General features: G+C 32.3%; 1 protein-coding gene across 2 annotated transcripts; it reads right to left on the bottom strand.

Moving 5' to 3' along the window:
- Positions 1-17,385: 17,385 nt before the first annotated feature.
- Positions 17,386-51,465, bottom strand: LOC111708180 (inactive tyrosine-protein kinase transmembrane receptor ROR1). 2 transcript variants are annotated; one of them, XM_023481478.1, is made up of 26 exons: positions 51,368-51,465; positions 49,612-49,818; positions 48,246-48,348; positions 48,111-48,191; positions 47,158-47,229; positions 45,034-45,120; positions 41,997-42,101; positions 40,797-40,903; positions 38,941-39,027; positions 36,566-36,691; positions 36,014-36,127; positions 35,868-35,941; positions 35,568-35,656; positions 29,600-29,744; positions 29,104-29,187; positions 28,171-28,262; positions 27,512-27,603; positions 25,469-25,561; positions 24,888-25,001; positions 23,883-23,969; positions 23,559-23,657; positions 22,300-22,432; positions 20,931-21,078; positions 20,488-20,601; positions 20,047-20,117; positions 17,386-19,566 (listed from the first exon to the last, which is right to left on the bottom strand). In XM_023481478.1, the coding sequence occupies exons 2-26, from the start codon at positions 49,803-49,805 to the stop codon at positions 19,453-19,455; spliced, it is 2,625 nt and encodes an 874-aa protein (XP_023337246.1). In that variant the 5' UTR covers positions 49,806-49,818; positions 51,368-51,465; the 3' UTR covers positions 17,386-19,452. The 2 variants fall into 2 exon arrangements, with proteins under 2 accessions (XP_023337246.1, XP_023337247.1); XM_023481479.1 differs by having other exon boundaries at positions 49,612-49,813.
- Between the last annotated feature and the right edge of the window lie 17,699 nt (positions 51,466-69,164).

Below are 69,164 nucleotides of genomic sequence, written 5' to 3'. Positions count from 1 at the left end.
TTGAACTTAAACTCAAAAATATGTTGATCGATGAACTTCTATTGAACTTAAACTCAAAAATATGTTGCTCGATGAACTTCTTTTGAACTTAAACTCAAAAATATGTTGATCGTTGAACTTCTATTGAACTTAAACTCAAAAATATGTTGATCGATGAACTTCTATTGAACTTAAAGTCAAAAAGTGTTGAACATTGTTTCTCTTCACCAATCTTAATTAGTTTACTGTAGAATTTTTTTTTAACATTTTATGTCATCGTTATTTAATAATTTAAAAAAACTAATTCTAAAAACGTATCCATCCACAAAGTAGGAGTTTTGAACGTCGACTTTGCGCTTAAACTCAGGATTTCAGATCTTTAAAAAGTTCAATATGTCTCAAATGAATCCGAAAGAAGTTTTCCTCACCACTGCACTGCATACTCAGTTCTACTACATTACATAGCCGGTCTGTCCCTTTAAACTCAAAAAGTGTTGTTTCTTTTCACCAGTCTTAAAGTGGCTTGTATTTTTAATGGATCCTTCATTTATCGTGTGGCATGTCTGATTCACAACTCATATCTTAAATAGTTTCGAATTTTAGTATAATCTTTAAGCAAGACAAATCAGGATAGCTTGATCATCCTGGATAGTAGACACACGTTTTAAAGGTTACCATTGAGCATCGGACATACAACTCAATAAAGTAGGGGTCACTTGAAAATAGACAGACAATACAGCCTCTTTAAATGTATTTTTTTTATAATTTTTGTTGGATCATCAAAATTACGTAGTATGTACTTAATAAAAATTGGGATTGTATGATGGGAGAAAGTGACTCCATAAGAGATTTGGATTCATTACTCAGTGGAAGAGGATTAATTTATAAGACAGAGATTACAGGATCAGCGTATATTCAATACTATAGATGAGAAAAAAATATTAAATATAAAAATGTGAAGATATAGACGGGAGGGGAAAATAAGGAGAGGAGGGGGAAAATAAGGATGGGAGGGGAAAATAAGGAGGGGAAGGGAAAATAAGTACGAGTGGGGGAAACAAGGATGGTAAGGGAAAATAAGGAGGGGAGGGGAAAGAAAAAATTTCTGGAAGGATGATTTTGTGAGATTTATATATGCATGAAAGAAGTGAAGGTGGGGATGTGATGTATTAAGGTTCAGAAGGGAAGGTAGGGATGTATTAAGGTTCAGAAGGGAAGGTAGGGAGGTACCAAGGTTCGAAAGGGAAGGTAGGGATGTATTAAGGTTCAGAAGGGAAGGAAGTGAGGTATCAAGGTTATAAAGGGAAGCTAAGAATGTATTAAGGTTCAGAAGGAAAGGAAGAGAGGTATCAAGGTTATAAATGGAAGGTAGGAATGGTTCAAAAGGAAAGGTGGGGAGGTATCAAGGTTAAGAAGGGATGGTGGGAGGTATCAAGGTTTAGAAGGGATGGTGGGAGGTATCAAGGTTTAGAAGGGGAGGTAAGAAGGTCTTAAGGTTCAGAAGGGAAGGTAGGGATGTATTAAGGTTCAATAGGGAAGGAAGGGAGGAATCAAGGTTCGAAAGGGAAGGTAGGAATGTATTAAGGTTCAGAAGGGAAGGTCGGGAGGTATCAAGGTTCGAAAGGGAAGGTAGGAATGTATCAAGGTTAAGAAAGTAAGGTCGGAGGAATCAAGGTTTGGAAGGGAAGGTGGGGAGGTTTCAGGGTATAGAAGGAAAGGTGCGGAGAGAGGTAGCAAGGTTCAGAAGAGAAGGTGGGGAGGTATCACGTTTCAGAAGAAAAGGTAGGGAGGAATCAAGGTTTGGAAGGGAAGGTAAGGAGGTATTAAGGTTCAGAAAGTACGGTCGGGGGGAATCAAGGTTTGGAAGGGAAGGTGGGGAGGTATCAAGATTCAGAAGGGAAGGTAGGGAGGTATTAAGGTTCAGAAAGAAAGGTCGGGAGGAATCAAGGTTTGGAAGGGACGGTGGGATCAAGGTTTCAAGGTATAGAAGGGAAGGTGCGGAGAGAGGTATCAAGGTTTATAAGAGAAGGTGGGGATGTATCAAGTTCCAGAGGGAAAGGTGAAGGGAGGAATCAAGGTTCGAAAGGGAAGGTAGGAATGTATTAAGGTTCAGAAGGGAAGGTCGGGAGGTATCAAGGTTCGAAAGGGAAGGTAGGAATGTATCAAGGTTAAGAAAGTAAGGTCGGAGGAATCAAGGTTTGGAAGGGAAGGTGGGGAGGTTTCAGGGTATAGAAGGAAAGGTGCGGAGAGAGGTAGCAAGGTTCAGAAGAGAAGGTGGGGAGGTATCACGTTTCAGAAGAAAAGGTAGGGAGGAATCAAGGTTTGGAAGGGAAGGTAAGGAGGTATTAAGGTTCAGAAAGTACGGTCGGGGGGAATCAAGGTTTGGAAGGGAAGGTGGGGAGGTATCAAGATTCAGAAGGGAAGGTAGGGAGGTATTAAGGTTCAGAAAGAAAGGTCGGGAGGAATCAAGGTTTGGAAGGGACGGTGGGATCAAGGTTTCAAGGTATAGAAGGGAAGGTGCGGAGAGAGGTATCAAGGTTTATAAGAGAAGGTGGGGATGTATCAAGTTCCAGAGGGAAAGGTAGGGAGGTATTAAGGTTCAGAAGGGAATGTTGTGAGGTATCAAGGTTTATACGGAAAGGTGGAATCAAGGTATCAATGTATATAAGGGAAAGTGAGGAGATATCAAGGTTCAGAAGGGAAGGTGGAATGTTTTAATGTTAAGAAGGGTAAGGGGGGGGGTCCATGAAAAAATAAAAAAAATAAGGAAAGAAAGGAAGAAAAAAGAGTGAGAAAAGTGTATGGTAAGAAGGGGANTCCCGACCATCTAAAGTTCAATCGGGATTAAAGTAAATAAATACTATCACTTTGAATCGGGATAGAGTTAATCTACAATTTTAGCTTTTTCTTGTTTTTCCTTTTTCTGTCAGCAGATACGTTTTAAATCAAAAAAATAATAAATTTTAGGGCATTTAATATAATTAAGATGGTCAAAAATAAACATAGGATGTGTTATAACTACCGCTGAAAAAAATTGTATCAATCCAATTTATACATAAGCCAAGAATATTTATAACATTTAGAAATCAAATTATGACAAAAAAATTTTTTTTGTATTTCATGCAACATTTTTGTAACATTTACTTTAACCTTTAAAATACGATTTTATGTCATTGGAAACTATTTTTTGGTTAACGTTTGAACTTATTCTTTATGCATATTCATCATAAAGACATTGGCATACGGATTTTTTTTTATATCCAAACGTTCATTAAATAGCCATCACAATTTTTAATATAAGCCAAAACTGCAAAATTAATGTGAATCAATGTAAGGAGAGAGTAAAGGATGAAATAAAATATAAATGAATAAAGTGAAGTTGAATGATTTTTGATAAAACTTTAAAATTTAAACTTTCTATCCTGGTATTTCATGCAACTATTTTATAACCTTAACTTCGGTTAACATTTAAAATATTGCTTTGGAAAATATTCCCCCTTTTCATCTTTAGTTTTAAAAATATCCCCCCCCCCCTTCAGTTCCCATTTTTACTTTTTATTTCAGTTTTTAAACATATTAAAAATGAGACTAAACTAAGGTTTCCAATCGGTTTTCCGTTGCGCGTAATTATCCAAAATTGCGCGGTTATGTGTAGAATTGCGCAGAATTGTGCAAAATTGCGCTGAATTGTGTAGAATTGTGCGTTATTGCGTAAAATTGTGTTTAATTGCGAAGTATTGCGCGGAATTGTTCAGAATTGCGCGTTATTGTGTGGTATTGCGCGGAATTGTGCATAATGTGCGGAATTGTGCAGAATCAAAGGGCTCGCAATGCGTAAATTCCACTTGCGTTGACAACCCTAAAATAAAATGTCAATGTATAAAAAAAATAATATTAAATTAGAAATCCTAGGGTGCAAAGAGGTTTAAAACATTTTGAAAACTTTTGCATTTATCTAAGTCTAAATTTTAGTTAGATTGCAATGATTTTTTGTATAATATATATATGAATATGCATATTATAATCAATGACGTTGGTCTTTTTTGTTACGCTTTTGGTAATAGAGAATCCTGAATGCAAATCAGCTCAACCCCCTGATTATCTAAATCTAATTATTTAATCCAAATAAATATAAATCATATTTTTAATATCCCTCCTACAAAAACTTATTAATATTAAGCATATTAGTAACAAGAAATATTATAATATTTCTTGTTACTAATATGCTTAATATTTTTTGTTCCTAATATACTAGAACTGGCCCAAAATGCAACTTTGTTATATAGGACACAAAAATAAACGTTTCAGAAAAATAAAAATCAAATTAAAATTTGTCTTAATTCTATTTTATACAGGACTACCCACGAAGAATTGTAAAGACGACCCCTAACTCTTTATTTTTGGATTTTGCCTTTAATTTAGTATTTTATTGCTTTACTAAATGATTCAGCACAGAAATAAGCCAGTTTTAGCATGTATTAGGAACCCTGACTGTAAGAAAAAAATTCCGTGCAGTCGTCTTTCAAAGTCTCATTCTGTGTGGGTCCCCCTGTAAATCAGGAAATATATTGAAATAGTATAATTAAAGTTTTAATTAAAGACTTTAATCGATATATCTGTAAATGAAACTTTTGAATCAGGTTTTAGAAATATTGAGGTTGGCAAAAAATTCTTTTTTTCAGGGGGAAAAATTTTTTTAACTGTTTTTTCCCTATGATTACAGTTAAACCGATATTGGTAGAAAACAAACAAATATTTTTTTTAAGTAAAATGTTTAAAAATTAAAAAAAAATATTTGCCCAGTTCTATGTGTCCAAGCCTCTAATTAGTCTATCGGTTTTTACCCAGAGCTGTAAACGATAGTATGAAAAACTAGGATAAAAACAGGGGTAAAATAACGATTAATAACTTTCTGCTGGTACTTTATCAAACTTATTTACAACACACATTTAATTACAGGGGTAAATTGATTTAAGTTTTTAAATCATGAAAAATTTATTTTTTACGTTTCTTTTGAGTTCAAATTTAGTTTTTCCTTCGACATAAGTTTTGTCAAACCGCTTAATTCTAGGCTAGCACAGAACTGTACAGAAAAAACCAGATCAGTACAAAAAAACTGTAGCAGCCATTTATGCAGTACGTACACGTACAATTTAGAACCGTACAGTCCAATTCAGTTCAGCATTGTAAAATTCAGTACATTCATACAGTACAATTCAGTACATTCATATGTTACAATTCAGTACATTCACATATTATAATTCAGAGTCCGAAATTTTTAAAGAGTATCGTTGAACTAAACTCCCGAGTTTCCTGTTTGGGGTCCTATCATTTGTGTAGATTTTGATTTAAGAGATTCGAAAAAAATTGTGAATGTAAACAAACTGAATAAAATAATATTTTATAGTAAAAATATTGATATTCACAAATCTGCCTAACCCCATTCGTGAAACCCGGGTTTTAAAACTGGTTTTCAGAACGATACCCTGTCTTAAGTTTTGGGCTCAGTACATTTTTACAGTACAATTCAGTAGAGTATGTTCTACATTTTACTGCTTGGAGAATACACACAAGGGACAATCGCAGGGGCGTACGCGTGCCCCCCCCCCTCCCCCGAGGGGTGGCACCCATATAAAAAATACTCTCACTTTTGCCCTTAAGTAACAAAGTTTCATTAAAAAGCTTTAATCAGTACTGCCTTCAGTGTAAATATCTTTGATATTACTATTTATAATTATACAATATGTATCGTTTCTATGAAAATATAGATATTTTTATGAAACGTTTCCAACTCTATTTTTAACCCATTGACGCTTACACCACAGTATTAACCCTATTCCCGCTGGGGGGGGGGGGGGGGATTTTCCCCGGAGAAATATGATTTTCAGAAAATATATATTTTTAAAATATCATTTATTTTAATTTACGTCATAAAAATTAAATTCAGGGAGTCATCTTTGATAATATTTTGTGATGTTTACTAGCTTATAAACCTATAATCATATACAGGGTTATCCACACAGGATGAGACTGGAAACACGACTCAAAACTCAAAGATATGACGATCCCGAGGTTACATCAAGGTCTTCTGCATCAAATAAAGTCTTGAAATGGTTGAAAAAAAATATTTGGCAAAGAAAGACGCAATTTGACTGTTGCGGGGAATCATGAATAGGAGGAAACAGACAGTATAAATTTCGTACAGTCGTCTCTGAAGCTTCATCCCTGGTGGGTAACCCTGTCATAGTATGCACTGAGCTTGGATATATTGAATGGTTGGAATGGGACTTACTCTTCTCAGAGCGAGATTTCTTATCATATCCGAGATTATAAATAATGAAAGATCTGTGTCCGAATTTAATGAATTTGAGCCGCGTCTAAAATCCGCCAAAAACCGGTTTACATTGAGCGCCGGCCTAAATCTTGAAACATTGAATACAATTTTAAGCGAAACCAACCATATTTGAGCGGCGGCTTAAATTTAAGCCGCCGCTCAAATTCTTTAAATTCGGTCTCAGGTTATCCTTCCGATTCATATGTTTCCACATTGGTCTCATCAACCAAATAAAATTCAAGTACCCCAGCGGGGATAGGGTTAAGAGGAAGTGTCTAATGAGTCCACTTAAGAAAATTACATAAATAATTTATTAATACTTGTTATATGGAAGTGTTTAAATGATTGAATAGTTTACATAGTTAAAAAAGGTATCAATATTTTTTTAAAGAAGAGGTTTTAAGTGGAGGGGGGGGGGCACACAAGATTTTTTTTGCGCCCCCCCTCTACACAAATGCTCTCGTACGTCGATTCAAACGAGCTTCTTTTTACTGCTTTGAGCATCATTTATTAGAAAAAGTGCTACTTTTTACTGCTTGGATCATCTTTCTTTGGATCAATTGTTTCTTTTTTACTGCTTTAAGCATCTTTCTTCGGAACACGAGCTACTTTTTACTGCTTGGAGCATCTTTGCTCGGAACACGAGCTACTTTTTACTGCTTGAAGCATCTTTGCTCGGAGCAAGCTATGGTTTCATGTCTGAAGATTTACTCGAGCGAGAACCGTCTTGTTAGATAAAATTAAAGTGAAGAAATCTACTTACTTTTAGACCAAAGAATTTTTAAGGCTTAACATAATAAAAATTATGTACAAACAAACCAACAAAAATAGTTTTTGTAACAATTTCAGTCGAAAAATGAGAATTTAAACCTAAGACCACGCTTTTCTTATTTTCCAAGGTTGCTTTAAAAAGAACTTATTTCTTCACTGAGAACCGAAGAAGGCCCTGAGGCATCTTTAGTTTCACGATATCAAGACAACCTTGCGTCTTAATCTTGTAAATATAAAATAGGGGTGTAGACATAAACTTGACACAGAAAATAGGGGTGTAGACATAAACTTGACATAGAAAATAGGGGTGTAGATATAAACTTGACACAGAAAATAGGGGTGTAGACATAAACTTGACACAGTAAATAGGGGTGTAGACATAAACTTGACACAGAAAATAGGGGTGTAGACATAAACTTGACACAGAAAATAGGTGTGTAGATATAAACTGGACACGGAAAGTAGGGGTGTAGGTATAAACTGGACACGGAAAGTAGGGGTGGAGGTATAAACTGGACACGGAAAATAGGGGTGTAGGTATAAACTGGACACGGAAAATAGGGGTGTAGGTATAAACTGGACACGGAAAGTAGGGGTGTAGGTATAAACTGGACACGGAAAGTAGGGGTGTAGGTATAAACTGGACACGGAAAATAGGGGTGTAGATATAAACTGGACACGGAAAGTAGGGGTGTAGATATAAACTGGACACGGAAAGTAGGGGTGTAGGTATAAACTGGACACGGAAAGTACGGGTGTAGATATAAACTGGACACGGAAAGTAGGTGTGTAGATATAAACTGGACATAGAAAATAGGGGTGTAGGTATAAACTGGACACGGAAAGTAGGGGTGTAGGTATAGAGGGAAATAGAGTTGTTGACAGAATGAAAATATCTATTAAGGAACTAGAAACCACTTGAGATATGAGGTATATACATTGTACAATTTGAACTAAACTACGACTCAAAGAAGTTCGTAGTAAGTTTTCGATTCTACTGGAGACCATCGGAGGGATTTTATTTTCACTGGAGGGGTTTCAAAAAATGCTTTTTACAATTTAAAACTTTACGCAGGGTGATTTCTGAATCCCTCCAGTGGAATTATAAACCCCCAGGAAGGATAACTGAATCACCCAGTGGAATTATAAACCCCCAGGAAGGATATCTGAATCCCTCCAGTGGAGTTATAAACCCCTAGGAAGGGTAACTGAATCTCTCCAGTGGAATTATAACCTCCCGGGAAGGATATATTAATCCCTCCAGTGGAATTATAAACCCTTTTGAAGAATAACTGAATCCCTCCAGTGGAATTATAAACCCCCAGGAAGGATATATGAATCCTTCCAGTGGAATTATAAACCCCTTGGAAGGATATCGTAATCCCTCCAGTGGAATTATAAACCCCTAGGAAAGATATCTGAATCCCTCCAGTGGAATTATAAACCCATTGGAAGGATAACTGAATCCCTCCAAAGGAATTATAAACCCCTAGGAAAGATATCTGAATCCTTCCAGTGGAATTATAAACCCCCAGGAAGGATATCCGAATCCCTCCAGTGGAATTATAAACCCCTAGGAAGGATAACTGAATCTCTCCAGTGGAATTATAACCTCCCGGGAAGGATATCTGAATCCCTCCAGTGGAATTATAAACCCGTAGGAAAGATAGCTGAATCCCTCCAGTGGAATTATAAACCCCTAGGAAGGATAACTGAATCCCTCCAGTGGAATGTAAATCACCTTGCGTAAAGTTTTGAATTGTAAAAAGCATTTTTTAAACCCCTCCAGTGAAAAAGAATTCCCTCCGGTGGTCTCCAGTGGAGTCAAAATCTTACTACGAACTTCCGTGACTCCTAAACTACGCCATGTTTAAATTTTTCTTAAAGGAATTGAACTCAAAGCCAGGTTTTCCAAGTGATGTTTTGCCACGTCTAAAGTTTTCTTCCCTAAGTCTATCTCTAGGTGAATAAGAAGCTGGAAACTGAGGAACATAAACATGAGTAGGGAAAATATTCCACATAAATCAAACCATATACCTTCCTTTATAGATAGTTTTATACAGAGACTGTTATAAAATCATTCTTTTAATAAATATTATTATTTCTGATATTCTTATTTCTTAAAATTTGAATAGTTTATCTTCTGTAAGTAAAAGGAAAATGTTAACAACGTTAAATTTGATTTTAAAAATAATAATTTTAATTTTGGTTTTTTTTTAAAAGAGTGGTTTTAATCACTTAAAAACTCTCTACTTATTATTTGATATTTTTATTAGGAAGCTGCATGTTATGCATTTTAAACTGATTGTTTTAAAAGTTTAATATTTTTCGTTAAGATTAAGACTTTTTGTAAACACTTACCACAAACTTAAATTTTCTTACCCCCTATATCTATGCAACCTGAGGTTATAAACCATTGATATTTCAAACTTGGACTATTTGATCTGACAGATATCATAGTTTAAAAAATCTAAAGTTTACGAAGGTTGCGAAGTTTTAAGGATTATGATGTCAAAATGGCGTTCAGTTCTTTTTCGAAACATGAAATTTATTTGATTTTCCTCAAACATTATTTTTGAAAGTGAATCAATATTATCATGCATCGATCTGAAAATTTTAAAAATGCGAAAAAATTGTTTGTTTTTGTCCAATTAACTACACAGTAGAAAATATGCTTATTTCGTAAATGTATTCCAGTTATTGATCTCGTATTACTGATATATTTGTTTATCTATCTAAATATCTATTCATGTCTATATTTACCTTGTCTATCTATCTATATATCTATCTGTCTGTCTATATTTTCATTTGTCTGACTAAATCCAGCTGTCTGTCTGTCTATCTATCTAATCCCTCTGTCACATTATATAATATATCACACGCATCTGTCATACAAAGGAGTGGGGGGAGGGGTGACATGTGTAGCGAAAGGGGCTTAGCTCTTGTTCTTGATTTAGCTCTTGTTCTTGATTTAGCTCTTGTTCTTGGTATAGCTCTTGTTCTTGATTTAGCTCTTGTTCTTGGTATAGCTCTTGTTCTTGATATAGCTCTTGTTCTTGATATAGCTCTTGTTCTTGATATTGCTCTTGTTCTAGATCTGGTTGTATCTCCTGTTCTTGTTACAGATCTTGTTTCGATATAGCTATATGTTCTTGTTTAGCTCTTGTTCTTGGTATAGCTCTTGTTCTTGGTATAGCTCTTGTTCTTGATATAGCTCTTGTTCTTGATTTAGCTCTTGTTCTTGGTATAGCTCTTGTTCTTGATATAGCTCTTGTTCTTGGTATAGCACTTGTTTTTGATATAGCTCTTGTTCTTGATATAGCTCTTGTTCTTGATATAGCTCTTGTTCTTGATATTGCTCTAGTTCTAGATCTGGTTGTATCTCCTGTTCTTGTTACAGATCTTGTTTCGATATAGCTGTATGTTCTTGCTTAGCTCTTGTTCTTGATATAGCTCTTGTTTTTGATATTGCTCTTGTTCTAGATCTGGTTGTATCTCCTGTTCTTCTTACAGATCTTGTTTTGATATAGCTCCTTGTTCTTGTATATCTCTTGTTCTTGATATAGCTCTTGTTCTTGACGCTTTTTTCTTGTTTTGGCGCATTGTTCTTGTTACAGCTTTTTTCTTGTTTTGTATTTTTCTGAGACTTTGGCTGTCTCTGGTTCATGTGTACATTTTTTTTGTTGATTTTTGTTTTTGTTCTTTTTCTGACGGTTCTTGTTCTTTTTATGACGCACGTTTCTTCTCAGATGCTTGTTCTTGTTCTGGATCTTGTCCTTGTTCTGGTTCTTGTTCTTGTTCTGGACCTTGTTCTTGTTCTAGATCTTGTTATTGTTCTGGTTCTTGTTATTACACAGTGTCCAACTTTGAGTAAATATAAATGAGAGTGTAGTAAGAAGTAGAAGAGAATGGATGAGTCATACACCTTCAATCATAAACACATAAATAGTTGTAAACAAATACAGGGATATAGTAAACAATGCAGTACATTAATTTGTTAGGTAATAGCAGTAGATATCAATGAATGGAGAGAAAGGAAGACCGGAAAGAAAAAATAATAGAAAAAAGAGAGAAATAATGATAGGAAAAAAGAAAGAAAATGATGGGAAAAGAACAAAATAAAGGAAAATTATGGAAAATTAATTAGGGAAAAGATTAGAAAGTTTAGAACATGAGAAAATGAAATAAAATGAAAGGAAAAAGAACAGGAAGATAAGGAAATGAGAAAATTCAAGAAAATGAAAGGAAAAAGAACAGGAAGATAAGGAAATGAGAAAATTCAAGAAAATGAAAGGAAAAAGAACAGGAAGATAAGGAAATGAGAAAATTAAAAATGAAAGGAAAAAGAACAGGAAGATAAGGAAATGAGAAAATTCAAGAAAATGAAAGGAAAAAGAACAGGAAGATAAGGAAATGAGAAAATTAAAGAAAATGAAAGGAAAAACAACAGAAAGTAAGGAAATGAGAAAATGAAGGGGAGAAGAATAGAAAGGGAATAAAAGGAGAAAAGAAAAAAAGGAGGTAAAATCAAGAGGAACAGAATAGAAAGATAATGAAAGGAAGAAAAAAAGAAATAAAATTATGGAAATAAAGGGAAAAGGAAGAAATATAAGGGAAAAAGGTGAAAGTTAATTGAATAGAAATAAAAGATTGAAAGAAGAAACAAGAAAGGAAAATAAAAATAAAATGGTAAGACATGAAAAGAGGAGGGAAAAAAGAAGAACAAGAAAGAAAATTAAGGAGAAAAGAATGAAAAGATGAAGAAAGGTGTAAAGGACGGAAATTTGACGGAAAATAAAAAGAATTAAGGGTAAAAAGATAGGAGATGAGTAAAGAAAGGAGAAAATGAATAAAAATGATCGGAGGTAGATAGAATAGATTGAGGAGAAATGTTAAAAGTAAGGAAAATAAAGAGAAAATTTACCGAAATGAAGAAAAAAAAGAAAAAAAAGAAAAAAGAAGGGAGAAAAGGAAGAAAAATTATGGGGAAAAGCAGGTATTAAGTAGAATAGGTGGAAGAAAAGTCAAAGAAAGGAGAAAAAAAGGAAGAAAAATTATAAGGAAAAGAAAAGATTAAGGAGAAATGGAGGAAGGTAAGTCAAAGAAAGGAAAAAAAGGAATTGAAATGATTGGGAAAAGAATAGATTGAAGAAAGGAGAAAAAAATGAAAATAAAGGGGGAAATAGAATGATAAGGAAAAGTGAAAAGGAAGGAAATGGAAAAAAGGAAGAAAATCTCAGTTTTATGGTACCATAAACTGGTTAGGGTGTCACCTCTATAGGGTGTTATACTGTAATTATTTAGTCTATATAAATATATACACACGGACATGGGGATACAAATTCCGAAGAAGTTTTGGAGATTTTTTGTTCTAATTTTCGTTTATTTTGCAACAAATAGAATATTTTCTAATAATTTTTAATCATTTTTATTTCTTAAAGGGACTGTAGGCAATGGTAAACTAAAGTTCCTCAGTGAGTCTAAACTTTAGAACCCCTTTTCACCCATAAAGGAATTGAGTCTTTGTCACAAACTCTGATTTTCTAATCTCTATATCTTCACACCCCAACGTTGTAAACCTTAGATATTTCAAACTATGAATTCTATTGGATCAAAGAATCTAAGTTTGAAATACCAAAGATCTACACTATTAGGTTGCACAGATTTAGGGATTAGAAAATTAGAGTTTGTGGCAAAGACTCAATTCCTTTGTATTTTAAATTTTTTTATGTAATTATTAGAGATCAAAATATGTTTTAAAATTTTCCGATACAGACAGAATGCATTTCTAGTTTTACATGAGACGTGGCTCTTAAAAGTGATCCTTGAAAGCTTTGTATGATATCCTTCATCTTATTTCTAAAAATGAATAATTTTGGTTGACGCATTTTTGCTTCAGGCACTGTTGAAGTATCTTGTCAGAGTAAGACACTTTTCAAACTAGAAAAACGACAATATCTACAATTCATACTATTAATTAGAGATAATAAGGATTTAAAGAATGCTGTTGTGAATCTGGATCCTTTAAAGTGCAAAAATTATGCTTGATATTAAATCAATTTAGGAAACATTAAAAAGCATAAAATTGTTGAATAAAAATAAAAAAATAAAAAACAATTAAAATGGAAAACACCCCACATAACAACTTGTAAAGGGATACTGTCTCTAATTGACATAGAAGCCTTAATTTACATCTTGAGATGATCGGAGAGAAAGATATCCTTGACATACTCAACTAGACAGAAGGAGAAGTTAAAGGGGCCGTTCACTTATATGGGTAATTTCATGGTAAACTAAACATCCTATTCGCTGTTGATTGGTATTAGTCTCATTTTTCAAAGACAACTGTGGCCGGAGAAAAAACCGATTTTTCGTTCAGAATTCGAGCGCAACGGCACCTTTGTCAGAAATAGTATATTAGACGTTTTTCAGTGAAGTGAACGGTCCCTTTAAAATTTATCTGACATTACTGCCTACTGGTATACCTTTGTAATCTCTAAGCTCCTCTAGGGCTGAAAACATTTGAAATTTCAATCTCACGTATAATTTACTTTAGTCTGATTTAGTCAGATAATTGACGGTAAACTTTAAATAATTAGAAATTAATGCCAACCTCTCCGCAAATAGAACTATTGTATTTGTAAAGTAGAAGGTAAGAGAAGGTAAACTTCATGCAAAATCACTGATACGGCTTTGCGACCTCATAGCTACTCTAAACTCTATTTTAAGGCCACGTATGTGAAAAGCGAATTTATTAGGTTACATATTTGAAATTAAATTTTTTTTGTGTTTCTCAATACCTCGTTAATAAGTGAAGTTATGATTACGAACATATAAGATTTCAATTTTAAAAATATAGAAGGAAAACCAGTACTGTACACCAAATGAATTATCTCATTTTAGATTAATGTAACCGATCGGGTCCAAATTTTGTGTGGGACCTCACATGACCCCAGGGAAGGGTTATGGGGGATTGAAATTTAAAAAATTAGCCTCCAATAAAATTAGATTTTCATTAAACTTTAAAACTAGCAAGGTATACAAAGAGAAAATTTTCACAATTGATATAGAAGATGAAGCTATAATATTTAAACATTTGCTTTTGTATGGAAAAGTCAGTTTACATAATTTTACTTTTTCCATATTTCTAGATTGGAGTTAAACCCTTTCCTTTCCCCTAAAGTTTCCCCATTTATAACTATCACTTCTGATGGGGAGGGGGTGTAGAGCAGCCAAGGACCCCCCGAAGTGTGAAACTGCCCTCCGTCGCGGAGATGATTTTGATTGGCTAGGAGGTCATTCTAGAGGTCAGTTTGCGGAACACATGGTTGCTCTGCAACATCTCCCTCCTCCTGATTGTGTTTGATGATGAAACTTTTTCATAAATAATATAATATAAAGGTTATTTGTCGTTTATCAATAGATAACTTCTCATTGAATTAATATTAATGAACATGAAGTATGTTCAATAATGTAAAATAAATCAAGAAATAAGAAAAAGATAGTATTTTTGATAATTGACATATATAAGCATAGTAAATCAGTGGTTTATCAAAAAAGAAATGAGAAAACAAATGTAAAAATGTCATAATACATTACAAACACATTAACGAACTTCAGAGTTCAGAATACTATCACGTAATTTTTAGTTACCCTTCATTACAGGGGCGGATACATGGGGGGGCGGCAGGACCTTTGCACCCCCCTGAGATTTCAGAATATCTCCTCAATACCACTCAAGGGAAAGAAACCCTAGTGCAAAACAGGAAAAATATCTATCTTAAAAAAAAATTTTGTTCCTGAATGTGGATGTTTTTGTTCCGAAATAATTCTAGCACCCCCCTCATATAAATCCTGTATCCGCCCCTGCCCTTCAATTTGAAAACCCGATTCACAACGGTAAGCCTTAATCAGATTAATCAGAGTTGGATATTGGAATTTTTCTTTCTGAAAAAGGTATCATTTCACTGAATTCCCTTACTTCACTTAGTTGCATAAGTCCACATGCTACTTTTCTAAAGAACCACTAATGGAAATAATATTCCACTTTTAGAAAGAAAAAATGTTGAACATGAATTGGACATAAAATGAACATGAATTGAACATGAATTGGACATGAATTGGACATGAATTGGACATGAATTGGACATGGGTTGGACATGAATTGGACTTGAATTGGACATGAATTGGACATGAATTGAAAATGAATTGAACATGAATTGGACTTGAATTGGACATGAATTGGACATGAATTGAACATGAATTGAACATGAATTGGACATGAATTGGACATGAATTGAACATGAATTGAACATGAATTGGACATGAATTGGACTTGAATTGGACATGAATTGGACATGAATTGGACATGAATTGGACATGAATTGGACATGAATTGAACATGAATTGAACATGAATTGGACATGAATTGGACATGAATTGAATGAATTGGACATGAATTGGACATGAATTGGACATGAATTGGACATGAATTGGACATGAGTTGGACATGAATTGGACATGAATTGAACACTTTTTATGGTTTTTTGCCTTATTTGAACATCTAGTATTATTTATAGCTTTACTAATTTGATTAAATCCTAAAATTTGTTTTCATTTATGTTAATTAGTTTATGTTGCTCTATCTAATCTAATTAAACAACATACATCTACCAACTTTAATTAAAGGGAATATTTATGATTTAACTAATTTATCAAAAATAATCATATTTTTATCATATTTGAAGATGATTAGAACTTGTCATGTTATGAAACGGCATGAATCTTCAAAAAATACTTGTTTCCCTAAAAATTATTTTCACGGAATCATAGGTCTAAAGGCGGTTAAAATCTAAAATGGTGTGAGCTTTAATGTATTGTATATTTTAGCTTGAAATATATTTATATATGTATATATATATATATATATATATATATATATATATATATATATACATGTGTTTATAAATATATATATTTACAAAATATATTGATGGATTGGGCAGATGCTCCTGAATACACAATATTGTTGACCATAGATATATAGATAGATAGATAGATAGATAGATAAATAGATAGATAGATAGACAAACGTACATATACATTTATGTTAAATAGATTGAGTATGTACAGGGGGGGAGGGGGTACAAAGCAACCATGAGCCCCATTAACTGACCTCCAGTGCCTCCTGATTCGCAGAATGACCTCCAATCATGTATCATGTGTACTAATACTATACTAATCTAACTATAAAGCACAAATTCACAAAACGTAAAAGTTTTCGTGCAATACTGAAATTTTATTGTGTTTTATTATTAAAGTTTTTCACAAAAACAATTATGTTTTGTGAGTTAGTGCTTATATAGTTAGATTCGGTCCTGTGAAATGATTTAAAATTTGTCTACGGTGGTTTGCGATTATTTCAGTACAATGAAGACGACTTTCGATTTCAATTTTTATTTATATCAAGCTTTTAAAGAGCATGGATAAACAAAACATGGAAAGAAAGGGAAGCTTTCAATTAAAAAAGCTTATCTTAAATTAATTATTAACTTGTAATTCGAAAAAAGCTTGCTAACAATTGAAATTTAAATAAAAGTCGTCTTCACTATATTGACATAATCGCCTACCACCGTATCGCTAAATAAAGCTCCAATAGTTATGCACAAGTTTAGGAATTTGTGATATTTAGAAAAACAAAAAAGTCTTAATCTCAATTAATGTGGACTTTATAAGCCAAATTGTTTATGTATTATTAAAAACCTTTTGATCATGTTGAGATTAAAAAAAGGCATTTGGTGGATGTATAAGCCAAATATTTTTCATTGGAGATAAGAATGCTGGACGTGGAGTAAGAGTTGCAGAGGCTTGGAGATGTAGCTTGAGGCACGGAGATGATTTTGACTGGAGGTCATTCTGCGAATCAGAAGGGTCCGGAGGTCAGTTAGTGGGGCTCGTGGTTGCTCTGCAGTCTGCTCCCCCTCTCTTGTACAGTACATGTAGATTATAGTGAAGAAGTTGTACACCTTATAGATATTAATCATAGAAAAATATGATTGATATGGTCCTAAATAGGAACTCTATGACTTACAGGGATAACCAAAAAACTGTGGAATATGAAGACGCAATACTTAGTAACTTGAGTATAAAAGTCGTCTTCCTATTCCAGAGTTTTCTGGTTATCATTGTACTTCATGAGAAGTGTGATTGTTTTAATAATTATTAATTATTTTCAAATTATTTTCATTATACATGGTTATAATAGTCGCAAATAATAAAGAAAATGGAATGAAATGCAAAGATTAATGAAAACATTTATTCACATTTATTGTATATCTGACAATTAGAAGAAAAATTCACATAAATGATAAACTGTGCTAAAAACGAGTAGAAGTAAAGTTCAGTGAGAACCAGATATCTGTAGAATAGGAAGACGACATTAGAGCAATACTAAAGTGCTTTTGATGAAGTTAAAAAGCAAATAGCTTTAGTTGCAAGTTATTAAATCAAGATGTCTGTTTACACTGCACAATTGCTATGTCTCATGTTTATTTAAAGTCATAACTTGAGTTTAAAGTCGAGTTCCTATTCCAGAGATTTCTGGTTCTTACTGTACATTTTGATAAAACACACTTTGTTTAGTTAGGACTAGCTAGAGATGTAGAGATGTAGTAATAATAATATAACAATTACTAAATCTTTCGGCCTTTATATGAGATATTATTTCTAGGTCAACTAACTTGTGCAAAATCCAAATCGGGTTTTTTTCAACATCGAAATTTTCAAAATCTAAGCTCATCAATATTATCTTATTTAATTTTTTATTATAGCCTTACAGTGCACTTAAAGTTTTTATAAATCTCAGTCTAACAATGTCAAAGTTTTACAATTGTGGCAGTTTCTGAAAAATTTATTTGTTAAAAAGATATATTATGTTTAGTAAGTCAGTGCCCTCTCTTATTTTAGGCTCTGGGCTAGACCAATATTGAACCAGTTTTAGCATAAAAAGAATGTAAACTCTTAATATAAACCTCGATTACATTCATTTGAGAATTTCTCCGTCGGGAGCTATATTTTGCAGGAACATGGAGCTTTATTATTTTGCACCAAAATTCCAAAATGGCGGATTTCTAGAATTCTGCGTTAGAATTGCGGATTTTGTATTTTAGATGTTGAGAAATTTTCTTCCAACTTGGCATACATTACATGGATTATTTAATATAAATAATAATGAAGTCTTTTATTTAGATGGACACATTTTTTGCACCTTATATTTATTGAGATTTTCAATGAAAGATTTTGAAGATTTGCTTTAAGAGGTATGAATTTTCCTTAAAATTCCCCCCCCCCTCTCCCGTCAATGTTCTTCCCCCTTAAAAATATCATTTTTGACATAAATCAGCTGTAGTAATAAATCTAACAATTTTAAATGATTTTTTTTGTGATTAAATATTAAAAAACTATTAATGATTTCAGGGGAAAGGGGGGATTTATGGAAAATTGAGATCTCTGCAGGGTTTGAAATTGCGCATTTCACAGCCTTTTGCAATTTTTCGGATTTCATATTTCTTTCAATATTGTTGAAATCCTGAATCTTTTGTAGTTTTTTTTTAAATCAGAATACATAACAACACTTTGTAGAAAGATCCTAAATTACTAAATATAAGTCAATGATGAATCAGATCTTTTTGTTATTATACTATTATGGCTGTTTATTATAAATGTTAATTTCTAACCGTATAATCGGCAGACTATTTGAATGCATTTAACTTCTTTTCCCAAACAACCGATATCATTATCAGCTGCTTTTTTCACATCGCAAATCAGCCATTGTAACTCACTTTCAGCTGATTTGAAGTTATGAAATTGAGCTGATGATATTTACCAAAATTAATTACGTATCCGCTGATATTCTTTATCAGTTATGAAACATTTTAGATATTTATCAGCCGATTGACCATACATATAAATAGGGTCATCTTTTGACCACACAAATATGTAAAACTCCCATAGAACCTGACTGCAATGAAAAGTTGCATCAATTTTCAAGACTGGGTCGGCATTCAAGTGTTGTAACCCTTTCGTCTTTGATTTTAATTCACTAATTCACTTAAACTGTTTTTGTAACCCTAGACATATAGATTTAAAACCTTTAAGCCTTACTTTTTATGAAGTTTTAATTGGCAAAATTCTCGCTAATTTTTGCGTGAATGTTTGTAACCTTTTGATCACTGTGATATATGTACATTGTACAATTTACATAATATTCTAGAAAACAACTGGTATTCACTTTATTTCACGTGGTAACAGTAAATCACTTATTGCTTTCTACATTTGTGCTTTGTTCTTGTTTTTGTTTTTGTTTTCATTTAAACCATCTGAAGGGAAGCAACGCTGTGGTTTGCACCGGTCAGAGGGGCGTATACATTGTTAGAACTAGTTCTATACTGTCCTAGCAGCATGTGATGCCCACCACTGTTCACCTAAATAATATTAAAATGTTATTTTACATTAGATATTATTCTATGAATAAAAAGAAAAAGACTTCATTATAAAAATTATAAAATTACAAAATTAAAAGCCTCTTTTCTAAATAATGTTTACTGTTACGAATAAGAATCCTGTGCACGTAAAACTAAGTTTACAAATTTAAATCCTGTGCACACCAAACTATGTTTACAAAGTAGAATCTTGTGCTCGCCAAACTTTTATCTTTAAAAAGTAGAATATTGTGCACACCGAACTATGTTTACAAAGTAAAACCATGTGCACGCCGAGCTATGTTTACTAGGCAGAGTCTTGTGCACGCCAAGCTATTCTTAAACGGTAGAATCTTGTGCACGCCGAACTATGAATACTAAGTAAAACCCAGTGCACGCCGAACTATATTTACCAATTAGAACCCTGTGCATGCTGAACTATGTTCACAAAGATGAATCCTGTGCACGCCGAACTAAGATTACCTGAACTGAGAAAGGATGTGAATATCCTGGTTGCTGGCTCAGACTAGTAGAACCTGTATTATTACTCGGACCTAAAGTATATTTTATCTTCATTATTATTTAATTATTATTTTTATCAATATTTTTATTATTATTCTCTTTCGTAACTATTATTATTACTATGCTGTGCTGTATTGTATTGTATTAAACTGTACTGTACTGTACTGTACTGTACTGTACTGTACTACACTGCACTGCACTGCACTGCACTGCACTGCACTGCACTGCACTGCACTGCACTGCACTGCAATGCATTGCACTGCACTGCACTGTACTGTACTGTACTGAACTGTACTGTATTGTACTGTACTGTACTGAAATATACTGTACTGTACTGTACTGTACTGTACTGTACTGTACTGTACTGTACTGTACTGTACTGTACTGTACAGTGTACTGTACCTGTACTTGAATGCTGTGAATTGGAATGTTCTGACTGTCCACATTGTGAATTACTATGAGTACTCTGATATCCGCAGCTCATTCCCTCCCATTGTCTTAGTCTGCCAGCAATCTCTAAATAAATAAAACAAAATCAGATATTCAAAAAACCTTCCAATGTGTGATTTTTCGGGCTTCCGGGATGTGGGAGATTTATTTGTTATGATGTTTTTAAATCGAAAGATTATGAAGGGTGGATTTAGGAAGGAATTTTATTATGGTAATTTTGAGGAAATATCTAGTTCACCTGCTGCCATCAATTACAAAATTTCATTTTAATTTCAAAACATACTTTCATCGAAATCTTTGCGAGCAAGTAAACAAGTAAACAAGTAAACAAGTAAACAAGTAAACAAGTAAACAAGTAAACAAGTAAACAAATAAACAAGTAAACAAGTAAACACCTGTAAAAGTTGGTCTCCTACTAGGAATCTCGTGCCAGCATTCTACCATGAAAGCATACATCCTACTCGGGCACTCATCAGGGCAGGGGAGCAGCTGACGAGTTCTTATCATCTCTATAACCTCCTGGTTACTGTATCCATAGTATGGCTAAAATACAGTATATAGTTAATAAAATGTACTCATAGTATGGCTGCAATATGCAGGTTCATAGTTAATAAATGTACGCAAAGTAAGACTGCATGAAAGTAAATAGTTAATTCATTGTACCCGTAGTACAGCTACAATTTAGTATGTAGATAAAGAAATGTACCCGTATGAAGGCTGCAATATGGTACATAGATAATTAAATGTACCTTTGGTACCGCTGCACTATGGTACATATAGTTAATTTATTGTACCCGTATTACGACTGCAATATGGTACATAATTAATAAAATTTACATGTAGTATGGCTACAATACAGTATATAGTTAATTAATTGTACCCTCAGTACAGCTGCAATATAGTACATAGTTAATTAGATGTACCCGTAGTACGACTGCAACAAGTACAATTATAGAACTTCTGCAATATGGTACATATAGGTAATTTAGTGTACCCGTAGTAAGGCTGCCATGGCGTACATAATTAATTCACTGTACCCTTAGTACAGCTGCAATACAGTACATTGGTAATTAAATGTACACATAGAACAGCTGCATTACGGTACAAGGAAAATTGTTCTTTTAACGAGAATATTTCAAGAAAATACATCTGTAAAGTATTGAGCATGGAAGGAAATGTGCTGATGTAAAACTAATCTAAGTAAAAGGAAGAAAACCGTTCAGACAAAATAAAAAACTTTTCTCCATTAAGTCAGTGACAGATATAAATTGCAATAAAGTTGATGATAAAAAAGTGCCTCTTTCCTTAGCCTCCACTCTTCTCATTATTGAAAAGTGAGATACAAAACAACTAAAATATATAGAACGCTTTGACACACAAAATGAACATATGTGCTCTTTGACAGTTTTATAACAATATTGTGATCATCAAGGTATCTATCTATCTTCTATTTCTCCCCTATTCTCTTTAATGTTATAATTAAAGAATTAAAGAAGTTTGCTCTAGTTTTATAATAATGGAATTATTGGAGAACGAACCAACAGTTTCCCCCATAGTGTGACGTACAGGGGTTTATATTTTGTTAAAACATCCTCCCCCTGGACAAAAAAAGTTTTTTACGCTGAAATGTAAAAAATAAAAAGGGAAATATCTATAATTTAAAATTGAAATTTGTAGGACGTAAATTTTTATTTGATGGTTTTTTCTCAAAAAATCAATAATTCTTGCCAAATTTAAAAAAAAAATTTTAGATAAGATTTTTACCTGAAGTCCGTAGCTGTATATTTCCCAAAGTAGAACTCCGTATGCCCAAACATCAGATTCTGTGCAGAACTTTCCAAAGAAAATACTTTCCGGGGGCATCCATCTCAGTGGTACCAGGCTCTTACTCTGCATCCTAAATTAACATTTTTTAAAAACAAAAAATCTTTTATAAAAATCAAATTGATCACAAGAATCATGAAATAGTTCATGTCTGGTAAAATACTTTAAATTTTTAAAAGAAAAGAATTTCTTCATATATCGATGTTTACTCTTTCGTGTAAAAAGTCTGTTGTATGCCTTAATTTCAGGTGACTCTCCATTTACAAAGTGACATTTCCGATTTGCATAGGTACCTTCAAAAGCGATTTCAGGATTTAAGATAGGGGAAGGGAGGGGGGGTAAAAAAATATATTCAAGCAAAGCGTAAACCAAATTTTTGTACTCCCCCCCCATATTAGTTTTACCCCACCTGTAATCTTATAAAACGAAATTCCCCCCCCCCAACCCCTCTATTGCTAAAAAGTTCTATTTACCACCCTAACCCTACAAAAATTACAGTTTCTTTATAGTATAGGGTAGACAAATGAGATCCATTTATTTATATAAAAACAAAATAAAATAGTATTTATTTAAATTTATACATTAACATTATACATATCATATCATATTATTCTAATGAAGGGAGAATTATTTTAAATTTTCTGCTATTATTCTTGCTAATTTTTCTTGCAGGAGACTGCAAGTAGTTTTCAAGTTTATTTTTATAGTTAAAAATAACCAAAAGAAGGCTGCGTGTAAAAAAAAGATTTTTTGTTCAAAATAAAAAAAAATTTCAAATAACCTCCTATATTACAATCTAAAATAATTTAGTTTTAGTTTCAGAGGTCGATAAAAATTTGATAAGTTTTGACTAATTTTATGGAGGAGGATATATATATGTTCATTTTTACAATGTTGTCACTTTCAAGTAAACTTAATTATGAAAATTAAAGTTTAAATGAGAAAAAATTTGTAAAAATCCCCCCCATAATTTCACTCAGGGGAGGGTAATGGACTGCCCCACCTGAAACCGCCTATGGGTACCTTTTAAAGCTTTGTCTGGTTAAATATAAAGGAGATATCCATCTTTTTCTACTATTGATCATTTAAAGGTGTAAAGAGTGAATTGGACATTCTTTAAATGGAGCGTAAGTTGCAATGACAATGACAGTCCCCTTCAGTGTATTTAACACACAAAAAGAAAACAACTTTATCTTTACCTGTAATAGTCCGCAGCATATTTCTCCCTTGAAAGTCCAAAATCTGATATTTTAACAATCAGGTTGTGTCCAATTAAACAGTTTCTAGCGGCCAGATCCCTGATTAGTTAAGGTTTTTAAACTTTATTACCATCAGATAATTGATTAAAATTAAAAAATGTGTAACAGAGGCACATAACCCTGCATTCAAGGTATATTATTTTTTTTAAAAGAAAAACATAGGGATGAAAAATATCTGGAACGTAATAGTATTGACTATTGTAAATGTTAGAAGTATCTTAAAATGCTAAAAAATATCTGGAAATGAATACTAGGGTGTTTAACCTGTGAATGAACTGATGTTGTGCTAAGTACTCCATACCGCTAGCAATCTGTATAGCAAGATAGGACATATCTCCATGATCCATCACCCTGTAGAGTCATAGATAAATATTATTAACAGATCTGAATCATTAACATTAACTAACTCGCTAGCCCCTTGCTCACACTATCTAATTAGCTCACTAACTGAATAGTCCCCTGCTAACATTATCTAATTAGCTAACTAATTGAATAGCCTCTTGCTAACACTATCTAATTAGCTAACTAATTGAATAGCCCCTTGCTAACACTATCTAATTAGCTCACTAACTGAATAGTCCCTTGCTAACACTATCTAATTAGCTCACTAACTGAATAGTCCCTCGCCAACACTATCTAATTAGCTAACTATTACTCAATAGCCCCTTGCTCAAACTATCTAAGTAAAGTACATAGATCACTAGCTGAATAGCCTCTTGATAACACCATCTAATTAGCTAGTAAAAATTCTCAAGCTCTTGCTAACACTATCTAATTAGCTTACTAACTCCTAGCCCTTTGATAACACAATCATAATTAGCTAACTATAAACTCAATAGCCCCTTACTCAAACTATCCAATTTATTACTAACTAACTAGCCCATTTACTCGCTCTTTCTTAAAAACTTACTTACTCAGTATCCTTTTAGCTTACAAGTCATTAGCTCACTATTTTAGTAACTCACTATTTCCTTAGCTCACTAGCTGAATGACTCCATACTAGGGTTTAAAGCTGAGTAAAATAATCTTTGCGCAGATGTTTTGTTCGGCCTCAATTTCCGCATTTTTGCACATTCCTTACCTTTTAAAAACTAGCAAAATTTCTGCTTTTTGCGCGTTAATCTGTTTTACGTAAAAATGCGGTATTTGCGCGGAACAATGAGTGTGCAAATGCCGCGAAAAATTTTCAAAATCCACTCAATAGCTTACTCGATTGCAAAATCACTAGCTTTCTAACTCGTTAATTCACTAGCTGATTATTAAACTGACCTATCTGACCCGGAGCTGCTGTGAACAGATGACAGCGCTATCTCTGATTTAGGACTGTGCGTTAACAGATATTCATGTAGGTCACCCTGTCCCAGGCATTCAAAGATCAAACATCTAAATTAAAAAATTTCATATTTTTGGGAAACTTTATTATAACTGAGTAAAAACACTGAGGGAAAAATATTTGTTCATGAAATTTACTCTCCTTGGTTTACAACCTGACGATGTAAGAGTTTGAAGAGATTTTATTTAGATATATTTTGAGAAAAAAGAGAAGGTCTTAATAATAGACATTATTTCAGTAACAGATAAAAAATAAGAAATTTATGTTATTTTAGCTTAAATAATTATTTCACCCTGGACTAACCAGGGCTAATTGTATTCGGTTTCTTTAAATTAAATTCAAATTATAGTTCTCTAGAATTCAGCCACCTTAAAACTGACAGAGTTATCTTATTCTATTTGTTATTCAAAACGTATATAACAGAAAAAAATGAAGTTTAGGATCGACAGTGACAGCTTCCTGGTTAGTACTAATTCCAAATCGTTAAATCAGTTTTTTGTATAATCTAAAAGTGTACCTCGGTTCATCCTTAGTAACAACACCAATAAGACAAACTATATTAGGATGACGTAGATCAGCCATCAGCTCGGATTCACGGGTAAACCCTTCCCTGATAATTAATAATAATAATAATAATAATAATGATAATAATAATAATAACTATCTGAAGGGCCCGGCGTTGCCCGTGAAAAAAAAGATTTTTAAAAAATATTTTAACGAGTGTCTACAAAAAAATTTCAGCCCATTCAGTTCAGTTGTTTGGTCGGCCAGAGGGTACATATATATGAATGTCTTGTTTTATTATATAGATGAAGATAATGATAAGAAGATATTTTCGTTTTCATGACTCCAAAAGTATTCAATTTTTCAAAGAAATTGAGTCTTTGGAACAAAATCAAATATTTAAACCACAATATCTTTAGAACTCGATGTTGTAAACCTTTGATATTTCAAACTCAGATTACTTGATCTAACAGAATTCATAGTTTGAAATATCTAAAATATGCAACATTTGGGTCCAAAGATATAGTGATCAGAAAATCAGAGTTTGTGGCAAAGACTCAATTCCTTTTGCAGAGAACCCGCAGGCCACAAATGAAAAACAAAAACTTGGATATCAAATTCGGTGTAAATCTTTGCATGGAGGGCCATTTTAAATTATGCTTACAATCTCTTTAAAAAAAATGTAAACCAAAATAATTCTATAAGTGGTTGTCTACATTTTAAAAATATCAATTGCTCAGTTTTGTATAAAATATATTTAAAATTCCTCTCAGCCCTCATTGTCCAAAGTTTTCTCAGCTCTCTAGAAATTCTATTGAAATTTTTCTCTATCCAAATATATAGAGAGAAACTTTTATTTAATTTTAAAATTGAAATAAAATCTATTTTAATAGAAATATGCAATGTTAATAGTTACTTGAATGTAAGAAAAAAATACAACTAAGAATAGCCTAAAACTTTAATTTTCCAATCCTTATATTTTCGCAATCTGACGGTTTTAACCTTTGTTTATTGAATTTGTGGTAGCAGTATTCATGGTTTGAATTATCAAAGGTCTATGTTCATCAGGTTGCAGAGATATAAAGATTATAAAATTATGGGTTTCGGAGAGTAATCATTTACTTTGAAATCAACTGAAATAAAGTTTGGCACTATTGGAGCTATTTAGACTAAACTCATTTTACCCCCACACTGTTTATATATTTACAATCATACAATGAATTTATTGTAATACATGTAAATATGTCAGAAAGCATGCAGAAAATATATACAAGATTCTAAAACATATAATGCAGTGCCATAAAGGGGGGGGGGTGCGGTGAAATAACATGAAAAAGAGAAAGAGAAGAAATACAGCCAGTTTTAGCCAACGCTAGACCAAATACTATAAAACCCTATGAATGTGCAACGAAAAACACGAAAATATAAAGATCATCTTAAAACAATAAAAGCAAGAATTAGAATAAATTTCAACATGGAAAACCTAAACAACCCCTTTGTTGCTTAATTCGACAAAAGGAAATGAGTTCTTGACACACGCTCAAATTTTCTAATCCCTCTATCTTTGCAACTTGACGGTGTAAACCTTTTATATTTCAAACTCATACTAACAGAAATTATATTTTGAAATATCAGAGGTCTACAACATCAAGTTGCAAAGATATAGGGATTATGAAATCAGAGTTTGCGACAGAAACTCAATTCCTTTAGGGATTAAACATTTAATGTTTCTTATTTTGAAATACGATAGATTTTTTGGAATATTTAAACTGGAGGCATTATTAGCGTGCAAATTGTACTGGTTAATCTACGTATATAAAGTAGTAATCTGTTTTTATCTGTTTTTCTGTTGGTTTCTTGTTTGTTTTTCCCTGTCAGATCATAACTCATGATTCCCTTCACCGATTTGCCTCAAATTTTGATCGGGGAACTTGGGAGCATCACGTAAATGTTCTTGACTTGGTTTTAAAAAATTGACTTTTAGAGAGAAAATTTCAGGCAAAGCTGGGTTTCAAAGCTAGTTTAATATAAAAAGTTTCTAAAAGTTGAAAATCACCTTGTTTGTTGATTTGCTCCAGGTTTTAAAGTTTTAACAGCAACCATTGTAGTTACACCTCCAACTATACCTCCCAGCTCACCCCGGTATACCTATACACAATAGTCTCTGTTAGAACATTCTAACATATTTTTAGTAATATCAAAAGTATTTCGAAATTTCGAACATTTTCTACGATCATAACGTTAGTGTTATAAATATTTGTGAGATTTTTATAACATTTTTTTCATAATAACAACCAAAATGTTTATAAATACAAAATACTTTTTTCTAACAGTGTATAGGATATTATTCAGCACGCTACGCCGCTAATACAAGCATGCAGGTCAGAATTTATGAATGAGAGGGAAATAGCTGAACTAGCTAGTTTAACTGGTTATCGCTATTCATAAATTCCAAATTCACTTGACAAATAGTTCTCAAATCTTTAATATTCTCCCCTCCTTGAAAGACCACTTTTTTAAAACTTCCCCCTCCCCCTCCACCCCCCTGACCTCCCTTATGACCCCCCCTTTCCTTCCTCCTCCTGCACAATCAGTTCATTATATATTCAAATTAGTTTTTCATTATTCATGCCATAATCTATCTATCTATCTATCTATCTATCTATCTATCTATCTATCTATCTATCTATCTATCTATCTATCTATCTATCTCACCTTGCCGAAGACCCCCTCCCCCATCTCCTGTGTGAACCTGACGGCGCTGATCGGAAACTCCCGCGCCACAACCTTCGGCTTTGCTCTGGATACTGAAATATTTATAAGACATTATTTAAATAAATTTTTTTTCATGACCAATTTTAGATTGTTTTTAGTCAGAGTTTACAAGTTTTGTAATCCAAAAAATTTGAAAATTCAACAAAAAATAAGGAGACAAATTCATTAATGTTCTTTGTTCAGATTTAAAGAAAAAAGTTTTTAGAATGCGTTATATCATATCAAGTTTTGAATTGAGGAAAATAATATTTTTAAATTCTTTTATCGCAATAAAAAATAAACTTAGGTAAGAACTTTTGAATTAGTCTTTGAACGTTAGAGTTGAGTGAGACAATAAGAAGAAGGCTTCTGATCTCTGAGTCGAATATGAATATTCATAATCCTGATCGAATTCAAAGAATCCTAAGCCCGCGATTTAAAAGCTTATTTTAATCAAATCCTTCGAATCCGCCAAATATAATATTAAACAGGTTTAATAAACCCAACTTTACAATATTAAACAGGTTTAATAAACCCAACTTTACAATATTAAACAGGTTTAATAAACCCAACTTTACAATATTAAACAGGTTTAATAAACCCAACTTTACAATATTAAACAGGTTTAATAAACCCAACTTTACAGTATTAAACAGGTTTAATAAACCCAACTTTACAATATTAAACAGGTTTAAGAAACCCAACTTTACAATATTAAACAGGTTTAATAAACCCAACTTTACAATATTAAACAGGTTTAATAAACCCCCAACGTTTTGGAGAATTAGTTGCAATAGAAGTCTGAAAGCTCAAGTCTTAAATTAGTCTAAATGACAGGCCTGAGTCTTATTTTTCCGAATTTTTAAAATCGCGGGCTCCCGGATAAATAATTACCTGGAAGCAGGTGATTCATCTCCATCTCTGAATAATTATGATTTGAAGATGTTCCGCTTGGATTTATAAAACTTCTCGGGCTTCCTAGAACATATTTTTATTTGAAAAATCCATTTTTTAAAAAGTTTCCTTCCGCCATTTATCAGAAGGGTAAAACCTTTGGTTGAGCCAGCGCTTACCAAAATGGACTAAATTCTTTATGACCAGAAGCTGAACCTAATATGCAGACATCAACGCACTATGAAAATATACTTCTAACTCTATATTTTCCTGGAAAGGAACTGAGTACGTGCCTCCATATCCAATTGTCTAACCCTTATTTCTTTGCAATTGATATTTCAAACTTTCGTTATTTGTTCAAGCAGAGTTCATATTCTGAAATAACAAAAGTGTACAATATCAGGTTGCAAAGATATGATGTTTAGAAAATTAGAGTTTCAGGCGAGTGATTCGTATAGTTGACCTTAGATTTGACCTCGAAATGACCTCTTCTGACCTGTACTGAGGCTGAGAGGTTTCTTATTGGCCTGCCGAACACAGCAGAGGCCAAGTGTAACGGCTGTGAGGACGAGTGCAACGGAGGCTGGTAGAACTACGTACAACCAGATAGAAAACTCAGAACAGGACGGGATTCCACAGGTCTAAACATAGATTCAGTTAAATTAAAGTAAAATGCACGTTATATTGAAATCTTATATTTTTAATCATACCTCCTTCTATTGTAAAGCTATTGAGGGAAAAACATTGTATTTCTAATATGGAACTTGACAAAGGAATTGAGTCTTCGCCACAAACTCTGATTTTCTAATCCCTATATCTTTTGAACCCAATGTCGTAAACCTTTGATATTTCAAACTTATATTATATGATTTAACAGAGTCTAAAACTAAAGAATGCGCGAATTTTAAGTTCGAGGTTAAAAGTTCTGTAAAATAATGAATAGCTACTTAAATATTTAACTTTCTCAATTTTAAATTTGAATTTCCCGGGAAAAATTTCACCCAATCAGAGAAAAGGATTTATATGGAGAATATTACGTAACCATCGCTAATCAGCTGTTTTAGTTAACTTTTTAATATTTACGTATCGTCGATTTCGGCGAGTTAAATATTTAACCACAGGTTTAAATATTTAACCTCACGGTTAAAGTTCGGGTTTAAATTAAGTCAGAAGTGGCATTTAACTATGAACTTAAAATTTAAGTCAAAACTTTTCGTTCTTTAGTTTTGGACTCAGAAGTCATAGTTTGAAATGTCAAAGGTTTAACGAGGTTGGAATCCAAAGATATAGGGATTAGAAAATCAGAGTTGGTGGCAAACACTCAATTCCTTTGTTTTCTCATACTAGGCGTAATTTCACATCAAAAGAAGCTTCGAGGTTGCAAACTCATACCAGTGAGTTTCTGAATCTCACAGCATAATGAAAACAATATCAAAACTGCAGAAAGTTTCAAAGAATAATTATCGAAAACTGGAAACTATTTTTGAATTGTTTGAAAATTCTTAATATAAGGAATTTAATTTTTTGTGTCATACTCAAATTTTCTAATTCCTATATCTTTGCAACCCGACGGTAAACACCTTTGATATTTTAATCTCAGACTAATTACAGAATGTATAGCTTGAAATAATCAAAGGTCCACAACAACAAGCGGCAAAGATATAGGGGTTAGAAAATCATAGATTGGAGCAAAAACTAATTTTCAAATTCAAGAAAGACATAAATTTTAATGCAATTTTGAAGATTCATTTTTTTGCTAATTTTCTTAAAATCTTATTGCTTTCTTTTCCCCCTTGTATTCTATATATTTATGTAATCACCTTATATAATCAATTATAGATATTCTTGAATACTATCCGATATATAATATATACGTATACTTAATTATTTTCAAATTATATATATATATATGATTATTGCTACTGCATATATGTAAATATATGCATGTATTGTAAATATACGATATATATATACTGAACAAAGCTTGACAAATATATTGGTAAATGTCTATTTGTCTGTCTATCTATCTATCTATCTATCTATCTATCTATCTATCTATCTATCTATCTATCTATCTATCTATCTATCTATCTATCTCTGAAGTAGATATACACTATACATACTGCATACCTACTTTATAGGAAAAAGGAACAATGAGAATAGTTAGTATGCTGTCTACACACTACACAACACTGTACACAATCAAATACATTTGTTCTTTTCCTGTCACCTCCCCCATTCACCCCCCCCTATATATCAAGGTGACGTGGCAGGAATCTGATGTTCATCTTGCCGCGTCCGAGTATCCGGCTTCAGCCTCTTCATCTTGAGTCGTCTTCCGCCACATAATCATTATTTTTATCAGTGCTGTAGTCAAATAAAACAAAAATGTCTTAAATTGATGAAGCAAAAAGGGCGACAAATAATACATTTAACTGTTTTATATTCTTATTATTCTTAATCTGTTTAGTCTATTTAATTTATTTAATCAGATTAATCTATTTAATCTGTTTAATCTGTTTAATCTGTTTAATCTATTTAATTTATTTAATATGTTTAATATGTTTAATCTGTTTAATCTGTTTAATCTGTTTAATCTGTTTAATCTGTTTAATCTGTTTAATCTGTTTAATGTGTTTAATGTGTTTAATGTGTTTAATCTGTTTAATCTGTTTAATCTGTTTAATCTGTTTAATCTGTTATAAAGTTAGAATTAAGGACATCAAAACTATAAAACAAAGCCTGAGGCAGTTTATTTTATATAAATATATTTGACTTGTAATTTGTATGTTTGTATCCAGTAAACATCAAAAGGTTATACCCATCGTGACAAACATTTTTTGTGGAAATTTAAAAGACCCCAGTGAAGGCCAGAATGAAAAAAATCGATTCATCTTTTAATTAATTATTTATAACACTGTTATTTTGGTTTGCAGTGTTATATAGTTCAAAAACTGTAAAGCACGTCGTGCCAAAATAATTGTGTTATAGATAATTTTATAAAACGTTTGTGTACTTATCTTATTTCAATGGCTATTTCTAGATCAAATAAGCTTTGAAACAAAGCAGAAGTCAAAATATAAAGTTGATTTCAATTTTATTTTCATTTCAAATGAAAAAAAACATTTTGGAAGTATTCTAATTTTTTTGGAAAAAGTCCGGGATCCAATCAAAACTTTATAACACACGTGCTATAATGTACAGCTAATTTAACTTAATAGCACGATGCTTACTTTATAGCACTTTTATTATGAAATTAATTAATGCAAACCTGCAAATTTGATTTTTAAATTTATGATGTACGAAGAAAAATCAAAACACGGAAACAACATTTAAAAGCTAAAATTAATGGTAAAAATATTTACGCGAAGGGATTAAAAAATGTATTATATGTGTAATTAATGACTGAACATTTATTTTTTCATTAAGATTCGTAATTAGCTACATTTTGTTTCAAACAAACCATAGGAAAATTTAATGTTCAATATTTGGTTAAAAGTATCCATTGGTCTACATAATCATATATTGCAAATGTATGTTATATGAGTTTTTTTGGTTGCAAAATGTTTCCCCATGAACTATGTTTTCAGCTGTTTTTCAGTCTTGTTTTTTCGTTTGCTTATTAATGATTTTGTATTTTATAATTTTAAAGAATTTTAGAAACCTCAAATTTTTTAAATTGAATAAAAAATTTCAAAAATGTCCAAAATCGTTAATATTGGTACAAAGTAACAAAATTTAGGCTCTAGCTACCAATACGGGTTTCTTGAGACATCTTGTAGAGTCCGTTATCTTAAATAAAATGTATATGTTAGGTGTCATGTCAGCCTGGGATCAGATATGAAGGAAAAATTAACGGTCCCGCCTTTTATTTAATAAAAAACGCAAATTGAGTTAAAAAGGGGTATATACTATATAGGAAAGAAAAATGATGTTAAAATCAAGAATTGGTTTGCACTACGGTGATCCAGGTGTCCTGATTTAAAAATCACTTTTAATCAAAGAGAATAGAATATATATTAGATGGGAATTTACTAGAAAAAAGTGTAAAACGGCCATTTTGTCGTACTGTTTCCATACTGCAGGTGTACTTCACATATTTATGCTATATAACCTTTTGGGGCCTGGAATATCATTTTATAGAAAATCTAAAAATAATGTTAAAAGAAAACCAAATTATGAAATAGGCTGGTTTCATAATTGGCCAATGATCATTTCACATAGACTCCATGCCTTTGACTTTACAAACGATGATTTTCCGTTATAACTATAAATCAAATGATGGTTTTTATTCACCTAATTCATAATAAAGTTTATTTAACAGCTTCAAAAATTTCGAAATTGAAATAAATAGTCTAGGGAACATATTGTATTAATGTACTCTACTGCACATAATTTGTGAACATTTACATGATTTGTACACTTTGAACTCCTTTTCAGGCTGAAAGGGACTGAAAAAATTCATACCGAGAGATTCTTTAAATTCCTCTCTAATATATATTCTATTCTCTATGCTTTTAATTCAATTTTAAGATTTTGTCTTTTCATACTTTTTGTATCATGCTTTTTGAATTCTTAAGTGTTAAAAGTATAAAAAATACTATAACGCTTCGTTTAACGTTAATTTCGCTAAATTCACCAAAATTTGCTCTGTGGTGAAAATATTAGATCTAATTAGAAATAGAACCAATCGGATAATAATTTGTTTTAACTTTAATTTTCAGAACCACATTTATTATTTATTGAAAATTATGTAAGTGTAACTAATTGTAAACTCTTGAACCCTGGCATATTATGTATAATAAAATTAAATTAAAAGAAGAAAGTAAACACTAATATCAAACCCCTTGATAGCATCAAAGAAATTATATAAAATCTTTTCCAGATTTATCTGATCTCATTTGATTTTTACTGCTTCACAGAATCTTTATGGGGTTGTTCTTTAACACAAGAGAACAAGAAGAATTCTTAAAAAGAAAAGGTGCAGGAGTAGGGTACAAAGCTGCAAGAAAAAGTGGGGTTTGTAATTCATTAAATCGACGAAAGCTGGTTAAATAAAACAGGGGTCGGTTTTGAATAAACTCTAATTTTCTAATCTCTATATTTTGTGCAACCCATGGTCCAAAGCTTGTGTCTGTATAATCTAGCAAACTTTATAGTTTGAAATATCAGAGGTCTACAACGTCAAGTTGCAAAGATAAGGTTTAGCAAATAAGAGTTTAAAGGGACTGTAAGCGTAATTTCAAGTGGCCCTCGATGCAAAGATGGCAATGCTTGATTAACAACGGTACTCTGGAAACCTTTATTTTTTCAAAAATGTGAAAGATAACATCGATTTCATTTCTCGAAAAGTATTTCAGTCTGATAGGAAGCTCAGAAGCAAATAAAAATAAACAGTTAAACAAACAAAGACATATAATTCATACTTGATCAGCTAAACAAAACGTTTAAAGGTACTGTTGTAAATCGGGTATTGCCAAGCCATTTTTAAATTAAGCTTAAGTTTATTTTGAGGGTAGAATTTAGTTTCTTTGGTGGAAAAAAAGATTGTTCGACGGAAGAATTTAATCTGTTATAAAGTTAGAATTAAGGACATCAAAACTATAAAACAAAGCCTGAGGCAGTTTATTTTATATAAATATATTTGACTTGTAATTTTACCTTGTATATATATATATATATATATATATACATATATGAGCGAATAGGTTTAGTATATAGATTTACTTATTTATTAACGCCATATTTGTACCCTTCTGCATTGCATGATTTTTGCATGGATTTCGCAAACTTTGGAATTAGGTGTGACAGGGAAAAATTATTGAATCATAAGAATCTAGAAAGTATGATAAGAATATTCTAATTATTTAAACATGGAATATTACCATATATTACGCCGCACATAATACAATTTACAATAAACAGGGCTACTCACGGACGAGACTCTAAATACGATCCAAGTCTATAAAATATGACGATTTAAAGCTTGATTTTTGAGTTCTGACTAAATGATAAAGCAGAGAAATGAGCCAGTTTAATTCTGCAAGGAACCCTGAATATAAGGAAAGTGACTTAAACAAAAACCGTACAGTCGTCTCTGAAGTCTCATTCTTTGTTAGTAACCCCTGTACGTTGTACACCTTCCCTTATATCATACACAAAACACACACAAAATTTACACTATAAATGTACAAACGTACAAGGAACGCTGTACATCTAATTAACACTTTACATTGTACAGGGTACAAGATACACTGTAGACCAAACGCTTTGAATCTGTCTTTGTGTCTTTAAAATCGTCATTCCGTGTAACCATTAACAGTGGACTGCACTTGTACATAAAAATACTGTGCAAGAAGTACTGTACAATAAACTGAAACTACGCGATAAACTATAAAACGTTTAATCTTTCACTAAAAATCTTAAAATCGTCTTTGTGTCTTCGTATCGTCTTTTCGTTCTACCTCTTTTGGTAGAGATGGATCGTCCGTGTAGCACCAGGGTTCGTCCAGCTCCTCTGAACCACTAGGATTACGGCAGTAGTTGTGCCCACCTGAATAGTATCATTATTATCATTGTTATTATTAAATACTAAACAAATGAGTATCTCTTATACTTGACTGAAGTTGTTGCATATTGTTATCATCATGAAGATATACAGTGAGGCCCATTAAACTGTGGAGTAGGAAGACGACAATTTTATCTGTATTTAATGTTGTTAGAAAGGAAATGATAATTGTTATGATGATAATTCTAATGTTTACCTACTAACTCTAGATGGTTTGGTATTGATTTAATGGTCAGTTGCTCTGCCCAGGGTTTACAGGTCAACCCAGACCTGAATAGATAATAGGTTATCTGTCCATCTATCTATTTATCTATCTATATATATATCTATCTATCTATCTACCTTGTCATGCTATGAGTTCCCCTGTAGTCCCCCCCTGTCCCTTTGTAGCAGCTGTGTGGTTGAATAAGTTGACCGATGTTAGGTATTTCTAATCTTACACAATTGTGGGCATCCCTGTACAAACACAAATCAGATAAAATAAATAAATGTTTTTATATCCCATGGGGCCGCAACAATATCTTTAAAATAAGAAGAAATAACAATTTCTGTTCTCAGAGACGATTAATCATACATTTAAGAATATTAAAGCAAAAAAATAAGTTAGGACTAAAAAATATTAAAGTGGCTTGCTGGGACAATAAATTGATGTGAGTCCAAATTTAATGAATTTAAACTGCCTGCCGCTGGTTCATATTTAAATCAGCGAATCAAATCCATCTTTATCTTTAACTTTGAATCGGTGGTTCAAATTTGAATTGGCAGTTGGCAGTTCAGCGACTTAATTTCAAAATGTCAAAACTTTACAAGGTTTACCGGTAATCTAAATTTTTCGAAGATTTTCTGATTTATAATTGATTTACTGATTTATTGATTTATTGATTTATGTGTTTCCTTGATCCGATTGGTGGTAGCTCTGTACACTCTGGTAGACCCATCTGGTGGCCGATCATTGGATGAGATTTAGCGATCGCTAGTTCAGTTCTACAGATATCATTCTCTAACACATCACATTCATCCCTAGAATATATATACATTCATCATTCATCCCTAAAATATATACATATATATTCATTCATTCACTCATCCCTAGAATATATATTCATCCTTTCATTCTTTCTTTCATCCTTCCTTATAATGTATATTCATCCTTTCAATCATCATTTGTTTCTGGAATATACAGTCATTCATTTCTATTTATTTCTGGAATACACAATCATTGATTTTTCGACATTTCAAAAAACGTTTCTGATCTTGCTGGTCTAATTAAAAAGATTATAATTTTGTAGAAAACATTGGTTTTGATTATAGTTTTGTTGTATCTAAACATTTATATTTGAGTTTTTATCTTTTAGCATAGTCATGATTAAACACCAGGGAGGGGGGAAGACGGAAAAGTAAGTGGTCGGCAAACAATGGGCGAGGGGGCCGCCGGGGGGAGATAGAAGAGTGGGAAATGGAACTACTTAGCTAACCTTTAGAGTAAAACAACAAACCATTTTATGCCATATTATTTTGGAGTATCAGGCGTTCCCAGGTCTTAAAAACACTTTGAAGAAAAATATATTTCGAATTTGTTTAGCCTCTCCCACCCCAGGTTTTCCTTTGGGCAGATATATATATATATTCATAAAGGGTTACCCAAAAAGGATGAGACTGTAAGTGTAAAGACGACCTAAAACTCTTGAAATACGACGATCCCCAGGTTATATTGAGTTTTCTGCCTTGAATATAGTCTGTTAATATCTTACTTTATGATTTAGCAAAGAAAGAAAAAAGTTTACAGTTGCAGGGAATCATGAATTTGGAAACAGACAGCAATTATTCCGTACAGTCGTCTCTGAAGTCTTATCATTTATGGATAACCTTGTATATATATATATATATATATATATACATATATGAGCGAATAGGTTTAGTATATAGATTTACTTATTTATTAACGCCATATTTGTACCCTTCTGCATTGCATGATTTTTGCATGGATTTCGCAAACTTTGGAATTAAATGTGCAGAACACGAATCATGAACATTCAACATGTTATTAAATTGTTACAAACTCAACCCAGTCGTAGAAAATTACATTTAAAAATACGTTTCAAAACCAGGCCTTAGTCAAACCATAAAATCAAGTAAAAAAGTATAAAATCTTTTCTAAAACTTTGGCTGTAAAATCAAACTTAAATTCCTTGATTAAAATATGTTTATTTTTAATCCAGTTTGCATGATATTTAATTCGAAACAAAAAGTTAATCACAAACTTTTATGAACTTTCAATGTTTTAATATTAAATTTCATTTGACATTAAATCCTGCCATTCTTTTTTTAATTTAAACCTGTTTATTTTTATCCAATTAGTGTCAGTATCGAACTAGGACTAGGAACATGGAAAGACTACGATTAGAATGTTTTTGATCCAAGTGTTATTCTTGAATTTAAAAAAAATGTGCTTTCCTTAGTTTTGAGATATTTATTCATACATTTTAAGAAAAGGAAAAAATAACATTTTTTTAGGATTTCTTGGCTGATGTGAGTTACCACAAAAATAATTTAAAAAGTAAAATTTCTTCTATCAACTTTTTTTCACTCTTTTTCTTTGTTTGCTTTTATATATTTTAGCAATGTAGATCTAAAATTTCAAAGAGTTGTGCATTTTTTATTAAAAGAAATGCATTTATCAAATTAAATTATCTTATCAAATCCATCAAATCTTTTAACCTTGATAAACAACATTTTTTTGCAACAATTTTTATCATGTCACTTTTCACTTTTTGAATTATCATTATTTAAAATCTGGTGCTGATGAAAGAGATCTCAATATAAAAAGATACTTGCATAAAAAAATGATATTAATATAATTATGCCATATCATTGATACAACCATAAAAGCTATTAAAATCGATTCAAAAGTTTTATTTCAAATTTGAAATATCTAGAAAACCTTGTTTAGGATTTTGGAATTTTTGACTGATTAATTTCTAAATATTTGCCCAAACATGTTAACATATATATCAGTTATGACATTAAAATGGAAAAATCGTGTTTAAGTGACATTTCTTAATTTAAAGAAAAAATCGATTCCCAATTTTCTGACTTTTACTTCATTCTTATCGCTCAAAATGAATGATCTGTGTTTATGTAAAACTCACTCACTCGCTCATTGACTGACTGACTGACTCACTGACTCACTGACTGACTCACTGACTCACTGACTCACTAACTCACTGACTCACTCACTTACTCACTCACTTATTCACTCACTTACTCACCTGCAAAGTTTTCTTGGTTTCTCAGTTCGCAGATCACAGAGTGGGAATGTGCTATGGCAGATTGAAGGTATAGCAAACTCAGCACATCTAGAAATTACAAGGTAAGAATATATTAAAATATTATATGTAAAAACAGTAAAAAATACATAAATTCACCCACCCCCCATATATAAATTAAAGTGTACAATGTACAGTGTACGGTATAGTTTACTGTACATTACACAATTCAGTTTACTGTACAGTGTACAATGACATCGAAACTAATTACGACTTTCTCCATTTATGACAGTTTTACAATTTTTTACACTTGTTTACAACAAATATGTTTTCAGACAGACATGTCAAAAATGTTTTTAAAGAATCTAATTATTATAATTATTCTAATTTTAGAACCAAAAAAACAAAATGTTATCTGCTTTAAAAATTTTATTGGTCACACCCTTTTAAAGGGAACTGAAAACTTGCCATAAACTCTAAATTTATAATCCCTATATCTTTGGAACCTGATGGTGTAAACCTTTGATATTTAAAGCTATGACTATTAGATTTATCAGAATTCATATTTTGACGATGACATCATCAGGCTGCATAGATATCTGGGTAAGAAAATTAGAGTTTGAGACAAGTGTTCAGTTCATTTGTCTGTTTGGGTGTTCGTTTGTTTGTCCGTTTGTCCGTTTGTCTGTTTACTTGTTAGTAATCTGTTCCTAATGTTTTAAGAAACAATATATAAATCTAAAACCTTATTTATTTATTTCATTTAATTGGATTTGTTCCCCCTGTCTTTATTTTTGTTTGTCAGTCTACTTGTCTAGCTGTCAATCTTACTTTCTGTTTGTTTTATTGTCCCGAGGACTGAAATACAGTTAAAGGGGGATTTTAGAGTTGTTTTGGGAAAAATGCCCTTTAACCATATAGATACTCTTTAAATTGTTTTGTTTACCATTTAAAATATACACCCTTTAAATTATTTGTACCCTTTAGAATGCCATTTAAAGTGAATTAAAATGTAATTTCATGTAATTACAAGTAACCCACGAAAAGTTTATGTGTCCGATTTGAAATGGTGCCATTAAAAGCTTTGTCTGATCAAGTATTAATTTTTTATCCATCTTTAAACTGAACTATTTAACATATACAGCCTTTAAAGTATGTATACCCTTTAGGTGCCATTGAAACATTATCTGAACAAGTTTGAATTAGTTATCCATCTTTTTGTTCTGTTTTTTAAACGTTTATTTTAATTTACGGTTTCTCTACAAAATCGCATTTCTTGATTTAATGACATGGAGATATTATCAGAATTAAACACTTTTCAGAAAAACGACAATATTTTCCACATTGATGTTAATCAGATAGAGGTTTCAAGGGTATTGTTCTGAATCAGGCATTTTTTGTTTTTACGTAGGGTCCCCTCAACTTACTTTAGAAAAATAGAACCCTGGAACTAAAATGTCTTGGTTTAGAAAAATAGAACCCTGGAACTAAAATGTTTTGGTTTAGAAAAATAGGACCTTGGAACTAAAATGTCTTGGTTTAGAAAAATAGAACCTTGGAACTAAAATGTCTTGGTTTAGAAAAATAGAACCTTGGAACTAAAATGTTTTGACTTAGAAAAATAGAACCCTGGAACTAAAATGTTTTGATTTAGAAATATAGAACCCTGGAACTAAAATGTCTTGGTTTAGAAAATAGAACCCTGGAACTAAAATGTTTTGATTTAGGATTCAGAATGTTTAAAACTTTAAAAGAATAATTTTCTTACTTCTTAAAATAATAATTGGGTTCAGCAATGCGTTAAACTAAAACGTTCTTTTAACGATTTCAAATATTGCCGACGTCTCCCTTTATATTACCTGGCAGACATATCTGGAGAGGTTGCAATGACCGCAAAGGTAGCAGCTAGCTTCTGCTCAATATAACGCTGCTCAGTGGATACAAATACAAAGCTGCTCCCTAGCACCTAATCAATCAGGCAATCAATCAATCAACCAATCACTCATTCAATAAATAAATTCAATAGATAAATTTGTGAAATAATAAGATAATTAAATCACACTGGCAGGAATCTTTTTAGTAATGTAAGAAAAGTAATGGAATTTTTTTTGTAGAATAAGAAAATGGCCTAATTTGGTCTCATTCCAATTTGAAATTAATGGATAACAAAAACTACCTGAACAGTCCTTTTTAATTATCAAAAAATCTACTAAAAAATATTCAAAGAGTTCAGTTTAATAAGCTGCAGACAAAACATATTTCTGAATCCCCCCCCCACCCGGCCCCCCCATTTCTTACTCTAGGTTTGCTGATCCCAAATCTGCAATAAATATTGTTTACTGTTCAGCTGAATATGGAATAGCGTGACTGTTTGCCGGTTTAGCTGTTAGAGGATCAAGGCATATATTGCATCGTTAATTAAACCATTCCTTTAGACCTGTGAAACTTAGACATGCAATCCATAAAGGGATTGTATGCATAATGTCAAGTGACCCTCCATGCTCGTTTTTCTGAGTATTTCTGTGAGTTTCTCCAGTCATTGCTTCTTTTAAACAAGAAATGCGTAAGTCACTTTCGCAGAGAAACCGAAAATCAAAATAAACAGTTTAAAGAAACATAAACATACTTGATCAGACAAAGCTTTTAACTGTACCGTTATAAATTAGGCATTGCCATCTTTGCATGGAGGGTAACTTGAAAGTACGTTTATACAGTCCCTTTAAACATGGGTTCAATATTTAGGGCGGATCAGAGATAACAAAAATACTTCTGATAACTAACATGAACTTTCTTGATAACTGACTCTTTTGGAAGCTTATGTTTATATTTTATTCCATCCGGATTTTGCAACTGAATACTTTTTTTCTTAAAAATTTTGAAAAATGGCGACCAATGGCAAAACGCTTCTTTTGATTACATTTGACAATTGATATACCTCTAACATTATCCCATTAATACATATCTTAGAGCACGCTGTCCCAATATACTTTCGACATTCTCCATCTAAGACATACCTTAAAGTGCCGACATACTTCCGACATTCTCCCATTAATACATACCTTAGAGCACGCTGTCCCGACATACTTTTGACATTCTCCTTTTGATTCATCAGGTTTAAGACTAGGCAGCTCGTTAGCACTATTTGTTTTAGGATTAGCCAGGCTCTAAAATATTGATATATATTATATATATATGTGAACACCCCTGTTTATTTATTACTAAATATAAATACCCCTGTTTATTTATTGACCGTGTATTCTTGATAAAAATTAATGATCAATTTGTTTGAATAGATAAACAACATGTGTCCTGCAGTTTATCTGATTAGAGCTCACTAACATACTTTTTATTATTATTTGTTCAGGGATAATTTAGGTACAAGGGGCCCTAAACTTAAAGGGTACAAGGGGTAAAAATATTATAGGTACAAGGTGGTTTTCTTATTCAACAACAGCAGTACAAAAGTACAACAGCAAAAATTTGAACTACTCAAATAAAATCAACTGTAGATCAATTGCTAGAAAACTACCTCTCCGGAATTGAACCAATTCAAATTAAACTGTCTAACACTAACAACCCTAGAATTAAACAATTCTAAGTTCGACTCCTAAAATTTGAACAGCCCTAAGATAAACTGCCTAAAACTGAACAGTGCTAAGATAAACTGCCTAAAACTGAACAGTCCTAAGATAAACTGCCTAAAACTGAACAGTCCTAAGATAAACTGCCTAAAACTGAACAGTCCGAAGATAGACTGCCTAAAACTAAACAGCCCTAAGATAAACTGCCTAAAACTGAACAGTCCTAAATCCCTTGAGAAATACGTTAATCCTAAGTTAATTCTAGATCTAACTTCAAATATTTATTAAATCCACAATTTAATCTTCATCCACTCTTCAAACCTATTAGACCCTCCCCCCCCCCACCCCCCTCCACCTTTATGAATTCTATCAGTTAAGTAGCCAACATTGAAAGGCATGCTGTGTAATGTAGATTTATGATTAAAATGAAATATCAAAATTTCAATCTTAAAGAGATAGTCAACGTTTTCTAACTAACGATGATTAATCATGGTTTTGCTGCATTGAATCCAATTCTTAAATTGAATAAACAAAATCATTAATGGCACATTTTCGACGTAGGATCACTTTAAGTTACTTTTCAAGAATTGGAAGCGTAATTTCAAGTGACCCTCTATGCAAAGATGGCAAAGCCCGATACACAACGGTACCCTTTAAAGCTTTGTCTGATAAATCATGAATTAGATATATCCATGTTGATCATTTAAAATCTGATTATTTTCAATTGTGGTTTCTCTTCAAAAGTGACTGGAGCAATTCCACTGCAGTAAAACATAAAGGTACTTTTAACCCTAGAATATCTTCTACATTATTAATCAGATTAGGGTTTCAAGGGTACTATCGTGAATCGGGCATTGCCATCTTTGGATGAAGGGTCACATCAAATTAAACTTACAGTCCCTTTTATAATAAAAATATTCTTGAAGTTTGATGTTTACTTGAAACTAATTAGCTGTTTATAATCCTAATCTATAAACTCTTAAAGTATGACCTATCATCTCTATAGACTAATAAATTTTTACTAAATTAATTTCCCTAGCTGGTTCTATAAAGACGTAGTGTGATGTTAAATTACTTAAATTTGGTTATTCTAAGCAAATGCCTTGATGCAGATATTTTCCTAATTGTTGATGCTAAATAAGTAGTAGTACATTTTTTTTAAATTTTCATTTTTAATCTTGCTAGTTTGTGCGAAATATAAAATTACTTATCTTATATTTTCTAAGTTATGTCTTCAATATGCAATTTTGCTAGTTCGTGGCTGTGCGAAATAAGAAGATGTAGTTAACTATCAAATTACTTATCTTATATTATTCAAAGCTATGCCTTTAATATGCAATCTTGCTAGTTTGTGCGCAATAAGAAGATGTAATAAACTATTAAATTACTTATCTTGTATTATTCTAAGCTATGCTTTTTATATGCAATCTTGCTAGTTGGTGCCTAATAAGAAGATGTAGAAAACTATTAAATTACTTATCTTATATTATTCAAAGCTATGCCTTTAATACGCAATCTTGCTAGTTGGTGCCAAATAAGATTTAGAAAACTATTAAATTACTTATCTTATATTATTCTAAGCTATGCCTTTTATATGCAATCTTGCTAGTTGGTGCCTAATAAGAAGATGTAGAAAACTATTAAATTACTTATCTTATATTATTCTAAGCTATGCCCTTAATATGCAATTTTCCTAGTTGGTGTCAAATAAAAAGATTTAGAAAACTATTAAATTACTTATCTTATATCAAATTATTAACATATTTGCTTTGATATACTTATTGTAATTTTTATCTATTCATATTTTATAATTTTTTTATCCTACTAAGGAGCTATCTTAATGTCTTTGTGTCTGTCTATCTATCTATCTACGTATATTCCTTTATCTGTTTGTCTGTCTATTTTTTCTGTTCATCTTTCTATCGATCTATCTTTCTATCAATCTATCTATATGTCTATCTGCCTATCAATCTATCTATGTGTCTATCTGCCTATCAATCTAACTATGTGTCTATCTGCCTATCAATCTATCTATATGTCTATCTGCCTATCAATCTATCTATATGTCTATCTGCCTATCAATCTATCTATGTGTCTATCTGCCTATCAATCTATCTATATGTCTATCTGCCTATCAATCTATCTATGTGTCTATCTTCCTATCAATCTATCTATGTGTCTATCTGTCATAAATTTGTAGCCATGCCATGTGTCCTTTGTCACAGATCTGAGTAGATTAAAACCAGATCGTCTACAGTCTACAGTCTACAGTCTACAGTCTACAGTCTACAGTCTACAGTCTGCAGTCTACAATCTACAGTCTACAGTCTACAGTCTACAGTCTACAGTCTACAGTCTATAGTCTACATACAGTATACACTCTACAGTCTACAGTCTATAGTCTACATACAGTCTAAAGTCTAAAGTCTAAAGTCTAAAGTCTACAGTCTACAGTCTACAGTCTTCAGTCTACAGTCTACAGTCTACAGCCTACAGTCTACAGACTTTAATCTACCTGCTGGAAATGATCTGGTGATCTACCCTGGAACTCTATATGAGAAGGTAGACCATCTACTCCCTGGCCCATAGAGGAGAACGGATCCTAGAGAGGGACAATCTCACGAAAACAAAGAAATTGTGAGGCCATCTTGTAAAAGCAGGATAAAGATGGTTGGCAATTTCACATAAACAAAGAGATTGGGTGGCAATCGTGCATAAGTCGGATAAAACGGGTTCAAATCTTACATAACCAACCAGATTGGGAGGCAATCTTGAATAAACAGGATATAGATGGGTGGCAATCATATATAACTAAAGAGATTGGGAGGCAATTTTGAATAAACAGGATATAGAGGGGTGGCAATCTCAAATATATAAAGAGAATAGGGGGAAATCTGGAAAAAAGGAGATATTTCGTTGGTAGTCGAATATAACTTAAAAGAATAGGAGGCAATCTGAAACAAAATAAAGATGGGTGGCAATCTCATATAAGAGTGGGAGGCAATTTCGAAAAACAGGAGCTAGATTGAAGATCGGCAATGGAGAGAGCAAAAGGCAACCTCATATATAATGGAATAGAAAGAGGGAAAGCAATCGCACATTAGCATGAGAGAGGGAGGGTAATCTCACCTAATCAAGAGAGAGGAAGGGTAATCTCACTTAATCAAGAGAGAGGAAGGGTAATCTCACTTAATCAAGAGAGAGGAAGGGTAATCTCACTTAATCAAGAGAGAGGAAGGGTCATCTCACTTAATCAAGAGAGGGGGATGGCAATCTGATATGACCAGAAGAGAGATGGGTAAGGCAATTTCACCAGGTGAGGAAACTGTGACAAAGTAACGAGGGAATTGGAAATTAAAATAATTTTTTATCCGAAAATATTTCGTTATCGGTTGATTTTCGACAGTTTTTGCTCCATATTTTCCAATTTAACTTCTAGCCCCGAAGTTGTGTGTAGAGCATGAACTAGCTCGTTAAAAAGAAATCTGATCCTAAGTTCTCAAACTTAAATTCTCCCCCCGCCTCAAAACCGTTCAATAACACACCTTCTCAGCTTCAAACAAAATATTCTAAATTAAATGTAAAAATTAAAATTTACAAAAAATAACAAGTGTGTGCACTTTCAGAGACACAAAATAAAAATTGAAGTTAATTCAATAATTTTGAATTCGAATAAACCATGTTTAATGGAACTTCACATTTTCATGTATAAAGTTTTTACATTCTAAATTTTTCTTCTTAATGAAGAAGATTAATGATTTAATTAATGTTGAATTAATTAATTAAACTAGATTAATTATTAATTATCATAAACGAGGGAGGAGGGAGGAGTGAGATTGAGATATTAATCAAGAACTGGGAGTATTTTTGGAGATTTTTCAAGAGATAAACCAAGGTGTGAAAATCTTTCAAATTCGCCACCCTCTCGCCCCTGGGGGATTTATATAAGGTTATGGGGAAATATTAAAAAAACATTTCATAGAAAGCGACATGAGAAAAATACGAAAAAACGTTTCTTCAGATGAAAAAATGAAAATCCCTTTTATTATCTTGATTAAAAATGAAAATCCCTATGATTATCTTGATTAAAAATGAAAATCCCTATGATTATCTTGATTAAAAATGAAAATCCTTGATTATCTTGATTAAAAAATGAAAATCTCTAAGATTATCTCTGTAATTATCTCTATGATTAACATCTATAAATATATACTCGAATATGAATCTCTATTACTAGATGTAGAGTAAAAGGAGTAAAATATGGAGCTAGATAAATTAAACCCTATTACGCTTAGGAAGCAGATTAGAGGGGGGGGGGAGACTGGAGGGATGAGGGGGTTGGAGGGAAAAGGGGGGAGGTTGATCTATTTGGATGAGGGAAGGGGGGTTATGGAAGGAGTGGGGGAGATTTTTGGAGATCCCTCAATGGGTAGATTTTGTATAAAAAGTATTCGCACACACACATATTAGTTTCTCATTCACAATTCTAGGTTTTGAGTGCAGTGCGTAAAAACAAGCACAATATTTGATAATTGATAAAACTATATAATACTAAGAATACTTATATTTTGCAATTAATAGTTGCAGAAGTGGGTGTGCTAGGCTGGGGTGAAAAATTTAATGTTTAGTGAGACTATGCCTCGAAGCTAGCTGGAAGATGTAGATAGTCTGTATCCTCATCTTGACGAAACTTCCCTGATCCTAACACAACCTAGAAAAAGACACTTCAAACTAAACTAAATTATAAAATTGAAATCTTGAATGTTTTTTTTTTAAACTTCATTTATTAAAGAGCAGTAATCGTACCCATTGAGGAATAACTAAAATTAAGATATTAATTAATAATCCTCAAATTAAACGTGCCCACAGTGGATATCAAGATCGGTGTTACAAGTATCCAACACATAAGTTTCCAGCTCTGAATGTTCAATTGTTGGTTGAGAACAAACCGATTCGTAAATTTAACAAAGGCATTGACAACGTCCCAGTCCAAGTCAAAACTGTGATATTTACAATGATTGCGACCTTCATAACTTGTTCAATGATTGCGACCTTCATAAGTTGTTCAATGATTGCGACCTTCATAACTTGTACAATGATTGCGACCTTCATAACTTGTACAATGATTGCGACCTTCATAACTTGTACAATGATTGCGACCTTCATAACTTGTACAATAATTGCGACCTTCATAACTTGTACAATGATTGCGACCTTCATAAATTGTTCAAAGATACTGATACAGAAATATTATTTATGACAAACAAAAAATAAAAATAAAACTATGCAGTGAAACCCTTAATAACAAATACATCGGAAGAATTTATCAAATGTCGTCTTGACAATTTTTCAATGAGTTTTATACTATATTACGTAAATTTCAGTATTTGCGAAAATAAAAAATAGCCATAAATATGCGGGAACAGTTTTAAAGAGTTCCAAATAGTCATTTAATTAAAAAACTAAATATCTGCAACATTCCATTATCAGAAAGTGAAGAATACGACATTTGAAGAATTCTTTCGATGTATTCTTTATTAAGGGTTTCACTATATAAAAATTAATTTATTACTGGCTGTGTATTTTCATTACCTTTAATACTGAAGTAGATTTTATAATATCTTTCCCATTATCTGCCTCACATCTATAGTAACCAGTATCCAGGGTCTCAACCTTACAGATAGATAGATAGATAGATAGATAGATAGTAAAATAAAACAATAATACCTCTCTAAATTTCAGCAGCGAAGACTGTAAACTTTGTTTTAATTCGTTTTTAATTCTTAGTCTCCCCTGCTCTTCGATTAGAGGTGCTTCGTTTTTAAACCATCTACGCGGAGTTGATATTCTTTTTGGGCAATGAATGAGTACAAAAAAATCAATTTCATCAAAAGATATTTTTTGAGGTCAAGTGGTGGAATAATTTGGAAGAAATTTCAAGTGACCTTCCCTTTTAGAAGTGGCATGTACGATACACAACGGTACCCTGAAGGAAGGAAGGTATAGAATTTACCACTTTTCAAGTTTTTAAAAAACGACAATATCTTCCACATTATTGATTAAATAAAAGTTTTTTAAAGTGAACCGTTGTGAATCGATCGGGCATGCACCTCTGTATATAATGGTCGCTTGAAATATTTGGGAGAAAGTATAAACTGTGTTTATTTTGTTTTCTGCACAGTGCATATCTTTGCACAAATTGCAGTCTCGCTGAGCCCTGGAATTCAATTGAGTAATTTTTGGGCCCTGGAATATTCTTATTTGTTTTAATGCTTGTTGTATGTAGTGCAGTAGATCCAGTTTAGAATATTGTGTTGCAGACCCAGTTTAGCATATAGTGTAGCAGACCCAGTTTAGAATATAGTGTAGCAGACCCAGTTTAGAATATAGTGGCAGACCTAATTTAGAATATGGTGTAGCAGACCCAGTTTAGAATATGGTGTAGCAGACTAAGTTTAGAATATGGTGTATCAGACGCTGTTTAGAATAAAGTGTAGCAGACCCAGTTTAGAATATTATGTAGCAGACGCAGTTAAGAATATTGTGAAGCATACCCAGTTTAGAATATAATGTAGCATACCCAGTTTAGAATATGGTGTAACAGACGCAGTTTTAAATATGGTTTAGCAGACCCAGTTTAGAATATGGTATAGCAGACCAAGTTTAGAATATGGTGTAGCACAACCAGTTTTAAATATGGTTTAGCAGACCAAGTTTAGAATATGGTGTAGCAGACCCAGTTTAGAATATGGTATAGCAGACCAAGTTTAGAATATGGTGTAGCAGACCCAGTTTAGACATATGGTGTAGCAGACCCAGTTTAGAATATGGTGTAGCAGACTAAGTTTAGAATATGTTATAGCAGACCAAGTTTAGAATATAGTGTAGCAGACCTAGTGTAGAATATGGTGTAGCACAACCAGTTCAGGATATGGTGTAGCGGACCCAGTTTAGAATATGGTGTAGCAGACCCAGTCTAGAATATAAGGTAGCAGACCCAGCTTAAATTATGGTGTAGCAGACCCAGTTTAAATTATGGTTTAGCAGACCCAGTTTAAATTATGGTTTAGCAGACCCAGTTTAGAATATATTCCTAAAAGTTAGAGCTGGCGGTTCTCCCTTCACTTCACACTTTAACTTCAAACCTTCCCCGACCTCTTTGGTCACGTTTCTGAGGTCACGGACAAAGGTTAAGCTGGAGGCTGGGTCAGGTGACTCTGTGGTCTCGAGGTCACAGAGTACAGAGGTCAGCTGGAGCCAGGTCATCAACCACAGTACACAGATCATTCTGGATTCTTTACTAAACAAAATGCTGATTAAAAATTAATATTAAAAATTTAATCAATTTTAAAATCAGTTCGTGACAAAGACTCAATTTTTTGCGTATTTTTCTCAGAATTGCTGTCTTCAACATAAGGTGGAAAATGATCGGTAAATTAAAGAGATTAAATCCTAATAAATAAAATGTTTCTAAATGAAGTGGACTTACACTTAATATACGATTTTTAGTTAATCTTGCACTTTAATTAATATCCTATTTTTGTTTCACGCAAAACTGGAATGAATACTATTCATAGAAAGAATAAATGGTACTAAAGTATAATCTGTAAAAATTTCAATAAATGAAAAATATTTACTTCCCCTTTTCAAATGAAGTCTCTTTTAAGCTCAAATCAAGCTGCAAATCACTATTCTCAAGATCAATTTAACAATTTAAGCTGGGATCAATTTAACAATTTAAGCTGGGATCAATTTAACAATTTAAGCTGGGCTGAAAACTTTTAATTTATTAAATTGCTTAAATAGCTGCGAACTCAGTGGATTATAAACGTAAAACTAACTTTTAACTTTTTTTTTACTTATTAATTCAATTTTCTGATTTGTCTTGCTTATTTGTTGTTTAAAAATGTCATAACGAATGCACTGAATTTTTTGTGAAAGATTATGGCACCAGTATACAAGGATTCAAAATTTCCTTACATCAAAATAATGTTTTTTATAATTCACCATGAAAAGGGAATAATGATTAACTGTTATGGTGTTCGTGTATTTGTTTACAAATATTTTTAATTGTTTAATTTAATAGCTATCTGTCCATTTACAAATATACAAATTATCTATCAATCTATCCATCTTGTATCTATCTTCATATTTATATATCTATATATCTTTCCAACGTTCTATCTATCTATCTTTAAATCTATCGATCTATCTATCTTTAAATCTATCGATCTATCTATCTCTATTCTCCTCCCCCTGATCTATCATGGTTTTTATCCTGACTCTTCTTGGATAGACTCCTCTTGACCTGGAAACTTAAAGAGACCATACCCGCCACACTTTTCAAACAGGGGGGGGGGGGGTGGAAGGTTAGCTCACGCCACCCCCCTTTCTGTACTGCAGTGTTTAAAAATACAATTCTATAAAAAATGTAAAAATAAACTGGGACTGAAATTTAAGTTTTACCCATAAAAAAATTATATATTTGTCACTTTTTGTACTTAAAACAATTCGTGGATTCCTTGTTTACATTTTCATGCCTTTGTGTATATATATTATATAATCTTAATTTACTGTAAAAATATATTTATTGTCTACTCCTGTAAAAGAATGCGTCTATATATATATAATATATTTGGATTGTCTAGTGGTAACTTGTATTTAATAATTAGGTCCAAATTTTGTGTGGTAACTCACATGTTTAAGGTTTATGTTAATTTTATTATTTTTATTTTAATTCTACTCTAAAAATCCAAATCTAGGTATAGTATATATTGCAGTTTATGTAAACTTTCAACAATAAATAACCAACTTTATTTCACCAACTTTTTATACTTTAATTTCTTTACCTGTCCAAACTTAATTTTTAGAAAACTATTTTTCAGTTTTCATCTCTCGAGTTTTCAACAAGATTGTTTTCTGCTGTTTTTTTCTTCCCTTGGCATTTTCATCTGAAAATAAATTTAATAAAGAATATGATTCAAATATTTTTTAATTTGAGAATTTTGTAGAAATGCTTTCAAATCAGAAATTCTTTTATTCCGTTGATTTGCATGTAATAAGATGCTTCTCTAGGAGGTTTCCAGGAAAAAAATTAGAAAGAGAGAAAGTTAGAAAAAGAAAGAGTGAAAAAGTTGTAAATAGTTTAAGAAAGTGAGTTAGATACCAGTTCGATTAATTTACAAACATTATCAGTAAAAAAATGTCTAGAATAATTTAATCACGCACCCCTGACCCTTTAGTTAAAGTAAATTCAACCTAAAGTCTGACCGCGTCAACCTTGTTGCACCGGCTAGTCCTATTGAGTGTCTGCTTTATATACCCAATGTCCGGGCGATAAAGTACAAACTGGGACCGGAAAGGTTGAACCTGCTCGGAAATTCAAATGTACTACGGCTGCCCGTGTAATATCATGATTAGCCTCCCTTCCTTTCTTTTCTCTGTGGTTATATTAAATCAATCCCCCCCCTTAATCCAATCTAATGCAAAACGACTGAATTCCGCGAATGTTTTTGCGGATTTTCAAGGACCCGTCCAGGCCGATTCTAGGATTAGAACCGACTTTTATAGAACATCTTAACAATGGAATTTAGGCCTCGCACATAAAGTAAAGTATTCAAATACAAGATAGAAGATATATATCCCACATTTTCCCTTCTTTACGACCTTAGTAAAATGAGAAAAAACTTTAATTCAATATTTTATAAAAAAAAAATCTGGCGTTTTTTAAAATGTCCGAAAATGAAGAAAGATTCGAACAGAGCTACAATTAATTACTCAAACAAAAATCTCCTTTGTATCTAACAAAATTCCTTACTATCAGCTCCGATAGTATAGGGTTAGTGATAACAGAAATATGATTATGTTTGAAATGGGATTTTGTCTGGTGAAATCTACAGGGGGAACCAGGAAAAAGCATTGATCCTCAGATTAAAGGGTTTCCACATTGGATATTATGATCAAGAGTTCAAAGATTAAAAATATCCACACAAAAGTTCGAATCTTAAATTTCGAAGAACAGCATTTAATAAAAATTTGATCTTCAATGACTTGCAGAGACTCAAAATGGCGATTTTTGACGGTTATCAGAAAAATATTTTAAAAACATAATGCAGTTTTTTTTGGAGGACCTGTACAGTATCTAATATCCCTTGGTAGGTTATTCTGATCCAATACCATCGGTAGAAAGAGGATTTATAGAATTCACACTTTTTGCGGTTTTAATTGAATGTACGTATTGAGGCGGGATAAATCAAATTCTTCAATATAAAGGACCCCAGGACCAGGAGAAGGGGGAGGGTTGAGGGGAAAGGGGAGGGAAAATGGGGAGGGGGAAGGGGGAAGGGGAAGTGGAAAGGAATTTCGAAGTAAAAGTATTAGGTTAGAAGGCATGAAAGGGAATAACGGACAAAACTTAAAATTATAAAAAAGAATTTTTTTAAATGAAGCACAGTTTATATAGTTCTCGTTTCCGCTTCATTTAGACACATTTTTAATATTTTACACTCATGTTTTTTGTTTAATTAGCACCCTAATATAGGAAAATATTTTAAACACCTTGGATAGGAACTGTGATACACCCTAGCCTGGGTAGGGATTATGAAACACACTAGCCCAGGAAGGAATTATGAAACACCCTAGCCTAGGTAGGGATTATGAAACATCCTAGCCTTGGTAGGGATTATGAAACACCCTAGCCTGGGTAGGGATTATGAAACACCCTAGCCTGGGTAGGGATTTTGAAACACCCGAGCCAGGGTAGGGATTATCAAACACCCTAGCCTTGGTAGGGATTATGAAACACCATAGCCTGGGAAGGGATTATGAAACACCCTAGCCTTGGTAGGGATTATGAAACACCATAGCCTGGATAGAGATTATGAAACACCATAGCCTGGGTAGAGATTATGAAACACCCTAGCCTTGGTAGGGATTATGAAACACCCTAGCATGGGTAGGGGTTATGAAACACCCTAGCCTGGGTAGGGATTATGAAACACCCTAGCCTGGGTAGAGATTATGAAACACCCTAGCCTTGGTAGGGATTATGAAACACCCTAGCCTGGGTAGGGATTATGAAACACCCTAGCCTGGGTAGGGATAATAAAACACCCTAGCATAGGTAGGGATTATGAAACACTCTAGCCTGGGTGGGGATTATGAAACACCCTAGCATGGGTAGGCATTATGAAACACCCTAGCCTGGGTAGGGATTTTGAAACACCCTAGATCGGAACGCCCTATCCCGAGAGAATGGATTTGAAGATGAATTGAAAGGAAATGATGGAATTAGAAGACACCTAATTAATATGGAAATATAATCTGTAGGAAGTTAGAATCACACATGGGAAGGAAAAGGGAAATTCTAGATTTTTATTCCAGATCTGAAATCTACCGTTTTACTTAAATAAGAATGAGAATAAATGCTCTGTATCTGTATCTGTATCTGTATCTGTATCTGTATCTGTATCTGTACCTGTATCTGTATCTGTATCTGTATCTGTATCTGTATCTTTATCTGTATTTTAATCTGTATCTCTATCTGTATTAAAAAAGTAGCTCTAAGAAAAAAATTAAAAAATTTGTTTTCGAGAATAAAAAGTGTATAATTTATTATTAAATAACAGTATTCTATATTTCAAATTATAAATATTCAAAAATTTATTCGTAACGAATGAAAGCAATATAAATATTTTTAAGTATATTGATTTTATGAAATATTTTTCTTTTAAACGATTAAGCTCGTTTAAAATATACATATTTTTCAAAATTCGGCGTACAGGAAGTTAAATATGTAAATAGAATACCCTTAAAATCAAACCCTGTGCGAAAATATTTCGAGTTTGTTTATTATTTTGTCCCTCTGTTATTTTTTGGGGGGTGGAAATTGACTTATTTTTTTGGATGTTTTGAGTAGAATATAGTTTTTAAATAGCGAAATGATTGTCTAGAAGACTAGAAGACCCGTACATACAAATACGTACACTGATAAACAAGCACACAATAATAGATTTGACAAAAATTATAAATGCTAAGTATCCTCTCAATATAAGGATTAGGTTAGGAATAAAAAGACAAATTAAATATTATTTTCCACCCAAGAATTCTGCAGGACTGGTTTCATTTTAAAAATAAGAAAAGCTCAAGGGAAAAGAAAAATCAGCAGTATAATTCGGAAAATAAGAATTTATAAAATTGTTAAATAGAAAACTAATCTTAAAGGGACTGTACAGGAAAAATGAAACCTGAGAATCTCAGGAGTTGAACGATTACTTTAAGACATCTATCTGATGTTCCTGTCTCGAGAAATTGATATAAAACTCTCTCAATTTTTTACGAAAATTCATATATATGCAATTTTGTATTAAAGTTGAAGTATCAAACAGATCATCTATATTATAATAAAACAAGACATTCGTATATATATATATGTTGCCTATAGCCGGCCAAACGGCTACACCGACTGGGCTGAATTTTTTTGTGGACACTCATGGGTGGCAGAAGGGTGTTATAGGCTAAAAAAATCGGAATTTTTTGCAATATTTTTTTCACCGGGCCCTATAGCTAGTGTTCAAGAAATACGCAACCAATCTGAAAACGACGATATCCCACAGGAGCCTGAGAATCTCAGGTTTGCTCCTTTTATAATTTTTATTTTGCATTTTTAATAGATATAGTTGATAAAATTATTGTATATAGTCCGTATAGTCCGTAATATGTCACCAGAACTTCAGCCAATGGCAGTGCAGTATACTGGTCATGTGATGTCCGTCTGTATCAAGTGACAACGATACTTCACTGCCATTGGCTGAAGTTCTGGTGACGTAATACGGACTATACGGACTATATGTAATTATATTATCAATTATATCTATTAAAAATGCAAAATTAAAATTAAAAAATTAAATAGAAGCAAATCTGAGATTCTCAGGCTCCTGTGGGATATCTTCGTTTTCAGATTGGTTGCGTATTTGTTGAATATTAACTATCAATTTCTCGAGACAGGAACATCAGATAGATGTTGTATATGTATTGTTTACTGCCAGAGGTTCTCAGGTTTCATCCTATATATACCCTCTTTCATTTTTCCTTTACAGTCCCTTTAAATGTTTAAATCTTAATAAAAAGCAGATTTATTGAGCATCAATCAAAATAGTAAAAAAATATATCAGTGAACTTTGCTCCTTATAAATTGTTACATCCCATAAATTGTATCTATTGTATTCTAAATACTCTATTCTATGCAAATCAGGATAGATAGATAGATAGATAGATAGATAGATAGATATTAGATATAGATAGATAGATATAAAATACATAGATAGATTGATAGTTGGATAGATAGATAGATAACTGGATCCGGGTCCTAGTTCCGTCCTTTAAAAATGGATCAGAATCCTTGATCTGTCCATTTTTCTTAAAAACTGATTAGAAACCGGATACATCATTGATCATTGTTGAATTTCTTATATAACATCATTGATCATTGTTGAGTTTCTTACATAACATCATTGATCATTGTTGAATTTCTTATATAACATCATTGATCATTATTGAGTTTCTTAAATAACATCATTGATCATTGTTGAATTTCTTATATAACATCATTGATCATTGTTGAGTTTCTTACATAACATCATTGATCATTGTTGAATTTCTTACATAACATCATTGATCATTGTTGAATTTCTTTCATAACATCATTGATCATTGTTGAATTTCTTACATACATCATTGATCATTGATGAATTTCTTATATAACATCATTGATCATTGTTGAGTTTCTTACATAACATTATTGATCATTGTTGAATTTCTTACATAACATCATTGATCATTGTTGAATTTCTTACAGCATAATTTATCATTGTTGAGTTTCGTACATAAGCTCATTTTACTTTTTGGTCTTACTAGTGAGTTGTGATCATAGAGAATAGAATATATAGAGAGGAATTTAATGGAAAAAAGATTAAAACGGCCATTTTGTTGTACTGTTTCCATACTGCAGGTGTACTTCACATATTTATGCTATATAACCTGTTGGGCCCTGGAATATAATTATATAGAAAATCTAAAATTATTGTTAAAAGAAAACCAAATTATGAAATAGGCTGGTTTCATAATTGACCAATGATCATTTCATATAGACGCTATGCCTTCCACTTTACAAACGATGATTTTCCGTTATAACTATAAATCAAAGGATGTTTTTATTCACCTAATTAATTTTATAAAGCTTATTTAACAGTTTAAAAAATTCGAAATTGAAATGAATAGTCTAGGGAACATACTGTATTAATGTACTCTACTGCATATAATTTGTGAACATTTACATGATTTGTACACTTTGAACTCCCTTTCAGGCTGAAAGGGACTGAAAAAATTCATACCGAGAGATTATTTTAATTCCTCTCTATATATTCTATTTTCTATGGTTTTGATAGTCTTCTGAGCTTATATTTCAATCAGGAAATAAGTGTTCTATAATTATTAGATTTCACTGGCATTAGTTGAAACAGAAAGAGACCAGAAAATGATTATAGTTTGTCATAATTTGAAACAAACCATAAAATGGACTCAGAGAAACATAATTTTAACGAAAACTTTTAAAAATCTAAGATTCTAGTTTCAATTAAACTAACCTACTTCTGTAAAAGACACCCAGCAAATAGATTATGCGTGGTTTTTAAAAAAAAATTTGGAAAATAAAGATGGAAAATAAAAATGGAAAATAAAGATCAAAAATAAAGATTGAAAATAAAGTTGGAAAATAAAGATGGAAAGAAAAGATGGAAAATAAAAATGGAAAATAAAGATGGAAAATAAGTTGGAAAATAAAGATGGAAAATAAAGATGTAAAATAAAGTTGGAAAATAAAGATGGAAAATAAAGATGGAAAATAAAGATGTAAATAAAGATGGAAAATAATGTTGGAAAATAAAGTTGGAAAATAAAGATGGAATAAAAAGATGTAAAATAAAGATGTAAAATAAAGTTGGAAAATAAAGTTGGAAAATAAAGATGGAAAATAAAGTTGGAAAATAAAGATGGAATATAAAGGTGTAAAATAAAGATGGAAAATAAAGATGGAAAATAAGGTTGGAAAATAAAGATGGAAAATAAAAGTAAGAAGGGAGAAAGGAAAGAGATGGAAAGAAGGACTGGTAAGAATGAAGAAAGGAAAAGGAGGAATGGAAGGTTGAAAGGAAAGAGTGGAAAAGAAAAGAAAAGAAGAAAGAAAGGAAAAGAAGGAAATAAATGAAGGAATGGAAAGTTGAAAGGAAGGAAGGAAAGTTAAAAAGAAATGGAGAAAGGAAGGAGGAAGGTAGGAAAGGCAGGAAGGAAGGGGAAATATAGGAGGGGGGAAGGGGGAATTGGATAAGGTATTAAAGGGGGGGGGTTGTGTATTTGTTTGATTGACAGTCCCCTTGATATTTTAATAATAGAAGGAAAATTGTTCATTTTCACATTCACGCCACACTAACCAGAACTACAGGGTTACCCACAAAGTAATAGTCTTTAGATGACGACATAAAACTCGTCAGATAGAACGATATGAAGATTTAAATTTGGTTTCTGCATTAAATACAGTTTTTGAATTGTATTTTAGAAGATTTGGCAAACTGTGTAAATTCCGAACTGTCGCCTCTGAATTCTCATTCTTTGTGAGTAACCCTGAAGCTATTGATAACACACTAACCAAAGCTAGCTATTTTTACCACACTAACCAAAGTTCGCTATTTATACCACATTAATGAGAGCTAGCTATTAATACCACACTAACCAGATTTAGCTATTCATACCATACTAACCAGAACTAGGTATTCATACCACACTAACCAGATTTATCGTTTTTTACCACACTAATCAGAGCTAGCTATTTCATACCACACTAACCAAAGCTAGCTAATTATACCACACAAACCAGAGCTATCTGATCATACCACACTAACCAGATTCAGCTAATCAGAGCTAGCTTTTTATACCACACTAACCAGAGCTAGCTGATAATACCAAACATACCAGAGCTAGCTATTTATACCACACTTACCAGAGCTAGCTATTCACACCACACTAACCAGAGCTAGCTATTTATATCACACTAACCATAGCTAGCTATTCATACCACGCTAAGCAGAGCTAGCTATTCATACCAAACTAAGCAGAAATAGCTATTCATAACACACCAACTCACCAACTAGATATAGCTATTCATACCACACTAACCAGAGCTAGCTATTCCTGCCACACTAACCAGAACTTGCTATGCATACTAAATTGATTTAAATGGATTCTAATTTACATCTTTTTAATTAGATTTATTTTTTGATGGAAACTGGCGTATTAAATTGTATTAAATGGTAAAAAATACCGACAAAAACTGTAAAAATGAATTTATCCGTGAAATGAACTAAACAAAGATATTTTTAAAAATGATTGAAATAGAACAATATTTGTATTCAAATTACGATATATTTCTTGCCTGTGTATTGTTAAAATTTAAAAACTCGTTCTAACTCTTTTTCCACATTTATTTAAAATTGTTGAAATAAAAACAGCAATTATTATTTCAATTTTGACAGGACTTAAAGTTTCAGAGCAGATTGAAAAATTAAGTTGAAAAATTTGAATTAACCCCAGAAAATACCACATTATGTAGCATTTTCATGTAAGATTAAAAAAAATAATACATTTTCAGTAATGTATTATAAATATGATTTTAAAGTTAAATTTTTATTCATGTTCTTGCACTATTTAAATATTACACACTTAATGTTCTTTAGGACATTTTATGGGCGGCGTTTTTATCCAATATGAACAAAATTATTTTTAAGTTTAGAACTTTGTATGTTATAAATATTTCTGCATCTTTTATTCCAGAAAGACAGAATCAATTATCAGAAAGAAAAAATTAAAAACACTTGAATTTTATAATCTTAATTATTAAACTTTTATATTTTCTTTTATTCTCACAGCAATATCTCCAGATAGCATTAAAGCTATAGATTTCTTCAGATCACTTTCTATCTGAGATATCTGGATATGAAAAGTATAATCACCACAATTTCGTTTGAATTTTTGTGACATATATCACTGCATATTCTGTAATAATAAAGTGCATAATGCGGAAATCACGTTTTTTTAACTTGATCAAACTTTGATTTCATAAAAATATCAAATTATCTTTATCACGTGAAAATATATTGTAAGGGTCCACAGGCTTCAGTGTCTCATTACAAACTGAGGCTTTTGGTCTGTCTGTCTCTGCTGGTGCTAGAAGCGGGCTCCGGTACCGTCACGACACTCTTAAACCGGTCCAGGTTTCCGGTACAGCTGGGGAAATCCACGTAGAGACTCACAAGAAAATCTACGAAAATACAAGAAACTCAATTCAAGGGAGAATAAATAGAAAGCCCGCGTAGAGTGATTGGAGTGGTCTTGAGGGTAAATTTGCTTTCTTCACAGACTGAAGAAGTAAAGATGGTTCTGAGGTGAAAAGAAAAAGGGAAGAGGGGGGAGGGGTACTGTGGATAAAAAGGGGGTGGGGGGAAATGAAAGGAGACCAGGGGAATAAATTCTAGTTTCTCTCAAACTATATAACTTTACCACTCAGCTACAAATGGAAAATTATTTTGATATTTCTTCCAAGACTTGACTTTTAAGATAAAACACATTGGTGGAATTTTTCTTTCAGATTTACAATATTACAAAAACATAAATGAAAAACAACATTAAATTATGCCAACAGTCTCTTTAAAGTAATTTTTTAATTTTTATTTTTTATTAGTTTTGAATAGTGATTAATGTATTTCAATGGTTTTGGTTTATTATCATTTAAACCACAAATTAATACTATAACAAAGTTAGTTGGTCAATTCATTATCTTTAAAACAGTTGTTTGGTTAATTTATCATTTTTAACTACAGCTGTTTGGTTAATATATTATCTTTAAAGACAGTTATTTGGTTCATTCAAAATCTTTAAAAACAATTGTTTGGTTAATTCATTATCTTCAAAACAGTTCTTTGGTTGATTTATCATCTTTAAAAACAGTTATTTGGTTAATTTATCTTAAAAACAGTTGTTTGGTTGATTTATCATCTTTAAAAACAGTTGTTTGGTTAATTTATCATTTTCAAATACAGTGTTTGATTGATTTATCATTTTTAAATACAGTGTTTGATTGATTTATCATCATAAAAACAGTTATTTGGTTGATGTATCATTTTTAAAAACAGTTATTTTGTGGATTTATTATCTTTAGAAACAGTTGTTTGGTTGATTTATCATCTTTAAATACAGTTGTTTGGTGAATTTATTAATTTTAAAAACAGTTGCCTGGTTAATTCCTCACGTTGAAAACAGTTGTTTGGTTAACTTATCATCTTTAAAAACAGTGGTTTTGTCGATTTATTATCTTTTAAAAAACAGTTGTTTGGTTAATTCATTATCTTTAATAACAATTGTTTGGTTAATTTATCATTTTTAAAAACGACTGTTTTAGTGAATTTGTCATCTTTATTATTATAAAAAACAATGCAGTTTGATAATATCTTAATCTGTGGTCATTTTACAGATATTATTAGGATTAATTGGTAGAATCGATATTTAAATATTTTTAATTTGGTTTGGTTCGGACAGATATAAGATACGCGGCAAAGAAGTTTATGATGTGTATTTGTATATATTTGATATTAATGGTTTAAGAGCTGTTATACAAATGTTTTAATCGTTTTATATTCCACAAGCAATAAAATCTGATCTACAAGGTCAATTAGATAATCAGTGTGGTTGTAAAATAGGTGCAACAAATCGGGGGGAGTGGGGGTGAGGGGGAATCATATTATAACATTTGGATGTTTCCAAAACAAAATGTAAATTTACAGAAAGGTTGATCACTAATTCCACTAATAGTGTTCATGAAAACCTTACTATACTAGTCTGAACAGTAACTGCAGTTTGAAAATATCCTCCCAATTTGTTCAAAATATCGAACTTCCCAAATTAATTATCTCAAAATTAGTTAATGATATATTATATATCTCTCAAATTTAAATTCATAACATTATGTTCGTCATGGTTCGCCAATATCTCTTTATATATATATCCGATATATTCTATAGACCATCTCACGTACAGGCTCCTCAAGGCAGTGGGTAAATTTATAGCTTACATAGTACACTGGCAAATTTATAGATTATGTATTGCGCTACAGTGAAACCAGAAAACTGTGCAATGAATATGTTCTTTGTTCTTCATTTCTCCTTAAAATATCCCAGGGAATAATACATTTCTAAAATTTTCAAATTGAAAGTATTTTTAAATAATTCCGTGGCAAATTTCAAAATCGTTAAATATACACTTTTTAAAAAAAGATTTAAAAAACGACAAGAATTTCGCTGTTTTTTTGGTTCACACTTCACCATCTTAATATTTTATTCGTTATTCCTAGACTTTAAAATACTATAGCGTGACATAATCAACGGGAAAATAACTACTTTTAATCATTCTTTGTTGATTATAGGAAATATTAAAATACACTTATAATTAATTCTGAGGGGGGGGGGGGTATAGAAGTAAAGGGAGGCAGGGAAGCAAGAAAAGAATGGAAAAAGAAGAAGGAAGTATAAATTAGAAACTACAGGGAGTAAAGGATGATGATAAAAAAGAGAAAAATTTGATGAAAACGGGTTAGAAATTATTTCTAATTTTCTATCAAGCATTTCTGAATTACAAACGTTTGAAGTTTAAACTGAGATTTTTTAAAAATGTTGAGAAACCCTGAGTATTCTGATTATACATTCTTAATAGTCGTCGTCGTTTTATATATGTAATAAATATTAGGTAATTGTAATAAATATCGTGTAACACAATATTGGATAGCTGAGCTTGTGTCCGTATTGACATAGATAGCTGATGAGATCATGTCCATTGGTTTGGCATTGATCTGGAAGCAGTTTTACGAGTACGGCGTTTACTTCATATATATAAATATCATTACAATTTTCTAATTCAAATTTGCTTTCTACCAATCAATTTTAAACAGCAGAGAAACGTAAACATGTAAACAAAGAGAATTAAGTCGTCAATTAACAGGTTCTCTTCGTTTTCATTTTATGGATATAATCGCCGACCACTGTATCAAAGTGATTTCGGTAGAAGAAGAAAGAAAAAAAAGAGTGGGGAGGGGGAAGGGGAAATGTGAGGGGTAGGAGAGGGGGGGGTGGGGTTGCCTCACTTCTCCGGTTTAGACCTTCAAGTTTGATTGATGTCTTTATTGTGAAATCAATTCTGACAGTTTTATACAGTTCAGGCCTTGCAGGCAGTTTGCAGGCAGTTTCAGGGATTGTCAGGCATTTTTAGGCAGATCTAAGGAGTTTCAAGCAGTTAGAGAGGAGTTTCAAGTAGATTTAAGTTTCCTTTATAAAACTTACAGGTTGTAAAAAGATAGACAGACAGAAAGGCAGAAAGATGGACAGTTGGATTGGCAGATTATTAAACAGATTGTTAGCCAAAGACAGATCACAGATAGAAAGACGTTTCATAGACAGATATATAACCAGATTAATATACAGATTAATAGACATGCAGATAAACAGATAAATAGACAGATAGATAGACAAAAGGATGAATAGACGAATAGATAAATGGATATACAGGCAGATAGACATAAAAATAGATTAACAGATATACTAATAGATAGAAAAATATCTTAACAGATAGATAGTAAGATAGATGTTTAGATAATAGTTAGATAGATAGATAGATAGATAGATGGATAGATGGCTACTGATCTAGGGTTGGATAGGTATATTTGCGCACTGTGTATAAACAAACAAGTTTATGTATTGGGACAAATATTGAAAACTGTAAAGATAGAAAGATAGGAGAGATAGAAAGATAGAAAGATAGAAAGATAGAAATAGAAAGATAAAAAAATAGACAGATAGAAAGATAGAAAGATAGAAAGATAGAAATATAGAAAGATAGAATTAGATAGAAAGATAGAAAGTTAGAAAGATAGAAAGATAGAAAGATAGAAAAATAGAAATATAGAAATATAGAAATATAGAAATATAGAAAGATAGAAATATAGAAAGATAGAAAGATAGAAAGATAGAAAGATAGAAAGATAAAAAGATAAAAATATAGAAAGATAGAAAGATAGAAAGATAGAAAGATAGAAAGATAGAAAGAAATGCAACTAGAAAGATAGAAAGATAGAAAAATAGAAAGAAATACAGCTAGAAAGATAGAAAGATAGAAAGATAGAAAGATAGATGGCACCTCAGCCTGGATGGATGAGACATTATAAGATTTGAGTGATATGGACGACTTGACGAATCAGATAAAATTGATTGATTGATTAGTTGATTCGTCCCCTGATACAACCCTATACATGGTTACATGGTGGGTGCAGGGGGGCTGGTGGGCGGGGGCTAGTAGGGGGAGGGGCTAGTCGGAGGGGAGCTGGAGAGGCTAGGGAGTGAGAAATGACTAGGGAAAGGAGAAAAATTTGTTCAAAACGAATAACTTTTTTAAAAGAGTGCAAGATAAAGAATAATAATAGCATTTGGTAGCTTTGAAATAGCATATTCCAGAAACTTCTTTTTATCTTTTATTCTTTTATTCTTCCCCCTTTTTCCCCCTGGGGACTCCCCCCCCCCTTCCTCCACCCCTCTGTGCAGGGGTTTGTACAATTGTTTTGGAGAAAGAGTAGGAGATGAAAGCTGATTGGTCGGAATTGGAAGGATCGAAAGGGAAAGGGAGGAAAAAGGGTGGAAGGAAGGGGGTGGGAAGGTGTGAAAGAGGGAGGAACATATAGGAAGAAAGAGAATGAAAGGAAGGGGGTGGGAAGGTTGGAAAGAGGGAGGATCATAGGAAGGAAGATAATTGAATGAATGGGATGGGGAGTGGGTTTTTGTATGGGATGATTAAGGGAGGAAAGGGTGTGGAAGGAAGGGGAGGGTTGGGAGTAGAATAAAGTATGGGACGATCAAGAGAGAAAAGAGAAAGGAAGGATGGAGAGTGAGGAGGGAGGAAGGAGAAAGTATGGGAAGATCAAGGGAGCAAAGAAAATGGATGGAAGCGAGGTGGTAAGGGAGGAAGTGGAGTAAAGTATGGGAAGATCCAGGTCGAAAAGGGAATGAAAAGAAAGGAGTGTGGGGAGAGAAGGAGGGTAGTAAAGTATGGGAAGATTAAGGGAGGAAAAGTAGTGAAAGGAAGGGGAGTGTGGGGGGCAGGAAAGGAGCAAAGGGTGTGGAAGGAAGGGTGGTTGGGGACTCAGGGGAGGCAGGGGTGTAAATTAGTGGAGGATCAAGGGAGCAAAGTTAATAATAATAATAATAATAATAATAATAATAATAATATTAAAAACGTGTATTTCGACATTTAACTTTTTAAATAATTATGTCGATGACTTGAATAATTCAGTTATAATCAAATTAAATCCTACCATGAGGAGCTTAAAAATTATAATAAAAAATAACATATGCTTATACAGAGTGACCCAGAAAGAATGAGACTGTAAAGACGATCTAAATCTATTTAAATATGACATTTCCAAGGTGAAAATAAGTGTTCTGCATTAAATATAGCCGTTGTATGACCTTTTTAAATATTGTGTAAAGAAAGAAACAAATTTATATTTACAGGGAATCGTAAACCTAAGGAAACAGATAGTTAAAATTTAGTATACAGTGGTCTCTGAAGTCTCATCCTTTGTGGTAAAAGGGTAGGGGGAGGTTTTCAATACTAAGTACTTGTGTTGTTATGTACATGGTGTCCCAATAAAAATTAAGTGACGACTTTTATATCGTCTTCGATCCATGAGGCATTTTTTCATGAACACAATAATTGCAGTATTCCAGTTTACACATCTAATATTGGAAACGCCTGGTCTTGAGATTTTCAAAATGTGGTCTACAATTTTTGTATTTTCAAAATTGATGGGGATTTTGAAAAAAATGTGTGAATTTCAATTTATTTAATAAATCAAAATTTAAGACCCCTTTAGAAAAAGCTCACAAGAACACGTACACCCACATTTTTATACTTTCTGTGCCATGCACTAAATATCCGATATCATAAACGACTTTCAAGTCGTCTCTCAATTCTCATGTTTATTGAGACACTCTGTAAGTAGGGATTGGTGAGGAGGGGGGGGGGGTGTTTAAATAATAAGTACTATAGAGAATGGAAGGTTGGGATCCTTGGTTTAAGATAAAACACAAATATTATGCATTTATGGTTTCAATATTTACTTAAGACTCAAGCAGGTGCAGACCGTGGGAGGGATTTAGTATCTATCTATCTATCTATCTATCTATCTATCTATCTATCTATCTATCTATCTATCTATCTATCTATCTATCCCCCCATGTCAAAAATGGTTTAGCTAGTCTAGGCTCTGCCTGGGACAAATTCCCACAGCTCAAAGAAGAAGGGGGTATGACCCCCCTATATTGTATCCGGTATATATATGTGTATGTACGTATATGACCTCAAGTGCGAGTGTTTAACCCGGAAAAGATAAGGATAACTTTTTTTTCTTACACCCTGCAGGTGTTTCAGTTAAGAAGGTGACTTTAATATCTGGTGGGAGGGTTGAAATATTTCGTAATTAGAATTTTCTAAATATTCTAAATTCCTTAGAAGGGAAGTAAGGATGGATATCCCATTATTCAATTATTCAACAATGTTAGACAAAGTATTTATTGTTTGACACTTACAGGCACCTTGCACTCACAGAGATCCAATAGTTGCTGCAAGCTCTTCTGTAAAAATCTATTAAAAAAATTTGCCAAATAATTCTTAAAAACTGAAGCTTTATTTCTAATATGAACATGCTGAAAAAAAGACCTAACTGTTAAATCTGCGTGAAATCTAGTTTCTATAAAATTAGCTAGGCTAAGTCCTAGTTACAACTCTGACCGAAAATTGAATCTGTATCTGTGGAACCAACGTTAGTATAATTCAATTAAAAAGGAGATTATTGTCCTAATTCTAAGGGACCCTAAACGATTCACAACAGTATCTCTTAAACAGTCATCTGTCAACTTGAAACTGTGATTTTAAGGTTGCAAGCTATCAAGCTTGCCAATAACTTCTTTAAAACTAAAGCTAACAACAAGTGCTTTATAGTGTTAAAATGTACATGTAAAGGGCTACAGAAAAGCATAAGTGAGTTAGAGTGGTAAAATCAAAGCCCAAGGCGTTGCGTCACTTTAAAGTCGACCCTGTCATGAAAATTGATGAGACTTTTTACAAACATGCTGAATCTATATGTTAACGGTGTATGCTTGGCTTGTGTTATATAGTACGTTCAGAAATTAGAGAAGTGTCTGCCATTTTTTGCTCGTCTTTGTCAGATAAATTCACAAGCCGACTTTTCACAAGAAACCACGCAATTTAATACCCTTTCAGATTTAAAATGCTTTTCATAATTAAATAAACACAAATAATCAAAAACCAATTTTTTAAAATATTTACGATCTTGGCAACCATAGATTAACTAAAATGAGAGATATGACACTAGATGTCGTCTTTTCAAGATTTAGGGGTGTTTCGTTAACAATAACCTTGAGGCAGAATCCCCAAAGGAGTTCCGCGCAGGCAGCGCATGCTCTCTCTCTGTCTTGTTCGACGCTGCCTGCGCGGAACTTCCTTGGGTTTCTGCCTTAGAATTATTGTGAACGAAAAACACCTAAATCTTGAAAAGACGACATCTAGTGTCCTATCTGTTATTTTTATTAATCTATGTTGCCAACACACTCCATCAACAGATTGTTTAAAATTTTTCCATAGCGTTTGCACATTGTTGAACAAAAAAAAAATTTTAGTCCAAGATCTATAAGTTTAAACAGCTCTCATTTGAACTTTGGAAAGTAACAAGAAAGAAAATGACTGATTTTTTAAATATAATTGTTTTCCAATCAATGAATACTTATTAAGACTTTTTTATTAAGACTTAGACCTTTGGTATTTCAAATTGGGAATTCTGTTAGATAAAATAGCCTATGTTTGAAATATCAGATTGGGATTATAATATTTGAGTTCGTTGCAAAACAGGAGAGCCTTCTAGCTGTTCTCTACAAAGTTAACGGGCAGGTATATGCAGCAGGGTCAAGACAGGAAATTGAAAGATTTTATCTCTTTTAAAGATATTATTTAATTTAGCAAAACAATGATGGCTTCCTCATCTTTCCTGAGCTAAAGTTTTACAGGGTTCCTTTGTAAATCCGACATGCAACTCCTTTAACGGAATGTTTCTTCATGAATCTAATATCTATCTAATATCTAATTTTCGTCAAATAAATCAAATAATTACGTCAAAGACGTCGTTTTTATTTTTACCTGCACGGAATGTGTACTACAGATATACAGAGTGGCTGTAATTGGATCATAAAAAGTAATCCTCGAAACATGATAAGATGATAAAATTATAATCCTTGGAATCTGATCAGATGATAAAAATATAATCATCGTTTATGATGATGTGTTAATCTCTTAGACTCAGGGCTTCATATTGTAACTGCAAATATTATATAGTTTTATCTTTCTTTTAATTCTGTCCCTGCTTTTTTTTACCTTGTTCCTGTTCCTGTCCCTGTCCCTGTTCCTGTTCCTGTTCCTGTTCCTGCATGTCCTGTTCCTGTTCCTGTATGTCCTGTTAATGTTCCTGTTCATGTTCCAGTTCCTTTTCCAGTTCCTATTCCTGCATGTCCTGTTCCTGCTCCTGTTCCGTACGAGTATCTTCCACCCCCTCCCATCTCTATCAGTTTCCTATAAATTCGCTATCAAACACCCCCCACCTTTCGTTATCAAATCTGAAAGAATACCAAATTCTGACCAAATATATAAAAAGTAAAAAGAAATTGAGATTCTTTCAATCTTCACTTATTCTTTCTATTATCAGTCTGCATACCATGAATATTTTTACAATAAGAACATACGTTTTCTTTTGTTTTTTTAAAATAAGAAAAAAACTTTAAGAACAATATTAAATATTTGTTTATAAAAAAACTGTCCTATTTGCAGAGCTTGTTCCATTTCATTTTTCAGTGTTTAAAGGGACTGTTAACGCAAATTCAAGTGACCCTTTATAAAATTATAACAATGCCCGATGCACAACGGCACACTTAAAATAATTTGTCTAATCATCATGAATTGGAAATCAATGTTTATAATTTTTATAATATTTTTATAATATTACAATTTTGGGATTTCTACAAAAGTGACTTGCTCATTTCTCCTGCAGGAAAACTTAGAACTATCAGAATTAAAACATTTTTAATCTACACATTATTAAACTGATCAGATAAAGGTTCTGGTGTGAATCGGACATTGCCATCTTTGCACAGAGAGGGTCACTTTAAATTACGCTTACGCTACAGTTCCTTGAAGTTTTAAAAGCGCTGCAGAATGGAATGTCATTGATGTTGACCGCTACAGCTGAGCAGCTGTTATTCTGCTATACTTTGCTGTTGTTTATCTCTTTAAACAACTGTTGAAAATACCCATGTACGCAACAGCAATTCAGCAATAGCAGATAACCTTTGCAATAAAAGTTGTAATGAAATTAAATTACTTTTCGATTACTCCCCAACATACTCCCTCTACTAACTGCCTCCTCCCCCCCCCCCC

The sequence above is a fragment of the Eurytemora carolleeae genome, unplaced genomic scaffold (genome assembly GCF_000591075.1).
Source record: "Eurytemora carolleeae unplaced genomic scaffold, Eaff_2.0 scaffold839, whole genome shotgun sequence".
Lineage (NCBI taxonomy): Eukaryota > Metazoa > Arthropoda > Copepoda > Calanoida > Temoridae > Eurytemora > Eurytemora carolleeae.
This window is presented reverse-complemented; position numbering and strand designations above follow the sequence as displayed.

Coding starts and splice junctions, on each gene's coding strand:
- LOC111708180 (XM_023481478.1), bottom strand. CDS start 49,805: ATGATCTGTGTACTGTGGTTGATGACCTGGCTCCAGCTGACCTCTGTA. Junction 35,657..35,867: donor AAACCATCTAGAGTTAGTAG/GTAAACATTAGA, acceptor GATACTATTCAG/GTGGGCACAACTACTGCCGT. Junction 23,970..24,887: donor AGCAGCTCCGGGTCAGATAG/GTCAGTTTAATA, acceptor ATGACTCTACAG/GGTGATGGATCATGGAGATA.